The 72,089-nt window shown below is 38.3% G+C and overlaps 1 protein-coding gene across 2 annotated transcripts; it reads right to left on the reverse strand.

The window, feature by feature from the left end:
• Positions 1-662: 662 nt before the first annotated feature.
• LOC309672823 (neurabin-1-like) lies at positions 663-43,903 on the reverse strand. Of its 2 annotated transcripts, none has more exons than XM_082484427.1 (17): positions 41,875-43,903; positions 29,804-29,936; positions 29,170-29,290; positions 28,544-28,648; positions 28,252-28,372; positions 27,624-27,767; positions 25,556-25,609; positions 23,600-23,829; positions 21,806-21,902; positions 21,536-21,725; positions 20,549-20,700; positions 19,392-19,716; positions 16,471-16,558; positions 15,165-15,236; positions 14,410-14,605; positions 3,578-3,766; positions 663-2,203 (listed from the first exon to the last, which is right to left on the reverse strand). In XM_082484427.1, the coding sequence occupies exons 1-17, from the start codon at positions 43,486-43,488 to the stop codon at positions 2,036-2,038; spliced, it is 3,999 nt and encodes a 1,332-aa protein (XP_082340553.1). In that variant the 5' UTR covers positions 43,489-43,903; the 3' UTR covers positions 663-2,035. The 2 variants fall into 2 exon arrangements, with proteins under 2 accessions (XP_082340553.1, XP_082340552.1); XM_082484426.1 differs by having other exon boundaries at positions 16,471-16,555; positions 41,875-43,595.
• Positions 43,904-72,089: the final 28,186 nt, after the last annotated feature.

Genomic DNA, 72,089 nt, shown 5'->3' on the forward strand with positions numbered 1-72,089 from the left:
GAGCTCAGTCTTGCACTGTAAAATTAATCTTGGTTTGTGTTAACTTAATTTTTTTGAAAGAATCACTACATTTATTCATTAAAAGTATTCTAAAAATTAAACTTTCAGTTGGGTGTTTTTGTGGCTTGGTACTAAGCCAGTTCCATGACGCCAGCCTTCTCGTTTAGCATCTGACAGATGTTAAACGCTGTGGTCTGTGATAATCAGTGTTCTTATGCTCAGGTGCCAGGCGAGTTTTATCATCCCTCCTGTGGCCCCTGTTTAACTACAGCAGCTCTGCACATAGACAAACCTTTGAAACCATTATTTCCATTAGTCTTCTTCCTGAGAAACAAACTCTTCACAGGGTGCAACATTCAGTTCAGTGGGCTCAAAGGAAAAAGGTAATACATGGTTATATCGATATGAACTGTTCTAGCTGAAAGCACTTAACTGAGAAATAAACTTCCTTGACTGAATTGATTGAACGGTGGCTTTACATGTGTGGTCCTTTTAATTCCCTTCTCTTTTATCAGTAGGGCGGCATTCCTGTCTGGCTCAAGGTCAGTAAGTTTGGAGTACAAACCCAAAGCTACTGGAAACAAAGTAAATAAGTTAAATTTTGAACAAAGAATTGTTTCTTAACGCACAAAACTGAAAATAGAACCTCTTTTTAAAAGTAATTATTACCAAGATTTTCAAACTTTATTTTGGAAATGCATAGTGCGCAGAAGCATTTCCACACAGTCCTTTTGCTGAAATTTGTAAGACATTTATACAAAAAAATAACAACTGTGAAACACCAACAGTGAAGTTCATTCATTTAATTAAAATGAAAAAGAGTCCATAGATTTAAAGGAGAACTTGGTCCACATAAATGAATTATGTAAGTGTTGTTCTAGTCCATTCTATGGTGGAATTGCTATTTAAGCTAGTCTATGCTTCTGGAATAATCTAATTAAAGGAAGTGCTGTTGTATAGTATGTCTAGAAAATGGTATGTAAATATACAAAACACCAATTCATGTTCTAAACTATTCTGAGAATCAAATCCTCCTTTAAAGAGAAATAATCTGTAGTCTACAATCGAACATTTAAATACAATGCAGAAACCCAGTGCTTCGGTGATAATTTTTCCTACAAATCTTCCCTCAGTATTTTAAGTTTGAAAAACAGTACAGTTTAAAATTAGCAAATATATAAATTTGGTCCACAAAAATCTTGTAGCAGGTAGAAAAGAGAAATACATGTATTGCAAATTGATCTTATTCATAGCATAAATCTATAAAACTATGCATCATTTAGGAAAAATAGGTTAAAAAAGATCTTATTTATAGGTTTAAACCTTGTCCCAACACCATACGGGCAGTGTACAGAAAACCTAATATTATGCTTAGTATATGTAGTTTGTGAAAACTACTTAATATTTCTCATTATTTTCTCAGTAAATTGCAACACATAGAATTCGAAAACAATGTGCTACTACACTGAACTTTGAATGAAAATCCCAGAAATACAAGAATTTAAACAAAATAATCCATAAATTTGAAATACATGCTTTCTTTTTAAATTAATTTGACATTACCGTTTTCTTAAACTTAATTTTTACTATACATCTTTAGTGGCAACAGATAAACAGACTGTCACAGACTCAATTTGTTGGCAGGATTTTTCTATTGTCCCTCTATCAGATTCAACGCTATCAAATACTAGTTGACTAATATTGGAATGATTTTTAGTACAGTATTCTACTTTTCACAAACATCAATTTCAATGAAAAGGGCATATGAGGTCTCAGAAGCACAAATATTACTTAAGGCAGAAAGTTAAATTATTGTCTATTAGTACAGGCAGAGTCAACTAGGAATAAAAAACCTGGAAACGTTATTTCAATTTATTGGGTTGTAATGGGGAGAGACCATAATTAAAACATAAAAAACCACCTATGTTAAACAACTGTTGCTCTTTCCCTCCTCCCTCAATTGTACAATTATATACAAATCTGCTGAACTTCCTCAAGATGAAGCAAGTCTGCGCTAAAATAAAACAGGGTCATTTTAGCAGCTCGATTCAAGAGTGGCTACCACTCTGCCAGTCTTGCGAACTTCTCTCTCCTTCTTTTGAACCTTTTCCTTCTGCTTTTCCAGTTTTTCTTGTGTTTTTCTAATATCCTTAATTTTTTTCTTTATTGTTGATCGGTCATTTTGACTGGAAACTCCCAAAGCCTTTGAGGGGGGGGAAAAAAAAGAAAAGAAAATACCCCATCATTAGTTTTCCCAACAGCACTGTCAGCAGTGCTTCTGCATGAACAGTTTAAGAAAGTGTTATTCATTTTGCTGCAAGATAGTCTGCTTTTTGAAAAATAAGGACCTAAGTCCTCAAAAGCATTGTAAACGATCATCTGGGTTACAAGGTAAGTAAGGAAACAAGGGCCTACTCTTGTTCGGTTGTGAAATAACTTCTTGTTGCATTTTACAAACACATAGACACCTGAGAATTTCCAGCAAATAGCATAATAAGTAGTAGTCTCAAAATACTTTTCTAGTTCTTCTTATACAAGAGGAATTTATATTTAGTTACTACTTTTTAATATTAAGGCTTTTAAAGTGTATTATTAAAAAGTGTATTCAGTGAGTAAATGGTACACCGGGATTTTTGATCAGCAGGTGGCAGTACTCGATTCCAAGTTACAGACGGCACTCACTCACCCTCTATGGAACTCCGAATTAAGTGTAAATCAAGCTTTAAGCATCAATATCTAAAGTTCCCTGAATAAAGACAGTAATTTGACAGACCAGTAACAGGTATTTCCTCTGCGTCCAAGGAAAAATTTATTTAACAAGATACAGGACATTGTGTTGTACGTCTATTCTAAAACGCATGTGCATTTTGGAGACTGAAGACACCTTTTTTCCCCTCCCTAACACACTCAAATCCTACTATTGATCATTAACAATGATTTGCCTTATTCCAGAATAGATGCATGAATCTCATTTTAGTCACACATCTTGCCTGTCCAAAATGCAGTCTGGTAATCTAATGAGAAAGAAAAACTGAAAGAGTTTACTAGCACTAGAAGAGATACATACCATGCAGCTTCCAGAGGTAAAACAGCAAGAAAAGACTCAAAGAATTAGAATAGATTTTTTCAGCAGGACTAAAAACCAAACACATTTAAAAGGTCACCAGATAGGATTTTAGCCTTCCCATTTGAAGAGACGTGGAAGGAACAAATTTCTAAAACTGGATCCTGCAATTCCATGCATTTGAATTGGCTGGATCTTGTTTTGATATGACCTTATGCTGAGATTGATGATAGACGTAGCAAGCTCCTTTGGCAAATTATGCTTACTTTGATTTCCTCAAGATGCAAACAAGGAAGAAATACTAGGTATTTTTCTGATTAAAACCAGCTTGTCTTTAAGCGTACAATGAATTACTAAGTTCTCATCTAACTGTATAGTCTCCAAGTATTTCAAAAGCAAAACTCTATCCCTTAAAAAGCCATGAAAATGGCAAAATAGACTCTGTAGGTTACTATGTCTGAATACGCAGTGAAATTTATACAGTTACAAATCTATCCTGGGATATTCACATACCTTTAACTTGTCACTGTCGAGCTGCATTAACTGCTGTCCATCTATGTTCATAGCTGTGAACTCTGTAATATACTGCTCCATATTCATTCCCATTAACCAGTGGCATACTTGCTGGGTGGTCCATTCCGAAATAGGTCTACTGTGCCATTGATTTTGCTTTCCTGTTGTTGTAAATTCATCATCTAATGCCTAACCAATTGAGAAAAGTCATCGTAAGCAATGTTTTACTTGACTATATGCTGAATTTGAGTTGCCAATTGAGTTTGATTAACAAAATGCATTATTAAATGTACTCTAGCTCCAAAGGACTTAAAGTTCTTGAGATCACAGTTCATAGTCGGTTTGCCTAGGAGTTTGCTATAAAGAAGAAGACACCACAACATTCAACACAAACTAAGTCAGAAATAGAGAACATAAAAGGTTTCTATAAGAAATTATATAGCAAAGCATTTGCTTAAATTTGATTTATCCTAACAACAAACAAGCTTCCTCAGTTAGTTGGTTAAGGTAGCTCACTCCTAATGTTAAGATACTGCCTGACACAGCATCAAGACGACTCAAGTAGCACTTCAACTGTATTATTGATTACTGTTACGTGCAGGAAATGCACAAGAAAGGCAGTTCTAGTAGTCAGTAGTACTGGTGACAGTTCCAGATAAAGTTTTACTAAATTTGGTGCATTTCTAAAAAGAGAGGACTGTTTATTATTTCATCTAATGCCATCACATCAACATTTTAAAGGGTCTGCCTAGTAGAAGACCATTTCAAAAACATAAGAGCTTGTAGCTTTCCACTGAAAATACACTTTGCCAGCTCACAGAGCTTTTGAAGCTCCCCGCTTCAATTTCAGTTGGCTTCTGAGGGGAAAAAGGTACTGCTGTTCATCCTGAAGCCCTCTATTACTTCATCACAAAAGAAAAGCTACATAAAATAGAGCTCGATGTCTGTACAGAAGAAATTCTAGTGTGATACTCGAATCAGTAACATCAGAGTTACCTGAAATTTTATTAACTACCCAAAATGATCTCTCACTAGCTCATGATTAGAGTACAGGCTGCATTTGACTTGCAGACTGCTCCCTTAGGCAGCTTCCACTGCTTATCAAAGATATCTCCGAAACAGCAGAAAGTATACCCACTTTTTCCAGGAAGCCTTACTCGTGTCATTTAGAAAGAGAAAAACACAGAAATAAACATCTTTCTAGTGATGGATTTGAGACATGACCCTGTAAGTTTCAGGTGAATAACTACAGATCCCAACCAGAGGGATCTCACAAAGTCCAGAAACCCTTGTTGGAAAATTTGGGAGTTGATTGAATATAACAAAATAATTCTGGTGATTGCAAGTGAAACATAGCGAGACGTAGGCCTGTCATACAATCCAGTCATACAGTAAACTGGATCTGAGAGCGCAACAAGGAACACACATCTGAGGAGAAACAAATAACAATTTTAAATTTTTGATGTGTCAGAGGACTACACGTGATTAGAAAAGGTTTTGCTTTCCCTGGTCTGTGAAACAAAGGACAGTGGTTACAGTAGGAAGTAGTGCAGATAAATATGAACAAGCTTGTGGAGCAGAACAGTTTGTGCTGAGGTCCTAGAATCCATACAAGCATTTCAAAGGATTTTCACTTCCAAATAGCTCTAGTCTGTTCACACAGACTCAATGGCCACTAGCAGCTGAAATGCACCAGGAACACTGTTGGAGCACATCTGACTTGATTTCCAAGATGAATCAAAGTAAGGCAAGTGGGGACAATCAGGAGTTTTACTTCAAAAATAAACTCCTAATCCAAATTAAAATGCTTACGTAGATATAACAAGTGTGAACAACTTTCCTGATGTACAAAAGAAGAAGAGCAATTTTCACAAAATAACAGGAAAGGGCTCTAGAAGAGGTTTTGCTTGGAGTGCTCTATACGGCACCTGTATCAAGACAACCGGGCCATAGTGAGTTTTCTATCCAGGCTATCAAGCTTGAGATCCTTCATACAGAGAAAGAAGATTCATTGTATAAATTAATAAAGGAATTTCAAACTCCTGTTTATTTTAAATCATTTTAGATAACAGTACTCCTCAATCTCATATTGTAATACAAAATATATTGGTAACTTTTTATTTTGTCTCATACTAGCAAGTGTTCATGAATAATACAAACAAAAAAGGGGAAGCTTTTTACATTTCACATTTGACCTGTATTCCACCCCCCTCCCCCACCTTTACACTGAGAAATGTGTAAAATGTTTTATTCCAGTTGGAACTCAGTCACTAGTTTTATTTAATCTGTGCTAGCCATGCAAAAACTTCAGTTCTGTAATTTCAGAGTATAAGTACTCAAAGAAGGTGTACTCCTGTCAAACGAAGAGGCCCAGATTAATTAATTTCACCAGGGGAATGCAGTCCCCTGACAGAATTTTGGGAGCTCTCTGCACCAGTTCCTCCAAGCAGCACAGATTAGAGCAGCTAGTAGACACTGCTGCAGAGGAGTCCTCCAGACTGTGCTACTGATTCCAAACTGGGCTTTCAGCATCATCAGTTGCTAACAAACTCCTCCTCCTACTTCATATTGGTGAAGACACAATGCTAAACCCCGACCATGCTGTACCAAAAGCTGAATCTGTGTTAACACACTTAGATGTCATCTCCTCACAGAAGTGAAGGTGAACAGGAAGATATTTAATCCTGTATAATTTGAAGATTTCACTACTGCACAAGTGAAAAACACAGCTTTATTTTTTCAGAATATCAACAGGAAAGTAAAGTGTAGAAGAATAAGAGGAAGAACACTGATTTCTGAGTAATGCTTATTGGTTGTTAAATAACACCTCTACATCTTCCCCCCCCCCCAATTGTTTACCATCCCTCCAGAGGCATAGGGACTGTCTCAAGTTGTTTGTACATCAGAATTACAGTCCCCAAAACAGCCACCACACACACACGATCAGCTGCAAATTCGGAAAGCAGAACTAAAACTACTTATAAGGCATGAAGCACGCAAAACCATGTACTCCTGCATAAAAACACAGGTGATTCAGAAAGCAAGTACAGAAGTATCGAAGGCTCTAAAGATAAAAATACAAAACCCAAGGAAACACCAATGCCATCACCATGTAATAGATTAAAAACTTCAGAAGGGTAGGAGGGATTACCAGCCAGCTTGCTAACCAACTAGGAGCGGAGGTGCCTTTGCTGTGACTAGCTGACTGCTAACAACTTAACTCTCACCATGCAGTCGCTTCCCCAAACTGCCTGCGAGTACCTGCACAGCAGAGCTAGACTCTTCAGTGCTGCTCCCGTCTAGATTTCTAAGAGGTGTTTCCATCTCCTGTCTCCTAACAATTCCAAGATTTGTAGGGCAGCATGCAGTAGCCCAGTCCTCTGCAAGCAGTGGTTGTTACACTGGCTAGCATGATCCCTCCTAGGTATTTCTGAACCCATCCAAACAACAAGCACCAGGTAGAAATTCTACTTGCAAAGGGCTTAAGTTAAGGATTCGAAATATCCAAGATTGCTAAAATTGGTTACTTATTTTTTCCTAGACCTCAATGTATTGTACTACTAATTAAACCCCCCAAGAATAGAACTATCTGTTTTTCTTCACACATACTGCTTTCCAAAAGAGAAACCAGCTCAGTCTATTAATCATTATCCTCAGAACAGATCCTGATAATCAGTGTAATTACTGAAAAGGTACAAACAACTTTTTTCATTGGTCACATGCATAAGCAACATATGAACTGGAGAGAACACTAGAATCAGACTCATCTGTAACAAAAAAGGCTTAAGTCAGCACTTTACACGTGCACAATTAGTAATAGACAACTTTCGTTTGAGTTTTAGAACCAGAAACTGAAAGTTGTAACACTGATCAAAGAACGGTATTCAAGAAGATATTTAGCTTTGTTAAAATCTTATGACTTACACTGCTTGAAAGTTGTAGAAACACATATTCCATTCATGAACCATTCCATTCAAAACTACAGGGAGCGCTTGCAGTGATAGATATTAGTTGGAGTTCCTCTGGTTTTCATTAGATCTATCACTGTCATCTGACAAAAATCTGCACAAAATTAACCCACTACTGAAACCTGTGAACTAATTAGACGATTTTTGACGACCCAGATTTTTATGTTAGTGATTTCATATTTATAACATGTTTGTAAGACTGTTCTGACTTTATACATATTGCTGGAATATTTTAAGATTTTCACCAAAGCTGGTTTAAGATAGTGAATAGCAAACCCCAACATTCATGAGCCACCATTTAATTTTTTTTTTTTTTCCTCCAAACATTATCACTACCAGTTTGGCAAGCCCTCTAACTCATTTTTGGAAGACGACTATGTTCAGCTTTATAGACTAGGAGGAGTCATTAAAAGGATTTAATTTATAAAGACACCCATCAGTCAAACTCCAAATGAGAAAATATCTCAGAATGTTACCAAAGCGCAGCTTTAGGTTTCAGCCGTAGCCAAAGGAGTTAGTTCTCCAGGGGAACGAACACTGACTTTCAGGTATCTAGTTTCCACCAATGTATCAAAATGACTATGTTCTGCATTTTTTTTCCCCCTCATTTGTTTGTTTTTCTTTAGATTAAATTTTATGGTAAAACAAACCTTCACGGATGTGGAGGCAAGGTCAAAAATGCTGCAGTTTTCGTTCACCAGGAAGTTTCTTTAAATTAGTGGAACAGAAAGGTGTTACATTTAAAATTAAAAACTGCAATTTGATCAGACAGAGTTCATTCCAATTTTTATGGTACAACTAGGATCAGAACACAGAGGCTGATATAGCATCTCCTAGTCAGTGTCCTTAGTTCAGTAATAGCTTACGATTCTTTACAGTGCTCTTCAACATTCAAGTATGGAAACAGCTTCACACAAAACTGTTTCTATAAACATGCTGTAGTGTGAACAACAACATCAACAAGACACATATACACACTTTGAAACTCACCTCATTTGAAGAGAAGGTTAAAGTGTGTGAACGACCTGACAGATTTGGTTCTGTCACTAACCCTGAAAGTTCACAACTTGGCTTGCTATGGTATGTATCATCTATGACAATTCTACTCTGCAAACAAGTGGAAATAACGTTTTATTAACTCACTCCTTGAAAAGGCAGGTCATAAGGTGACATTCTAGTAATTTTGATTTTTGGTAAAAAAAAAAATAAAAAAATACTATGACTCAGTTATCTTTAGATCACATATGAAATGCACTCACTACATCAAGCATCTGATTTGTTTTGTTAGACTTCTGAATTCAAAAACACAGTAGCAAATTTAAAGCCTTATTCCAATAAAAGCACCTTGTGTGGAGAATCAGTCATAACCTGAAATGGTGTTAAAGTACACAAGGAAATACGTGTGGTTACCTTTTCAGCAGGCATACCACACTCAGTAAGCAGCAATTTAAAATTCATTTGGTGGAATTATTCATGCCGAGTTTGTATTCAACTGAAACCTACACAAGCACTATGACTGTGCTCCAGAAGGTGTTGTTCTGTTGGCGAGATAAAAATCAGTCCTAATTGTTTATGGTCATTAAGATTCCCATGGCACAGAAGTGCCCCCATAACTTAAAAAATTTCTGAAAGTGACAACTAGGTTTAGATTTCATAGTTGCCCACTATGGAACCACTGTAGTTGGCAGTGAAACAAACAGGCTGTCTTTGCCTGACATACCTTGAGAATTGGAATAGCAAGGAGCTTTCAGCAGCTTGCAGATCAGGGTATAATTAGTTCATGAATAGAGAATACAGAGCTTGCCTAAGGACAAGCTTTCCCAAGACTTTAAATTCTGCTTTAAGATACTGTATTATATTGTTGTTCATTGTAACAGCTTCAATGAGGGTGGTGAGACACTGGAACAGGTTGCCCCGAGAGGGGGTAGATGCCCCATCCCTGGAAACTTTTAAGGCCAGGCTGGACGCGACTCTGAGCAACCTGGTCTAGTTGGAAGATGTCCCTGCTTGTTGCAGGGGGGTTGGACGAGATGACCTTTAGAGGTCCCTTCCAACCCAAACTACTCTATGATTCAATTTTGAGGTGGCTGCATTTAAGGCACAGAATCACGTAATCTGAAAATAACCTTGATATGAAAAATACCACGTATAAGTAAAATATCTTTAGAAGAATTTTTATAATAAATGGACTGTATCAAGCTATGTAAAATCTTCTTTATAGTTAAAGTACCAAATAGTATAATCCCACTATATTAAAGCTGAACATTTCAGAAGTTAAACAATTACTCAGACATCTTTACAAAAATGGTTTAACATGTAAATCTACAGTAATTATGCAGTTTGACAGTTTGCAGTTTGGATAATTCATTTTCAAAACAAAATTCTTCTGAAAGAAAAGATTTTGACAAATTTATTCTTTTAATAAATGAATAAAATACTTTTTTTTTAAAACGTAGCAAAGTAAAATTCAGGTTAGAAATGTAAGAACTACCATATCGAAAGAATGTAAAATCTTCATAGCATTTACTGTTTACATTCAGTTATTACACTTAGTCTGTATTTAAAGGAAGCTTTTGGATCTGTATGCTTGCCTTAGCATCTAAAACCAGCAGGATCTAGGTTCAAATCTATCCAGCAGCCAGTACCTGTACAACCACAGGCAGGTCACCTGAGCAGCCTGTGACTCAAGCTGAAGACTATGAAAAAAAAAAACAAAACAGATGCTACACCTGGAAACTTCATAGCAGGCTTGGTAAGAAAATCCTTCCAAAGAATACTAATGTATCTATTTCCCAGAATATTTTCTAATTTCTGTTTCCAACTCAGATCCTGACCTCTATGTCATTTTTCTTTAGTAAGTGAAAAATAATTCTGCCAAAAGCATGCCACCTACTTTTGCCTTCTAAAATTTACTTCTCAGCACTACTGTTTACTGCCTACAAACAGTAAGCAATTATTTACCATTGTTTTCTCTAATTTTCACTAAGTCTCTAATCAACTAGCTATACTTTGTAAGGATGCCATACCATATTCCTATATCCAGAAATAATCTGAGATCCTAAATTATGCTGATGTTAAAGACATTTTTCTTCAGTAACTTATGCTCCAGTAAGAGAACTATGTTTTTGCAGTTGTCTTCATTGAGCACTTCTGTATTTGTGTTCTGATTTCAGTTTAGCCTGAACTCTAAATTTGCTACATTATTCTGTTTTTGTTTTGGTGGTGGATACTTGATCTTTGCATTCCCCTTTACCCTAAATTACTGATACGCATTTCCAGTCTTAACGAAAAAATAAGAAAAAAGTATAAAAAAAATAACACAAAAAACAAGAACACCTCCCCCCCCCCCCCACACACACACCACCCCCCAACAAACAAAAAAACCCAGCCACAACTTGAGTTTTCCTGCTACCTTTTCATGGAGTGTGGTACTGCATACGACTGAAAAATGGTGTTCTATTTACCATGCAGATTATTTTATTTATTACCTTATATTTTAGGGACTTTTTCAGTCTTTTAGATGTAAAAACTATTAACAGAAACAACAAAATACTCTGTCCATCAACCTATCCTCAAATTAATTCCGACACAAACTGAAAATCTATTTAGGAACTTTTCCATTAGCTGCCCTCAGTTCACTCTTTCTACCTTTGCAGAGAAATGGAGAGCAATTCGGAAACAAAATTGGACAAAAAAAAAAAAAAAAAAAGACAGGATGATACTTGAGCAAAATATTTAATGAGGCCTTAGACAAAATACGAAGAAAACATAGCCAAAAGTAAAGCATCTCAGCACCAGTTGTAATGTTTTCTCCTCCCTCTGCTCCTTTTAGGTTTAAAGAAGTTGTAATTTTCTTTTAAATGTTTAGAGCCAGTTGCAAATATTTTTGATTCTTGAAGAACACAGAATTTGGATAGGAGAGGTTTTATAGGTATGCTTCCTCAGATTTAAGTTACTAGGATACACCATGGTGTTCTTCCTTGCAATGAAAATGAAACACTGCATACAAGCTTACAGAAGCTAAATAACGCTCTGGAAAATAATGACTATGAATGGCATGCATGTGTCTGTATTGTATCAGAGAACAGGGCTAAATCAAGGGGCAGATTATGTAAAGGGAGTAATTTAAGAACTGTGTAATTTAGAGATCTCATAAGGCTAAACAGTCTGCAAACACTCAGATCACAGGATTTTGGTTCTTGTTTTTCTAGTTTTCACAAGCAACAAGAAGTTGATTCATTACTTTGCCAAACTATAAGTTGAAGACTAACTTCAGTATCATTTAAGAAAATAAAATCCTTCTAGGTACAGTAATTTATAGAGGCAAATTTTGCAGAAACAGAAAACTTAAAATATAATTATATTCCTTACACCATCAATATTAAAACAACTACAGAAATTATACACAATGCGAAAGACTCAGATTTTTAAATTACAGAGTTCTTATTTTAGGGTTTCTACTTTTACCTGCTCTTTAAGAAATGCTTTCACCTGATCATTTGGGATACTACAGACATAAGAGCAATAAATATTATGGAGTTAACATCAGGAAAAAGGAGTATTCTTTCCTTAAATTCTCAGAAGATTATTTAGTCTCTGCTGTTATGTTGTTTTAGTAACAAGACTCTGCTGAGTGGTCAAGCACATTTCTTTCTCAGTTTTAATGTCTTTTCATAGTGAGGTTTACCAGCCAAAGCCTTGTTATTGTAGTGCAAACTTAATGATCAACTGCAGGTTAAGATCTACAAAGATTAGTCATTCCAAGCAGTAGCTACTGTCACATTACCACCTTTATAAAAGACCCCAAACGTTGCAAAGTAAAAACAGCCTGACTTTGGAGAGGCCGAGTATGATTTTAGGATCAATTAATGCATGAGAATCTGTTCTTTCACAGGGTCAGCTTTCTACTATTTCACAAAGCAGGCATATAGCTGAAGACTTGTATGTTCTTCCAGCTGCTGGTTTGCAACCGGCACTAAGGAAATGAGAAGAACAGCAAGCAGCAATTACATACTGGAGCATGAGACAGAAACAAAAAATAAAACAGTAGGCAGAAACCAGCTGGAAGGTTAAAGTGATAATCAACTCAGACAAAGTATACAATGATGAGAAGAAAATGCTATGATTTCAGGGCAATGTGGAAAGGAAAAGAGAACCCAATCTGTTAAGATCTATACCTTTTTGATTGCCAAAAACCCCATCTATATAAACACATTAAGGGGTGCTTAAGCACATTATGGGTGCTTATAGTAGAAATGCACCAGTGGGACTTTTACTATGCTCAGAAAAATTACCTGAATCAGACAGAAAGGAGGAATGAAGAGAGGAAGAACAGGTTCTTCTGAACCAATGACTTTGAAAGCTAAACCACTGAATTTTTATCTATACAGAAAACATCTTGATAGCTTTGTTGCAGCCTGTTAAGAGACCAACCACGCGCTCCTATGTAATCAAAACTGGACTGAAGTGTCTGCATACTCCCTTCAACATGAATCTTGCAGTCCCAAGATCCTTGGGTTATTTACAGAAACATCTTTTGGCCACTACATGCTTCAACAGAAGCAAACAATACAGGAGCTATAAATACCCATGACTGACACACACTGGACAGTAACGAGTCATTCCACTTCAGAGATTTAAAAGTCCCTACTCTTAGGTTTCTGTGTTATAGTAAGTTATTGTATGGTTCTAACACCACTTTATATATATATATTTTTTTTTTTTTTTTTTTTTTTTTTTACAAACTATGTATGCATACAGCTTAATTATGTCACAGGGACTGTAAATTCACACTAAGAAAACAGAAAGTAATTTAAAAAAAATGTATTATAACAGCATTTTAGTGCAATCAACATCTGGAAGTGTGGAAAACCAACGTCTTGTTATCTGCCATCTATGCAAAGTATCAGTGACTTCATGGACTACAACCCGGCAAGTTTCTCTTCTAGATTTGTAACTCATTTCTCTCTAATAACACATAAAAGGAAAAGGAAAAAGTGAAAGGGTGTTTTAGACAACCAAAGTGAAGAAAAAGTGTGAAACTCAAGAATAAACCTATCTTATGAGGTTACTCAAATAGCTACAATTTTGAAGCTGACAAAATCCAAAGGAAACAAGAATGAAGGTAAATTAATAAGACTGTTACTGACAGTCTTACATTGAAACAGGTTTTCACAAAATATTTAGACAGCGCACACATTAAATTTCTTACTTTTTGCAGCCATTTCTTTCAATTAGTTTAAACTGTAAAGATGGTAACGTTATGGTTATAAAATGAACTGTGTAGCCTCACTCTTAAGATCTGGTTAAAAGGCTTTTAATTATTAGAACATTACCATTACCAATTAGCAGTTTCCTAGAAGAGACAGATGTGTCTCGACCTTCAATACTAAATTTGTTAATGAAAAACAGGATGCCATCTTCATCCACCTCTCTGGTACTCCACTCCTACATACCAGTATGGTAAGAACTGGGAAGCTGACCTCTACTTATGTAAATTTCCTCCAAGTATTAGACTGTATTAGACAGGGAAACAGATTTGGCTTTTAAGAGTACATTGTCCTAAAGCTAGCATCACTTTTAGCAGTATAAACCAGTAAAAAAACATACCCTGTGATTGTTCCTTAGATACTACTTTAGCCTGAACAGCCTCCACTGATGCTTCAACTGAACAGGAGGGAATGGGAACACTCACGCAGTCTCTGCTTGTGAGGGCTGTAAAGTCTCAAACTTCTGCACCAATGTTTGTAAGAGGTAATGTGGTCAAGGACTATGTCATCAAGCTTCCACATACCAAGCACTGATGTTTTTACTTTATCAAGATGCAATGCTTAAATATTCAAAGCACAAATTAGTCATCTTTACCTTGCTTCTGTTCTTCTCTTGACCGTGTTCACAATTGTCCTGCCCGCTCTGAGTAACGTGCAGGCTGCTACTAGAAATCTGAGGTTCTTTGTGGCTGTCTCCAAACCAAGAGAAGGGCATGCAAGTAGGAACAGGGGAATCTGAATCTGATGCTGACAGATTATTGCCAGAGTCATCCAACAGTTCTCGGGAACCTCTGAAATAAGTATATTAAATTGTGTTTAAACAACAGCAGCAAAAAAACCCACCCCACCTCCCAAACAACAAACTCAAACCACACACCACTCATTTTTATCCCTTTCACAGCACAATTGATATTTAAAATGAAACTGATACTTGCCTTTAAATATCCACGCAAAATAATTTGAGTTACTGAACAACACAAATTTAAGAGCTTTTGTGATATGTCACACAACAATTTAACAATTTCAAATAACTTGCTAATTTAATTTACTCAACATTCATCTTCCCAAGCAAAACATAGTTTTTCTATTTAAGATGGAGTACAACATGTTAATCCTATGAGCCACTTTAAAATGTAACACTGTTTTACTGTTTCCTCTATACTATTCAACATATTTTCTTATGAGAGTAGAAGCTCACCTCCACATCCTTATATTGATCTTCATAGAATTTTACCACTGTTATACTTGAATGTACATTAAGGTCAAACAGCAGTGATAGTTTTAAAGAAATTCTTAGGTTAAATATTTTAGGAATGCAGGATATATGTGTTAAACAAACAAAACAACTACCTGCTATCCAGAGAGCCTCTTAGATTTTCTTTTTCTTGTTTCTTGCCCTTGCCCCCAGATTTCCGTAATCCACTGAAGTGAAAAAACACAATTTTTATAAAGTGTTTACATTTACACAGTGCAAGGTTTTTTAAACCAGCAAGCTAGTCTTTACACTGATTTCAACAGTTACAAAAAGCCATGTGTATGTTGCTACACAGAGCATGATTTTACAGATTACACATGCGATTAGAAAAGTACTGTGATTCATATTTTATTTAAGAACCATGACAGAATTATGAAAGTACCTTTCAAAGACCACATATAATTAAAATAAACACAGAAAATGCCCAAAGAAACTTAGCATATAGTGGATACAACCAAGAGGAAGAACACAGTTCTACTGCTATATAAATGTCCATATGCAATGCAGAGTGACTTGAAATAAGTCACTATGTTATCCGTGTGCGAAATAAGCTATCGTTTTTGTTATCACACACACAGAATCATCAGAGTTGGAAGGGACCTCTAGAGATCATCTAGTCCAACTCCCCTGCTAAAGCAGGATTGCCCAGAGCACATTACTCAGGACTGCATCCAGGCGGGTCTTGAAAATCTCCAGGGAAGGGGACTCCACAACCTCCCTGGGCAGCCTGTGCCAGTGCTCTGTTATATATTATGATTTATTTGTTGCAGTACCAGTCTTGAGTCTTTGATGTTAGCTAGCTTCAAAAAGCTTTATACCTGGCTCCAAAGGAGCAAGGCTTATTGCAAAATTTAGCAACTCTTCTCTCAAATCCCCAGACTTCAGTTACCACACTGCATTTCCAGATAATATGCAGCTTGTACTTTTGTTTTACCCCAGTCGCAATCCTGCCTCCAAGGAACAGTTCAGTAATCAGCTACTATAGCCAAACCCTAGGTAATGACATCTCTACTGCAGAAGGAATTAAGGCAAGACAGTTATCTATTTTAGACTGTAACACCAGCAGGATGTAAGATTAGAGTCTAGGCTCCGACAATATTTTGGCATAAAACTATGCATGGATTTGCAATTTAATTCATAGAGAAATTCTGCATTCAGAGAAAAACTGAAAAACCCCAAGAAATTCTTTGAGGGGAAAAAAGTACAGATAAATAAAATCAAAATGTGGTGGGAACATGAATGCAACATTACAAGGTCAAGAGGAAAAGGACTGCGTCCAGTGGTGTTGCTATGAAGTAGCATTACTGGATGTCATACTTTTGGAGAATATCATGTTCTCTAAATAAAAAAAAAGTAACCTGAAAAGCATTTATTTCCAAATGAACACAAGTAAAGTCTTACCCAAAATCTGGAAATCTCCTTTTAGACTTCCCTGATGATGTTCCTTCATTTGTTTCTACTGTCTTGTCTTCATTTTTCTTTTCTTCTGCTTTTCATAGAGGGTTGAAAAATAAAAATGTTATTCTAAAAATACTTGCAAGTTTCAAGTACTTATGATGATGGTTCTAAGTAAATAAGATACTAAAACCTGGGTAACAGTGTTAAAATTCACATTCACACATGCAGACGCTAGCTGAAAATAGTACAGCCATATCAACGTAAGTTATTCTCTATTGCATCTTCCCATTGTCTAGGGATTGAAAAATGGCACAGTTGCTTATGACTGATCAAAATACTGCTTTTGATAAACAGTAATTCTATACTGTCTACAGAAAGATAAAACTTACCACAGTGCTTTGCTTTGATGAGTTACAAACAAAAGATAGTTTAAGATGGGTTTAGAAAAAAGTACCTCTTTCTATTGCAAAATGTTAACTTCAAAATACATCAATGAGATAACCAATACAAGATGCATGAAAGAAACTCAGTTTTAATGCAACACTTGAGCAAACACAGCATTTAATCATCCTTTTTTATGCTTGAAGTATTCTAAGATAATCCTTTTGCGTTTTTTCTGGTTCAGCAGCTAGTCCAGGCTAGCTACTTGGAACACGGGCTACCTATGCAAGCTGCTACCTCCAGAAAGTGTGTCTAACCAACACGATAGCCAGTACCTGGAGACCAGACAGATCCTAACAAGCTGAGTTTCTTGGAAACTGTATACAAACTGTGAGTATTCTAAAGAAATAATTGGGACTTTAAAGCTCCTCCAAGACTGTGGTACTTTCAAGACTGGAATACAACCTGCTAGGATCCAATTTTTCACCAGAGGGAGCATGTTCCATTCCAACTGCTCAATTATTAGGTGAAATTAAGTTAGAAACATCACACTACCTCTTCCCATGCACTGTGACAGATTACTACAAGTCTTGAACATATTTCCTTTTAAATTCTTAGGCTACTAGATTTTTTTTTTTTTTTAAATAATTTAAATATGTTTTGTATTGCAAATCAGCCGTCTTATAACTAAGCTGCCTATGAAGGAGATGCAGCCTGATAGCCTGATTTTTGTGAGACAACGTAGGTTTTAAGCTCTGCCTTCAAGACAGCTCCTGGCATGAAGTAACATATACAGATGCCTTCAAGGATCATAAAAAGCAAAAATCATGTTTACTATACAAAGCCAAGGACAACTCCCCCCCCCATCAGCTAATAATCCTTCCTGAAACATAACAGTTATCTCAAAGTTTACATGCTGAATAGTCAGGATAGTCAGGGTTTTTTCCTTCCCCCTCCCCCTTTTTTTTTTGTGTATCTGATCAGTAGTTTCTGATCAACATCAGAACTTTATCTAATTAATTAACTGCTCTTTCTAAACATGTAGCATCCAATAAATTGTAACTACCAGTTAAACTGGTTATTTTTCCTGTCAACTTAAATACAAAACCAGAAGAATTAATTTTAATATTGGCATTTGTTTCCACCTCTCTCTCCAGAGGTAATATTTTAAGACAAGAGGTAATTTCTAAACCACAGTACAATAGGTTAAAATATAGACTGATACATGAATGAATGTGAAGGTAATAGAAAGGATTATTTCAATGAAATAATAGGTAGACATTTAAGTATGGTTAGAAAGCAACAATCTAGGAGAAAGTAGCATTTAATGTCATTTTATCTTCAAAGAACGAGCTTTCAATACTAATCCACATCTTTGATGTACTGCATTAATTAGCTCTTCCACCGACTTTGCCAATTTTAAGAAAATGTTTGCAATGCCTCAGCCATCACAAAAAACACGCAGAAAAGAAAGCAAAATCACTTATATATGAGGTACTTATTTTGATAAGATTTTTCCAACCAACAAAAACCAAAAAGAAGCTGTGGTAGAGTATTTTTGTTTAAGACTTTATAGAAACACATAGAATGAGGAGAGTATAAAACAAATCCTGTTTTCAGGCTATCAAAAGAAAGGCTTTGTCTGAGCTGTATAGAAAAGACAGCAAGTATAATCTGCCTTTATGTATTGTGCTAGCTGACTAAAGGAAATATCAAGCATTTAAAATATTCTATCTGATCCCTTTTAAAATTATTCATAAGAAAAAAAGCCAAATATTCCTATCAAATAATGATTAGTATTGACTAGACTGTTTATAATCCTTTTAACCTTTTCCTGGTGAGAAATATCGTAAGAGGACAAGATGAATAATGCAGTAATTCCCATAACATTCAGAAGCCGTATCTTGTTTAAACACCTGGATAATATCTGGAAACACAAAGCCAAAATTGAATTTTTCTGGGAATCAGGAAATCAGCCAAACTTGCTCTCCGATAGGTTGCTACTTATGATGCTAGCGTTTTGCAGAAATGTCCTAAGACATTTTCTGATTATCCACAGTCAATCACACAGCTCCCCTCTAGCTTCTGTCAAGACAACCATTTAGACTCTCTAGATTTAGTGCTTTTACCAATCTGACCTAGACCTATTCCTTTCTGCAACTGTCTAATTGAAACAGCATTTATTCTGCAGGCACCTTTTAGATTCTTGGAGCTATAAATTATTTTAGAAATGTTGAGTTTTTGCAGAAATTGGTAACTAACTTGTTGCAGAAGGAATTAAAAGATAGATAAGTGTATTTCAGAACATACTACTGTTATATCAAAATCTTTCATGAAGTAAAAATAGAATACAATGAACTTTCATACTTTTTTTGCTAACTTCCAACTTTCCTGAAGAGTTAACAAGTAGTTTTAGAACAGGTAATTAGTTTTGTAGTCATTCATTTTCCCTAGTAGTTTATTGTTCAATATTCATTTATATCTAAAATCTGGAATACTTTAACCCTGAAGGATTAAAATAATAATAAACCCTTAAGTCTTACCTTTGGCCTCTTTCCCTTTCCCTTTCCCTTCTCTTTGCTTAATATTCTTGGGATACCCTTGAGGAGAATTTGGAGCCATCTCTTCAGGAGGAGGTGAACGAGTAGTGGTTGTGCTATTTTCATTGCTTGGTTTGTGTACTGGAGAAGAGTGTGTGGAAGCAGAAGGACTTGAGTCTAGAGGGCTTTCTGTGCTTTCTGTTTGTTCAGGCTTTTCACTCTTTCGATCTATGTCATCCAGGTGTGGGAAAGTTAGTTTTTCACTCGTTTCTAAGGTTTTGGTTAGGTACACAGTGGAAAGCGGAACAGTATCTTCTGAATCCTCATCCTTCAACAAATTGAAAAGTTATTTTATGATAAGCATGACAAATAATCATTTACTATCTGATCTTTTACAAGGATGTAAGGATATGCTGTGCTACACACAAACTTCCTCAGTTCAGAAAATTTTAATTTAATCACTTGTAGAAATCATCTAAATCACATGAAGTTGATTTTACAGACTTTCTTTTATCCACCCCTATACAGATCTTTCTGCACAACCCACGTCATCTTTCTCTAGCCAAGTCAGAAATGTTCTGGTACATCCTGGCTATTTCAATTCAACGCAACCACTTTTCAGTCTAACTGAAGTAGTTCAGTCTTCTCCCTCTATGACAGGCTCTCTCATATACTGACTATATACACTTCAGTATTTCAACTGTTTTCCAGAAACCTGTGAGAACATTTTACTGGTATACTTTTTGTAGATTTAAATTATTATTTATGGAATAATAGAAGTTATTATGGAAAAATTGAAGCATTTCAGAAGTGTTTAGTTTTTGAAGAAGTTTGGTAACTAACTTGTTTCAGATGAAGGAATTATAAGATAAGTAAGCATATTTCACAACATGCCACTGTCGCTATACCAAAATCTTTCAGTAAATAGAATGCAAGCTTGCACACTTCTTTGTTCACTTCAAATTAACTGTGCCACAAAGAATATGCCAGAGATCACGTATGTGGTATGAACCCAAACTGGGTTTTTCACTTGATACAAAAAATATGATGCTTTGGCACAGTCTGAATGAAGCACGGACAACACTTACAATTGCAAATACAGATAAAACTGAACATACGTTCAAGCTTATGAATATATAATTATCTATCAATATCAGTACCTGTAGATTTGCAGTCTGTTGTCCAGCCCCAAGAGATTCTTTCAGCTTTGATCGAGAAGGTGGCTGGCGTTTTACTTTCAAAGCAAGCTGAGCTTTTGCTTTGTGGGCACTGGTGTCTAATCTGGGAGTATCCCCAACAAAAGCATCAAAATCTGCAACAAATATGTACTACTTTTAAAAAAAAAAAAAAAACCAACAACACAACAACTGGTAGGCAAGTTCTCCAACCCACTGTCAAGATAAATATTCAGAAGTGAAATCAGAATTATTCTACCTGTTGACCATTACTATATGAAAAAAACTGGCTTATATACTACTACAATATTTTAACATATTGTGATAGCAATTTCTAATTATTTTGAAATACATTTCTACCCAATTTCTTCAGTTAAAAAAAAAATCCATCAGGATATAATTGTATCATGGCTTGAAAACTGAATTTATTCTCAAATAGATGAAAATATGTGTCTCAAATGTACTTTCCTATCCTTGTTCTTTAAGATAGAAACTCTTTACAAAGTACATAAGCATCTACCAAATCTTTTCACAATGTGCTACTCATTTGAACCACCACCTGATATTTTATAATATTCTGGGCATAAAATTACAAGACAAAAAAAGTCATAGCATGTTTTGGTGTAAATCATAACTTACAATCAATGGGATTTTAACTGATGTATCTCAGTGGTTTAGTCCCACTAACTTTACTGGTTTCTCTAACAGAGAATCTGAGGAACAGTGAGGATGGATCTCTCTCCATCTATCCCCTCTTTCCCCCAGCATTTAAGAAATACAATACTCAATACTACAATACTGAAAATGTTGAGGGACCTAAACAAAAATATCCACACTGTCTCAGGTCAAACATTTACCCAGTCAGTAGAAAGTAGCAATCACTTAACTTCTTTTAACAACAAAAACGGACTACACATATAACTCCTCCTAATTTTTGTTAAACGCAATTCTAAGATCCTACAATCTACTTACCAGAAATTAACATATCTGAAGAATTTAGTCTTTCTTCTATTGATTCTGTTTCTTTTTCATTTTCTTCTCTTATCTTCGACTGTTCATTATATTGGCCTGGACTTTGACAGCCATCTTCCAATAAACTGTCACCTCCAAACATATACGGCATTCTCTCATATACTTTTAATTTACTTTCAAGCTCTGAAATCTGCAAGAATTAAAATTCAGAAGTGAGATAAACTTCTGCATTCTCAGAGAGTTGTATTTCAAAGTATAATACTGCTTTACTTTTTCCTGATATATTTTCAGCTGTTCTGCATATTGCTGGTCTCTCTCTTCAAGTAGCCTTGAATGATCCTCTTCTTTTTTCATGAATTCTGTTTCTCTGGTGAAAGAAATACATACACATCCATGAAACAGTAATATATAGAAATATAGAAAAATATGTAAAATAGAAACATACACAGTTGCATTTACTAAAAAGCATTCTCTTAGTAAACATTAAAAAAAAAAAATAATCAGTCTGTAAGGTATAACTGATTCATTAATCTTGTAACATCACAAAGTGACCTATGTATTTGTATGCTTCTACTTTCCTCAAAAGAAAATACATGTAACATTATAATTTACTCTGGGCTAACAAAAGAAGTGTTGAAACACTTTTTCTACAAAGTTACAACCATCACTCCCCCTTTGAAAGCGGCAAGCAAGTTGCATATACATTTAAAGCGTGAAATCTATGCACAACTCCAAACATTACATCTTACTCACTTCCACAGATACATGCACACACAGTATTTTCCTTCCAAAAGCTATGGTACAATTCTTTGTAGGAAAATAAATTGCATTTCAAGTTTCTACTTGGTTCATCCTACAGAAATTGCAATGGCTGGGTTTTGCAAAAAGAAACAATGATTACAAGAAGGAAACAAAAATAAAAGCTGCTTTTTCCTGCAAATCAGATGGAATAACATACAAAAACCAAAAATTAAGTGTAGAACATCTACACGAAACACAAAAGCTTCAGGGACAGTCAAAAATTAAGTGTAGAACATCTACACGAAACACAAAAGCTTCAGGGACAGTCAAAAGGAGTAATGGGAATTTGCTAAACAGTGAGAAAATGGAAACTAGCATGTTAGAAGTTGTCTTAACGTACTTTTGAACTTCCATGTGGATAAGCTTGGGAGGAGAGGGGAAAGGAGACCTTTAAAAAGCTCAAACAGCACAAAAATGCACTGTGAAAAGTATCATTTCTGGATGTAGACTACAGAGCAAAAGATCATGCAAACTGCCTTTAAAAATAAGTAACTAGCGGAGAAATTGGCAACAATACAATTATATGGTTACAGTAACTATCAAAAGCAACAGTTGTGTTCCGTATTATCAAAACACTTCTACAAATACTTTGCAATTAGCTCTTGTTTAGCTAAGAGGAAAGAACACGGAGCAACTAGACACAACCACACAACAGCAGTGTTCTATTACCTCTACAAAATCCCCAAACCTGTTAATAGATTGAATTGATTGATTCATGCTGCCATCTTGATGTGCTAGACACATATCCCAAACTCTTAATTTTTCTCAGAATTCCTTTTACTCCCCCGACAAGATATAACTCCTAACTCCAGACTGAATCACATGTATCTGGCTCTTATACATCCTTTGACGTTTACCCTGGCTGGAACATTGAAGTTGGTCGCAGCTAGAGGGTTTTTCACAAACAGCAAAAGGTATTGCCAAATACCTCAATGCCAAATTTTAAGCAGTCCTTCCGAACGTATAGATGCATTACAGTTTTTCAGCTAAGTTGTTTTAAATATTTGTTATTATATATTTAGTCTTTTTCCCTAAGCTTCGAATCAAAAGCAGCAGCAAAATTTTTGGAGAACTTTTACAGAAGCTGGTGACTTAAGCTATGCAAGAATTCAGCATGTATAGCCCACTGCTTCCCTAAACGCTGACAAACGAAAAGAAAATGTGTTAAGCAAATCCTAACCCTAGGCATCACTGTCAGTTTTCCCCATAAGGTAACAAAACATACAAGCAAGAAATAGAGAACTGGTATTTTGGGGTACTTACTTTTGTTGGTAATCTTTTAGCAATTTCTTGGCCTTGTTGTATTTCTTTTCAAGGGCATCACATTGTTCTTGAGTTTCTTTAAGATGCTCGTTTACTGTTTTGCATAAACTCTGTGCCTCTAACCAGTAGGTCTCTAACTTTTTAATTTTCTCTTTGCTTTCGTCTAGGTTTTGCTGAAGTTGGACTCGACTCAGTTTCCATTCATTCTTTTCTGCTTCAACAATTTTTAACTGAAAAGATTAATACTTAAGGAATTAATCTAAACTAAAAGATTAAATAAAACCCAGTTGTTTATACATGTTTAAGTAGTGAATAGCTAATAACAATTAAATACTTACCAGTAATATGAAAACAAGACACTGAACTTTTAATGAAATTGTATCAACTCTTCCAACCTTTGCTAATCCAAGTAAGTTTAGAACTCAAACCCAAGAGTCTTTTACTATTTCCTCATTAGCATTACTTCTTATTAAAGAGATAAAATGAATTGGCAGCTTTATTGTCAGCTTATGTTGACTTGTTCAAGATCTCAAGATCTCACCATCTCTTAATACCTCTGGAGAGGCCTATTTTGATTACCTTAAAAGGCAACTGGAGATACAGAATTTTAAACTGTGTAAGACAAGCTCCCAGTCCTACTACTTTGTTACCAACAGCTTTTTGAATAACGCGAATGGGACCGGTTGATCTTCTCTGGTACTTTGTAAGACACTGTCTTCCTAATAAATTATGATGTACCATACCCATGGTTTGCTTGCCTCGGGCTAATGTATAAAAACACCAGACATTTCCTCAACAAAGAAAAGGGATGGGGCTCCTTCAGCCTGACAGCAGCCACACTATAAAAGGGAACGTTAACATGTGAAGTTCTTCAGGCCTTGGAGGAGCGAGCAGGCAGGATACCGCTTAGTTTGTCCATGCCTCCTTCTTTGGGGACACCATTTACACTGGGGAAATCACGGCTTTTGAAGCCAGCCAAGATCACCTGCTGATGGAATAGAGATGTTGAAAGGACCAAGAATGTCTTGAATTAAAAATAGGGCAGTAAGTTGTACTAATGCCAACATTTTAAACAGCTTTTTAGCAATCCAGTTGGGCCAAATTTCATGAATACCGCAAGGAGGAGGAGCACTGTCAGAAATAAAGATCAGAACTGTCATAAGAACACAAAGAAGTTTTGGCTGCCTTGCCTCTCTACATTTGCAGCTCCAAATGCAAGAAAAAACCCAATAGATACCGTTACTCAAAATTATTGTAATTAGAAGCATTAACCCCTCCCCACTTGCTATCCGCCCCCAGCAATGTGCTGCAACTTGTCCTAGGGCACACATTTCTCAGCAAGGCAACACAGAAGGGCAATGGAATAAAGGAAGCTGCTCAACTACAACAAATATTTCCAGAAAAAGGCCATGCACAGATCTCCATCAGTGGAAAAAGCAGCAAAAAGAAAAAGAAACCCTTTCTCAGTGAAAGGAATTGTTGAACCAATCCTCACCATAAACAACAACAACAAGCTGGAAAAAACTCTCTCCCCAGAGCAGGTCAGAAATTTGAGGAGGGAAAGAGGTGAAACAAGGTAACAGAGATAACCTTCCAGTAACAGAAAGTCAGCCACCAACAACTGTCTCCAAATCCACACTCAAACAAGACAAGTTCTATCCACTGAAAATGTTCTTACTATTTGTTTGGGAGCTTGTTTCATACAGTACTCCACTATATTCAGTTCTACTCTAAGCAGTAATACTGAAGCATTCATTTCATATATATATATTTTTTTTAAATTTGAGCACAGCTCAAATACTTGTCTTTTATAACACAGAGTGCATAGAGCCTGAGGCCTAAAACAGATTGCTGCCTTCTTCGTTCAGCCTATTCCTGATAAAATTTGTAGGTAGAAATAAAGAAAAAAAATCCAAAACAACCACCACCAAATAATAAGATTCTTTGAAAACTTACTTTCTCTTTCAGTTGATTCACTTCAGCTATTGTTACCGCGTGTTTTAATTGTAGCTGAAACAAACAAAGAAAAATTGTATGAGCACATACAAAATGACACTTGAAATGTTGGTTTTAAGTATTTGTCTGCGATTCCCTTCTTCCTCAAACCATTTTTATAGTAGCATAAAGTCAACTTAATTGTTTGTCAATTCCAGTACAAGTCATCATGAGCTTTTATTAAAAGAAGAGTTGAACTTGAATTAAAACCAAAAAAGTTCCACAGTACTCTATTTGCTACAAAAATAAATACATGACCACCTATAGTTAAATTCCCACATTGTTGTCATCTATTTTAACCTCCTTGCTCTTCTTAATGTATAATGTTTCCATGTGCCAGGAGAATGAAAAGGCAGCAATGCACTTATGATGACAACTGCTACACAGAATCAAGTAAAAATTTAACAGTACTAAATATTTTTACTTATCAGCATTTACAAATAAACATGCTGGCTTTGTTTTAAAATTAAGCCTTGTAACTTCACAATGGATAAAGACTACACCTAAGCTAAATGTAAAGATTACTGTTAACAAATCTTAAGAAAACAGCACACATACGAGCGCAAAAGCACTCAAAGCACACAAAGTTATTTCTTGTATCTCACTTTCCATCTGTAACCCTGGGGGCATTTATTTTCTTTTTTGGCAAGGCATAGTGCACCAAACACACATTAACACACATGAATCCATGACTATCCTTTATTTAGATTATGTTAATAACAGCATAATAATGATCCTAGCTGAGAATTCAGTTATATCCCAAGTAAATGAGGGGATATGAAGCCATTCCCTCTTGACAGAACAAGAGGGAATGGCTTCAAGCTCCAACAGGGTAGATTTAGACTGAACATTAGGAAAGAATTTTTCACAGAAAGAGTGGTCGGGCATTGGAATAGACTGCCCAGGGAGGTGGTTGAGTCACCATCCCTGGATGTGTTTAAGAGATGTTGAGATGTGGTGTTGGGGGATATGGTGTAGGAGAGAACTTTGTAGAGTAGGGTAGATGGTTGGACTCGATGATCCCAAGGGTTTCTTCCAACCTCCAACCTAGACAATTCTATGATTCTAAATATAGCACTTATGAAAAGACGCTGTAGCCTGCTTCTATGCTTCCTAATCTAGAAAAACTGTAAATGTTCTCTAGTGATCAATAGAATTTCAACTTTCAAATTCCTCAATGACATCATCAATGTTATTAAGACAGCAAACTTAAAGAGGACTGCAAAATACTGATACTTGATGAAAATAAGCTGATGTATGCACAAATGGCATCTGAGAAAACAGTTTCTTTGCAGTATAATTTTCTCCTCAGGAGTAAAAATGACAGGGACTTAAATCTACCAAAGAAGCCCAGACTGCTTAATGCCAAGGACCGCACCACTTAAATCCTCCACTAAATTCCACAGAGCTGAATAAAGCAAATATTCTCCTTTATAAAAGCCTTGGGAAAAGGAAACCCAGTTTTCCAATTATGTTAAGTTGCGATTCACAGTCTGGAACACCCTATTTTGTTTACAAATTCATTACTTCCAAAAAATACACCATAAAAAAAACCCCAAAACAACAGAACATCTAACCACAACACTCAAGACCATTCAGAATAGGCATATTCGTCCTTCCATGCTAAAGCCATTCTACTATGCAGAAAATAAACGCAAAGTCCAATGGGCCAAAGAAGAACTAAGAGAAGCATCATGTCTATTTAATGCAATGTTCAGACATCACAACAAGGAGGGAGATGGTGTTGGGTGGGATGGAAACAGACATTTGTTTGTTTCCAAGGGCTTTTTTTAAATTTGAAACAATCAAAGGACCAATTAATATAAATATCTATAGGGAAGCTGGGATCAGAAAATTACAGAAGACCTACATTTCAGGGGCCATTTACCAGAGAGATTTATTGGCTATGTTGGGAAAACAAACCCAAAACCACACTGAGGGGGACACGAAGGAGATTATATCTAAATCTTAGAAGGTTCAGATGCTCCTCAGTGCATCACAAAGAATATTTAAAAAACTGCTACCACACCTCTTTAAATTTAAGAAAAGATTGTGCTGAATCCATATCTAGTGGTAATCCAATATCTTCATTTTCAGGAAGATCAAAAACTTCTACACATTTTCCATGTAAATGTGACTCATATGTATCGTCATCATCATCATAGTCATCATCCTGACAAAACAGGAAAATCATGACATTCTGTAACACACACACACTTTGCATTATGGCAGCAGCAATAACAAAAGTACACAATCAAGGAATCCAAACAGTTGCAAAACTTTTCTCAACTATTTACTGTTCCTTTTTGGTTTCTTATATCTGTGACAAGTTTTAAAGATTACTTGCAAACATATTCATCAAAGTTCCACAAAAGACAGCTAAGTAAGCCATGCATGAAACAATCACACACAGGTGATACTTAAAAATATCTATTGGATGATTGACAAATTGGAAGTATAGCAAGTAGGAATAATCATGTGGCTTAATAATAGTAAAGTATGAAGTTTGTATTTTCTGTTTTTAACAAGTTGTCTGTTTTATCCTTTTTTTTGCTTCAATTTGATTCAACAAACATTTATTCCACTTGCAGAAGTTATTGCATGTAGCAGTATAATCATGTACCTTTAAAAACATGTAAGTATGTATGATGTTTTACCTGCTCTGTATCATCATGAGCATAGTGCTGCTCATACAGACATCTCTCTTGCTCTAAGGTCTCACTAATGAGACGGGCTACTTCACTCTGTGTCCCTGGCTTCTCTCTCCCAATCAGAAACCTGCAGAAGAAAAACAAATTACCTTGCAGCAAAAAGCTTAAGATATGCTTAAGAAATTAGTTTGCCATACTGCTGCCTTTAACAATGTCTTTATAAAACTTTCAAATTATGGTTTCATATTTTCCACTATTGAAAAATGACAAAGTATCATTTCATAGAAAACATACGTACCTCACTGTGCCTTTGGTGTTTTTTAATACAGTGGCTGCAAATAACTGAGTAACTCCCACTAGACTTATGTCATCAACCTCAACAATCTGATCATTTACTTGAATTCTGCAAAATAAATAAAACTTAGCTATCAGTTCAACAAAAATATTTTGGCTTGACAGATTTTTGACATGACAAGTATCACTTAAACCTCACTAGTATTAACAATGAGAAATTCTGAGTCCCAAGAAATTCACTGCTTAAAAACAATCTTCTGATCCTCAGTTATTATGCAGATTACCAATTAAAATTTACATGGTATTTGCCTTGATAATTTTTTAATACTATTTACACAGTGATTGGTGTCCCGGGGTGTCAACATGGGTTTATGGCACTTTTACACATGGGGACATTCTAAGCTCTTCTCATATATGCTGTAAGTAGATCTACACTTATTTTGCAAAAATGTCCTATATTAAACAAGACCTGTTTTTTTTTTAAAAAATAATGTAAAGCAGGAATGTAGTATTTATTCGGCTGCATTCAGCTTTTGTGCTTTTATTCACAGTATTCAGCCTATCCAATGAAAATGACTGGGCTCAATTAGAAATTTGTAAAAAACACAATCAATTCAATAAAAAACTCACCGTCCATCTCTCTGAGCAGCTCCCCCATCTGTTATTGTTTTTACAAAAATACCTAGTTTTTCCAGTCCCTGATCAGCACCAACTCCCATTCCAATAATACTGATGCCCAGACCGCTGTCACCTAAGGGATTAAAAAAATCTAACATTAGCTGCATAACACAAGATGTAACACTTAGCAGTAGTGACCTGTTTCAAAGTGTTCCAAGTCCTTCCGCACAAGAGATATGAAAATTCACTTAAAAGAAAAAAAAAAAAAAAAAAAGAAAAAAGATGACAACATATTTTCTATATAAATACCACTTAAAGCCTTTTTGTTCTGTAGTTATGACTGCCTGTTACATTCAAAGATTCAAGGTATCCGGAGGAGATAGCAAGATTTATGAATTGTATATATTTTGGTGCAGATCTGCCATTCAGTAATGTAGCCTTCCTGACTTATTATTTAGTATGACAACTTGCACTTAGTAGAGGCCTGTCCAGTTAACATTCATTAATTGCAACAGAAATAGCCACAAACGAAAGCCTGAACACACATTCAAAAATTCAAGACCTAAACTCAGGGAAAATACAATTTAAAATAGTTTTCTTTTGTGTGTACAGTATCTCTTGCAAATGTTCAAAGTTTGATTTGCACCTTTTTCAATTTCCACAGGAAACACTTCCATTTTTTCCACCCTTTTTTCAAGTTCATACTCAGCTGAGGCTGCCACAGGATCAACTTCTTCATTACGTCTATCATAGTCTTCGTTTGAGTAAGTACTGAAAACCTAAGAAAGGTAACAGAAAACTTTTTTTAGTGCTTTCCCACCCCCTTCCAAACATGATATAATTGAAAGAAAAGCAGCAAAGAAATTAAAGTGGTAATTTTAGAGAAATGATTTTTTAAATAACAATCAACTAAATAAATACTGCTGCTGTAAGACAGTTTCCAACTTGCACAGAAGTAACATTTCAGAAATTTCAAAACAATTCCTTAAACACTTTTTGTATTGTAAATGCACCAAATAGTTAAAAGCAATCAGTCATCTCCTCTTTGATATAGTGTGAATTTTTAATTTTTTTTTTTCAGGACTACATTCCCCCAAATCCTTCTTCCTCTCTTCTTCCCTCCCCCCACCACACACCATCTGCCAATTGCAATGCTTCAAACAGATGTAGTTTTCTGATTTTGCAAGGGAATCACGCAGTTTCCCAGGAAAAGGAAATGCCTTGTTACATACATTACTATTTTTAGTAATCACTCCAGATGAATTTCTGAACTGCTAAAAATAAAAGATAAATAAAGAACACAAATTAAGACAGAAATCTAGAAAGGAAGAATGAGCTGCATGTAACAGGGTTAGTTTTACTTATTAGCAGGTTCATTAATTGTATTTAAATTCATAAGTTAGGAAAAAAAGAAAAAATAATATACCACCCCCCATTTATGTGAAAAACAAGGTTTATCTGCTTAAGTTTTTGCAGGCACTGAGTGTTTTACTCAACATCACTGTAAGATATAAAAGAGTAACAGATTGCAGCTGCAGCAGCCATATCCCTAATCAAGACCGTGCAGTGCTGACACAAAGTTAATTTACACAGCCTACTAAGTTTTTGCAACTTTTGCAAAAAGTTTTCCCACAAGACTACCTACACAGTTAACTCCAATCACGTAAATAAGACAGAATTAACTGTAATTAGCTGTAATTAACACTTTCCCAGTGAATTTACATCTGCTGTACATATGGTGTTAGCTCTGCCCAGCAGTGGCCTCAGACACAGGAAAATGGTCATCGAAACAGATTACCAAAAAGCAACTAATATAACTCAGTATTTCTCATGGGGAGCTTACTGCTTCACCTCCAGGCTATAGCTGGAGGACAGTTTCACAAACTCTTTGCCAAATCCTGCAAAACAGCTACTCCAGAAGCATGGCATGGCCATATAGCAGTCCTGTAAGTAAGCAAGATTTGATCCACTTGGCTGAAAGGGAAGGAAGAAAACCACTCTTGGAAGTCTTATGTTTCCCCCAATAAAAGAACCTTCCTGAAAAGTTGTTCTTCTTAAGTCTTGCATAAAGGTAAATAAACTAATAAACTCCTTTGGACTATCATACAGACACCAGCGGGCAGTAACTAGACACAGAAAGATGACAAGGGTTGCACTTACAGTATGTTTTCCATAAACTTTACAGAAAAATCTGCAAAATAGGCAAAGAAAACCAACCAAATGGCCTCAAATATCCTTACTCAATCACTATCAGAAAAAAAGTGGCCAAGTTCTTTAAGTTAATCTCCCTCCCCACCCCCCCAAATCAGTCAATAGAATATGAAGCAGAAGCATTTAATGAAGCACTATTCTCCCTTTGGAAAAAGACCAGTCTAGTCTGGTTCCTTTCCATCTCAATAGAAAAATCAATCTCTTTAAAAAAATAGTCAACAATAAGATGAATTTTAAACTAATAACAAGAAGGAAGTTCATGAGTGGACAAATGATTAATGAGAATATTTGAGTTCTTGAGAACAAATCAAATACTGGGGCATGGAAAAAAAAAATCAAGTTTGCTTATTTCTACGTGTACATATGATCTAGTATTAATGATATGACTAAAATGTTAAAGATCACTAACTATCAAATGGCTGAATGAAAAAAATGTGGAGAATAGTAGTAGTTCACTTTGGAGACACTGACAACTGTATTTTCTCGATTCTTTATAACTCAGTGACCTAACTCACAAAGCAGAAGATGATGCAAGTAGTCACTATCCACTGAAGAATTACATTAGCAAAGGGATGACCAGCTCCTTACACAACCATTTATAAAGCGCTGAAAATTTGGGGGAAGCAAAGTTGTGCCATCAAAATGGCATTACATATGTTGCAAGTCTTAGGCTGCCAGCACTAAAATATCTCTGGAATTTCTAAAAATTATTAAATATTTTTCCAACTTGAAAATAATAGCATTGTACTTAAGAGTCTCATGGAATTTGTCCATTTTGACACAATATTGATCATAGGAATTGAACATCTGCTGGGACTGGATCATAGAATTTAAAGTTAGTGGTGGTTTCGATTCCAGTGATGTTTATAATTGTTATTCATAAAATAATAACACAAACTTATCTATGCGAATGAAGAGTACTAATATTTATGCACACTAGCTTTTTAAGAAAAACTTATCTCAAATTGATTCTGAATAATCCACCGAGAGAAAGAATTCACACTTGTCTCTTAAAGCAACAGATGACAAATATGTGAGAATGTTTAGGTAATATCCTAAAAACCATAACCTCACAATTAAGACAAGATAGACCTGTTTCAGAATACTAAGAAACAGCCCCTTGACTTCAGAAAAATAATTTTGAGGAAAAACATGAATTTACAAAGAACAGAGGAAAAGCATAACTGATATATAATCGGAAGCCAAACACTCCAATACGAAAAAGAAAAGCACACTAAGAAAACTATGGCCAAAGAGTCAAGGGCAAAAGACAGAAATTTTTATTGTGTATGTGTGGAAAGATAACACGGTATTCATCTTTTATGAGGTGGAAACAGTAAAATTTTTTATATCGATACAGAAAACACAGAACTGCTGAACAAGTTGTTTTTGCCAAGCAGCAAAAGTAACATAAAACAGAGTTAAAATGTAGATAATAAATAATATAATTTACAAGTTACACAGTTTAGAAGATTGATGCGAAAGCTAAACACAGTTTGTCCCTGCACTGTGTCTGGCGGGGTTTAGTCACTGAATCAAATGCATTAGGGACAAAAGAAATTCTAATCTTACTATTTAAAAGCCACTGCTAGCCAGAGATTGTAAAATTATTAGTGCACAAGTGATATTTTTAAAAGATATGCTTTAGCAAACACAAGTTATTGTCTCAACATAGGAGAAACCAGATGAATTTTACTGTGGAAACCATGTGAATTTTACAAGCCTTTTACCATAGCTTGTTATATATCCAGAAGGTTAGCCTAAAATTAATAACTTCTGGATCCTGTCAATCTAATCAATGATGAAAAACCCTGCTATGTGAAAAAAGAATTTCTTTTTACACTCAAGACCTCTTTTCTTCAGAATGAACAAAAATAATTTGAATCCAAAAACATTCTGACAGGGACGAATTTTTAAGGACTATTTTAATTAAATTGTTAAGATACATCACTGGAAAATTTCAAATATATATTTAGTCCTTGGACAGCAAATATATTTGTTTGGAGACAGAACAAACTGCATTCTTCACACCAGGAAAACTAATCACTTTTTGAATGCAAAACTCAGTCCGCCTCCTTCTATGAAGACGCTAATATCAACATCATCAAGATCAGCACTCAAAAAAAACCAACGCAGCCTACTGTCTAAAAGATTCTACCGTTCAGTTCCTGTTACCATACAGAGTGAAAAATCTCCACTATATCATCTTAGTGCTATCACAGAAAAACAAACAACAATTATTTTGCTTCATTAAAACTCTTAGCAGTACATAAAAAGCTCTACTTAAGAACTATGCCAGTTTTAGCAGAACATTAATTTTGTTAGAGGGTAACCACCAATTTACCACGTTTGCATGAAACTGCTACAGAGTCATAAAACACAGTCCAAAGACCTCCATTCCCATATTCATTTCTAGCAGATAGATTTGTTTGTGCCTGATCAAAAGCAGAACATTAAAAAAAGTAATTAAAAAGTAAGATTAAGAAATCAATAACCGCCCAGAAGGGCTCCCAACTAATTGGGATGGAAGCAATAACAACATCACTTTAAAATTCTCATGTAACACCACAGTATTTGCTGGAAAGCCTCACGCCAGTAACCCTTAACAGCTGAGAGAGGCGCTGAGGTGTCCCTGACCTCCCTGCCTGGACACAGCACCCAGCAGTGACTACGCCGCTTGGGTCCTGTTTCTTCCGAAACACCATTCTTACTTTGAACAGGTGAGTTCACTGACACTCAGTAAAGCCAAACATTCAAAACACAAGTTACAGCTCAGGGAAAATTATCTAACAGTGAATGGTTTCAGCTCTTCAAACTGATCGCCTTTGCGATGCCCGGCAAAATGTGAAGTGCCCAGGCAAACACGAATAATTATTTGAAACAGCAGCACTGAAGTAGGACTGAAGTATAATGTACACTTTACAGTTTGCTCTTACAATCTCCCTCTTCAGTTAAAGTAGACCTCTCGTTACCGCTACCCTCTTTTCCCTCTGTTTCCGAAAGCCACCCAGTTAGTATTTTATTACAACTTGTTATATTTTAAGTGAAAAGTGACTATACCTGATTTAAGTCAATTCATGCTATCAGATCCTTTAAATCAGCAAACAGAAATACCTTGCTCACTCTTTTTTTTTTTTTTCCCCCCGAACACTTACACTTTTACTCTTTTTCAAACTGTTAAACAGATTATTATTATAAGCCATTACACCCAACGCAGCATCTTCTGTTACCGAACAGGTGGACAGGCAGGCTGTGCATGCTTCGGCACTTGATTCTGTAGATCTGCATGACTTAATCAAAAACTCCAACCCAGTCAGTTTACATAAACGCATAAGTGCAACCTTGCTTTAGATCCACAGTACAGACAATTTCATATAGATAATACCATCATAACTAAACCAGTTTTTTTACCAGTCTCACTATTTTCTACTTAGTTTTCAATGAAACCAGTAAAATTCATTCTCTAGTCCTGTATTTCACTACAGTAGCAAAGGCGCTGGAGCTAGCTAGAGAGCAAGAAAGACAACACGGTATCTGTTTTGGTCAGGTTATGCTATCTACTCCAGAAGGAGAAACACTCTTTCACTTCAGGTATTTCATTTTTAAGTCCAGTGAAAGAAATACTGAAGACAGAAAAGCATCCATTCAGATTCGGTGCACTGATTTTATGTCATTTCAAATATTCAGAGCAGAAGTTGAGACATGATCCACCTTCTCCCTCTGTGGAAGTGGAGCTCTGCTGTGACCTGCTTGTACTCTACCACCATCTCAGTTGAGGTGGCATTGCTCTCTGACAGAGAGACAGAAAGACTCCAAGTAAATAGGATATGACCAGAAGAGGCAAAAACTACTCACAATAAAGGGGGGACACCCCCCAAAAATCTTGGCTTCTGAAAGACTTCGTATATAACGAAAGTGATTCAATTATGGACATCCATAAGCTACACAGGTGTCTTGGTACCACAAATTTAAGCCTGGCAATCCAAAGATTTAGATATGTGTATTTATTTAGTATTCACTAAAACAAAAATCTTGACCTGACCAAATCTAAATAGCAAGCAAATTGGTAAGTAGAACTTCAAAAGAGTAACAATGAAGATGAAAATAGTCCAGCTGGCTGTTTTCTAAAAGCCATAAGAAGAAACAACAACAAAATAACCCTGCCGTACCAGATCAACTCAACTAATCTGCAGTAATACTGTCACTAGCAATGATCAATTCCCCAGGTTTGAAGGGGAGGACCGTCTCACTACACCAAGACACATCAGAGGGTGCTGGAGAAAAATGAGAAATTAATCTAAAAAATTTGCATGATGCCCTTTGGAATGATACTTTACTACTCAATAAAAATATAAGAATCCTGTAAAAAATTCTGCTACGCTGCATCTTCATGATCTCAAGATTTCAAAATATGTACTCAGATAATAGACACACTTTTTTACTGATGTCCTTCTGAGTGCTCACCTTCTCTTTTATGTTAGAATGATATGAAAAGGGATAATTTATTTTTTCCATCTCTCAAAAGGTAAACTACAAACAAGTTTCAGCTACTGCCTCTTCATTTTCAGTCTAGGTTAAGTATTCTCAGGTGCTGATAACAGCAATCATCATCAAAAAGACACTGAATCTTCCAGCAGCCTAACTGTTGAGGTAACCAACTTGTCTCCTATAAATTTGCTGACCTTTGTCACCTCCTCAGCATTTCTTCTGACTACATCTCCCATGAAATCCTCAAGAGCCTCCTATTCACCCGCTTTACCCCCTCCTGTTCCCCACAGCTATTCTCAAGAGCAAAACACAGCAGAGGCTGGATGTGCATAGTCCTCAGCTAACACTAAGTCAAGAAAAACAAGTAACTTAAACTAAAGCTGCAGCCCTGCCATCAGGGAGGGCACAAATCTGCAACTCTGATACAAGTGCTATTTTTTCCCCAAACCAAACAGTATTTTAAAAATATCTCTCTCTTCCCTCGCAAATCTGGGTGAAACTGCTAGTAGTTAGATGGAGTGAAAAAGGAGTGAGGACGGGCTGGCGACACCCATAACCTCAGCGTTCTCTTATTTGTACATTGTTTTATAGCATCATCAAGCACATCAAACAGGGCAGCTGGTATGTCATATAACTGCATTTGGGGAATAATTCAGTCAGAAATACATTGAGATATTAACGTAAAGAGTCAAGCTCCTTCAGCAGTGAACCAGGAAATAAAAGTAATTTCTGTGCTTTTTCTGTTCTGGTTTAGATTTCTGCTCTACAGCCCCATACCCTTGCACTGGACTCTCATCCAAAAACTCTCAAAATGCCAAATCAATCTCCCATTGTAAAACTTAGATATCAAATATTTCCTAAAAGTCAAAACAGAAGACATACGATTAAAAAAAAAGCCAAAGAACACTTGAGATGAAAGTGTTTCTTTCTGGAAAGCTGAACAAAGGTCATGGAATTAAAACATAATAAGGACCAGAAAGGCATCAGAAATACCGGATATGGAACTTTCTAAAACCAGGTAAATCTATAGACAGAATTAAATGCATTTAGGCTCAATAAATGTTTAACTTTCATGAAAATTGACATTTCAGTAAGAGTTTAAAGATTATTTTTCCTCAAAAGGGGAAAACTTTCCCCACCAAAATAATAAAATTTTCACACGTGTGTGAATATGTACCTTCCTCCAGTTAATATCTGTGTTTTTAACATCTCATAAGTTAAGTTAGCCAGCAGGAAATGGCATACTCTCAGATGCAGGCAGAATACAACAGGGTTACTTTTTGTGAAAAGTCACTGAAAGGTACTGTGGAGAGTTTTAAGCTTAAGATAAAAATATGAAGAACAGTTGTTATGAATTTAAGTTACCAATGTTGTAATGTTGATGCAAGTGCTGTAACAGAGCTTCAAAACAATTAAAATCTATGAGTTACAAGAAATTGTCATTGCAAAAGATCTCAAACAAAGCACAATGGAAATACACTTACATTATTTGTCTCAAGAAAAAAAGCAGATGACTTCCTACATACAAGTCAATTCTGTTTAAATCTACTCTCAAATCAAATCTCTCAACCTACACTCACGTCACATACTTGTTTCTTAATGCCACAGAGGTATTTTACTGAAGTGCTTGACCAATAGCTGACAAACAACTGACCATTTATGCAGTCATCAATTCTCTAATTACTGAGGAAATGCCAGGGTTTGAGTCTCTTCCACCAGTTACTGTATCTTGTATCCCTGTGTATGACATCATAAGTATAGAAGTTACAGTTCAAAAATCAGAGGATGTATGAAGCTGAGGCACTACTCTGTGACATTTTGTTAAAACAATGTTCAGGAAACTACACATTGACCTAGAAAAATTGTGCATCTCCTAAAAGTGGTAAGCATTTACAGATATGCTGTTATACAGGAAATGTAATTCAAACATATCTTCATTTACTGCTTCATTAACTTCCACAGTAATCAGTTCTGTACTAAAAAGATTGAAGAGTATGCCAGCCTGAACAAGATTACTGTTTGTGTCCCAGCTATACATAAAATAGCTCTATTCCGATGTGCAAGACAAATGGCAATATTGTGACGGATTTCCATATTCTCTCAGAAGCAGCTGATACTTGGCTGGTTAGGACAACCACACACAAGCTATGAAACTGCTTTCAGTTTCCTTATTCAAGAAGTAAGTTTAAACTTCTGCTCAACTGTGACAAATAGAAAAGTAAAGTCTTTATGAAGCTTTGGGTTTTTGCCTTTTTTTTTTTTTTTTTTTTAAACTGTGTTCTTGACAATCTTAAAAGAAAGTATTATTCACAAAAAGCTGGGAACAGACACTCCCATGCAACATAAACTGGATAACGCTGCTAATTAAACAGACTTACGGAAGCAAATAGCAGCTGTGCTATCTTTTCAGTTTACCTAAGCTACAGAATTTCTAAGGCTCATAAATGGTTGCAGAAGTTCGTCACAGTGCTATTAAAGGTTTTGAGGACAAAGTTTGACACAGTCAGAAATAAAAACATCTCAAGAAGTCAATTTGGAAACAGGCATTTGTTTTCCCAATGGAAAGTTTCAAAATTACAAATGTCAAACTGCACTCAGTGATTACATTTATGTTAATTAAAGCCTTTCAAGGTAATCACATAATTGAAAGTGAGTTTAATCACTACATTACAAAAGCAAAGTGAATATAAAGGGATGACAGCACAGTTACCTGAGGAGTTATTTGCACTGTCTGTAATGTGGATTGTTTACACAGTTTATTCAGAAAACTTCAACACAAAGACAAATTCAGTTCCCTTGCAAATACCTTGGACAGCTGAGTGTGCTTTACATTCCTCACTGGCTTCATATGTGGCAACAAGAGACTAAAAATAGCTCATGTACCATAACACAAACCCAGTCTGTGAAGTTCTGCTAATAGCTGTACAGTATCACTCTCCACTACTGTAGGAAAAACAAGAGCAAGACATAACGTTCCTTAAGGCCTGCAGAGATCAGAGAGCAGCAGGACTTAAAGAGTTAGGTCACCCATAGCAAGTAAGAAATTTTCCCAGACTGTTTATCACCACCTTCAACAGAACTGAAACATTTATTTTAAGAAGTCTCATCTATGCTTATTTTCACAAGCACAGAGCAATTCTTTGAGTATTTGCATAATTATTTTCCATCTTTCCTGAAATTATCAGATCAAATTATGTTCCTAAGCCCTGCTACAGATGTCAACAATTATGGATGTCTAGCGTGGGTCAGATGCAGAGCTAACAGTGTTAGCTGCCTTAAACACCCCCTGGGAGCTCCACAGTCTCCTTCTTTTACTCAAAAGCCTTGCCAATTTTACAACTGACTACAAACTTCGAAACAGAGATATTAATCAAGTTCTCTTTGCTGCTGCAGCATAAATACTATTTTTAGGTGCCTGTGTATAAATTATATCCATTACCTACACACATATCCAACTTTGCTTTTGGGTATATCAAGTACAACAGTCAAGAGCTCCATCGCTGCAAAACCTTGATGAACTTAGAACGTGCTTTTTCTTCCCCAAACACCTTCCGAATGTTTTGAATTCTCCAACTTTATCAGACACCTGCTAAACAGCCACTGCAAAAGACAGAGATGGTTTCTTCATAATCACTAGAGAAATGCAGAAGAAAAACAAGAACGCCAAGGCCAGCCTGACCTCTCTAAGGAGCATCTACAAGGAGAAACACAGACTTTCTCCTCTAGTGGCTATGGATGTCTGGAATGGCACTCACATTTCAGTCAAACTTACTAGTCTAAATAAAGCTGAAAAAAGAAGCTACTAGGATACATTTCTCACTATGGCACTGCTCTGAGCTGTGGTGGGGACCAGGAATAATTTTTTGCTACCACTCAGGATTATTTTTTTCTCTCCCAATTTAAGATGCGCAAAAAATCTATGCATGAAGCCAAACAAGAAAGATTTCCTTCTGTGAGGTGAAAGTGGGATTTTCTAAAAAGTTAATGAGATGTTAAAGATTTCGGGGAAGTGCAAAGAAAGTTGGAATTTTTTATTTTACAGAGCACAGAAGCCAAAAACCATATACCAGGACTCACTCCCACTAAGTATCATAGAAAATATGAAACCAAAAGGCAGGCAAGGGGAATGAAATCATTGCTTAGGCATGAGGAACAGAGGGGAAAAAGCTATTGAAAATGACATACAGAAAGAGATCCCTATACCCATTATAGGAAAGATACAGTCAAGTTTCACTGAAAAGGGATCAAGGAAGGCAAGTATCACAAGCTTCAATTTTAGGGCCTTAAAAAGGAAGTTCACTGACCATATTGATATTAAGTACAGTTTATTCTGCCAATCCAAGCGAGTGGCAAGAACTATGTTATTTTTAATGGAAAACTGCTACCAGTTGCTACTAACCCTTCATCTCTTGGTTGTCTAATTGATAATCTGGTACAGGTTCGTTCCCATGGTTTTCTGAGAAGCAGCTGTAATTGAACAGGCTAGTTACCAAAAACTGAGTTTTGTCGACATGAGAGCTTCCATCACAATTGGCACAGAGATTTCTACTAATGCTTTCAACTAAGTCTGGCGTAGACATAACAGAGAAGGCAGGAAACGTCTGTTACAGCCACTGTTTCAGTGGGATTTCAGCAATGATGACTAAAACCCTGCCTGCAGCAGAAATTCAGCAGTCTCTCAACGAGCACACATTTGCAGTAGACTCTACATAGCACTTTCCTCAGACACTCAGTGCACAAATGCGAGCGGAAATGGACTGATGCCCCTCCGGCTCTCTTGCAGCCCTCACCAGACTCGTTATTCATTTTCCAATAGTGCCACTCTCCCCTCCCTTCAGCACTCCAGGTCATTGCTAAAGAGGCATCAACTACAAGAAAGCCATATAAAGCCAGCCTGGCTATGGAGAGACTATAAAAAACCACATGCAAAAAAACTCGCATTTTGCCACACCCAAAACATTTTCTGGGGTACAGCACTGGTGCGTGTTTAGCAAACTGGGAAATTACAGCTCTCCACTGCAGGAAGCATAGAAGTCAACAGAATTTTTACATCCCTCTGATCAGTAGAAGCAAGTCCTGACTCTGTACAAACAAAGTGTAAAAATTGTTTATTAAAGATGATATTTTTCATTCATGTAATACCAGAAGAAAAGAAGCATGCTTAAGAAAGGCTGGATAGTTTCCCATTCCATCCTGGTCTGCATCTTCCAATTCTCCTCCCAAACTTTAAAGAGAGACTAGAATAACTGAAGCCTGCAACGAGACTATGGGTAAACACAGTTTGAGCTGTGGAATGCCTTAATTTGCGGATATTTTTGGTGAGGGAAGATCAGACACCTAAATCTTTTTGTTAGCGTTGTAACTTACACTACTCCTCATTATCCAGTCTGCCCTGTAACTTCTACTTCTGCAACTTCTTAACACCAAAATGCTCAAGTTAACACTCCTACAGTTTGTTCACCAAGCCAGTATAAAAAACCAACCAAGACGTATATGGTTATTATTAGAGAGAACTCTAAAATCTTAAATAACAGGAACCAGTCAACTGAGATTTTCTCAGTTAATTCTGAAAACAAGTCTGAAGTTGAATCTGAAGGTTTGCTGTGGCAGGGTTTGTTGTTTTGTTTGGTTTTCTTTAAACTTTTCTACAAAAAGTAAAACTGAAAAAATCCTTCCTAATACAATGCTTCAATTTTAAATCAATGAAGGCAAGTATTAAGGTCATGTGCTTGTATCTATTCCTGAAAGTTCAGTGTTCCTTAAAATGTCCAGTAAGTAAAAATCTCACATGTCTCACTATGCTGACTATGTTAGGAAGCTGCTGTGATTCAGAAATCACTCGTGACTAACTTACAACTTTTCTGAACAGGAAAACTATTCAGTTTTGAATAAAAGCCATAAACTTACACTTCCTAAAGGGTTTTTAGAGCTTTGAAAAAAAAACACCACAAAAAGGTATTTCCTGGGCATTTTGACTGCAAAACAGTAAAAAAATAAAGAAAATTCAAATGTACTTACCTTGATGGGCGCTGTTGAGAACTTGACTTTTCGGTCTGGCTGAGGATCTTCCTCTTCAGAAAGTCCAGGAAGCTCCTCATATTCACTGTCATACATATACTCCTCCTCCTCCTCCCCCTCCAAAATTTCTTTGCCTTCAGGCCATTGGTTTTCTGGCTCTGTATCCCTGTCATCATCAAAAGCTGCATTCTCTATTCCAAAAGCACTGAAGTTCTCGCTCTGCTTTTCTACCACTTGCTCCTCTTCTTCAGTACCTGTTTCCTGCTCTAGAACATCCTGAACTCGTGTAACTGGACCATCTCTCGCAGACATCCCATCTCTTTCTTCTTCCCGATTGGTCTCGCTGCCTTCCGTAAACTCTTCTACCACTTCCAAGGAGTAGTCGCTCCTCTTCCCTTCCTGTACTTGAAATCGGAGCGGCTGATCCTCTTGAACAAAGTGATCTTTCTCCCAACCTTCTTTTTCATGCCCTGAGGTTTCACCTTGTGCAACCAGCTCTGCGTAAGTCCCCTCCATGGGGGAAACCCGGGAGAGAACACTATCAGATCTCTGATGAGCCTCCTGACCAGGCGTACTGCCCATATCCCACAGGCTTCTCTCAGGTACCAGTTGATCTCTTTTGTCTTTTCCAAGTGCCTCGCTCAGCTCATCTCTGAGGATCATAGGCACTTTGGTGGACGCAGCCTTCGCCTGACATCCTTCAGCAACAGCAGATGAATCCAAGCTGTTGTGGCCTCTCAAAGGGTCCTGGCTCTGAGGACTATCATTTTTGGAAATCTCTTTGGATTCTTCAGTATCACTGTCACCCAGAAAGCTTTCCAGCCTCCTAGAAATGGGCCCTGCATTCAGGAAGGAGGATTTGGAACCGCTATTGGGATGTTGCTGCTTCAACTCCTCAGTACCTTGACTTTCAACTTTCTCCAGCGCAACTGGAAGACTCCCTTCTGTATTAAAACTGAAGGTGTCCACCACATTGCTGCAATCAGAAGCTGAACTGCGTCTCCTCTTATCCTCACTTCTTTCACATTTGCTGGGGGAGTATCTGTCCACTGAGCTCCGTTGTTTTATATTTCTCTCAAATAGCTTCCTGGTCTCCGAAAATTTTTCAGCCAGGGCAACTTTGTCCAAGTCTGCCTCATCGTTGCTACGGATGACCTTGTCGACAGCAGAAGGCACAGACAATGAATCCACGGGACTGCCGCAGGGGCTGGTACTTGTATTAAGAAGATTATTTTTTTGGACGAGGAAAGATGGGCTACCTGGAGAAGGTCCGTACTCTGCTGCTGCGGCCCGGCTGATCAATTTGGTCTCAGTGGGTGGACTGCTTTCACAAGAGGGTGCAGAAGAAGAGCCTCCCATTTGCAGAAACATATTTTTGATCTTATGTACTCTATTGCCATAAGTGGCAGCTCTGCCTCGACTGTGCGGGTCATTTCCCCCTCCATTGGAAGAGGTGCTCAGCTTCTGATGCAAGCCGGCTTTGTTGGAAGCGTTCTCAGTATTGTTTACGCCATCAAAAGAGCATTTGATAGCATGGAAATCAGATTTATAGGCATTTCGGTGGGGAGAAGCACTTCTTAAAGTCCTTTCCCCTTTGCCTTCGGTTTTCATCATTGTCAGAGAGAGAGCTCCCTCGACTCCTGAAGAAGAATGGGGGGGGGATGACTCCCAGGCACAAAGCTTCCACCCTCCAACGCCAGGCAGAGCAGATCCCACAGAAGATCCGAAGAGCAGTCTTTCACTGGGCCAGCCTCCCCGCTCGCACTGAAATGGAGCGCCGGCGAGCGAACGTGGAGGGAAAGAAATCACAGCGCGTAAGTGGCCACATCGGGTATTATCCCCAGCGCCGATCCCGGTATCCGGAGAGCCATCTGCGGAGAGACAGAGAGTTTCCAGCAACTCGGGGCCTCGCCGGCGTGTGACACGAATCCGAAACTGGCGGTGGGAACCGCCGCCCGACACCTCCCCGCGGGATAAAGCCCATTGTGTCCGCCGGGACGCGCGGACCCACAACCCACCCGCCCGGCCACCGACCTGCGGGCTCCGGAGGAGGATGCGGCGGCGGCGGCGGCGGGCGCCCCCCCCCCCCCGCTCCCCGCCTCTGCCGCCAACGGCCGTCCCGGCCCGGGCGGCGGGGGAGGGGGCAGCGCCAAGCCCTTCCCGCCGGCCGGGGGAGGCTGGGCCCCGGCCTGACGCCGCCGCACGCACCGCGGCTCGGAGGGGCCCGGGCGCCCCTGCGCTGCCCGCAAGGAGGGGGGAGATTGGAGGGGAGGAATTGGGGGGGGGGGGGGGGGGGGAGGGGGGAGAAGGTGGAAGCCGCAAGTTTCGGCCCCAAGTTGGGGCTTCCCCGTGGCGGCGCCTCTGCGCCTCGGGGCCTTGCGGGGCGCGCAGTGGAGCCCCCCGGCTCCTGGCCCCAAACTTTCCGAGCCAGCCTACCTGGGGGCGGGGGTCCCGCCGGCTCCTTCCCCTCAGCGCCGCCGACCGCCCAGCGGCCGCGCACACCACGCCATCATTATCCGCCGCCAGCTGCCCTCCTTCCTTCCCTCCCTCCCGCCCCCCGACCCGCCGCAGCCTCCGCCGCCGCCCCGCGCTCCTCACTCCACCTTCCGCCCGCCCCCGCAGTGGCGCTCCAAAGCCGCCCGCCCCGCGCGCTGGCTCTCACGCTGCTCGGCGCCCTCCTCCGCCCTGTGTCTCGGGCCCGCCCGCGCGCGCTCCCTCGCTCGCACACAAAGAGAGGGAGCGGCGGGCGCGCCCTTGTTCCTCTCAGCATGAGGGAAGAGAGGGGCTGATGGGGGGGCGGCGGCGGCGGGCTGAGGGACGCGCCTCCTGCGCCGGGATATACCACACCATAGCGGGATATGGGTTTCGGGTGATACCATGTCGGGGAGGCGAGCAGGGTCGGGGGCGCCCGCTGCTGCCCGGTCCCCCCTGGTGGCCGTGAGGGCGGGCCGGTGGGTGCGGGTCGCTCACCGGGGCCCCGCCGGCGGGGACGGGGTGGGGGGGAACCGCTGCGACAGGAGGCGCCGGGGCGAAGGACGGCGGTGGTCTCAGAGGGAGGGCCGCGGTGTCCCTGAAGAAGGGCGAGCTGCCGGCGGTGGACGAGCTGCGCGCTATTTTCAAAGCCAGCGCAGCGGGGGTGGCGGCAGCCCCGGCTTACCCGCGGGAGCAGCGGGGGTCCCGGGGAGCCGAGGCAGCTCCCGCCCCCCCCCCCCGCCGCCTCAGGGCGGGAGCTCCGCAGCGCCGGAGGAGGGGGCGAACCGTCCGCCTGCCCCCCGCGGCTGCCCGGGCTGCGGAGGCACTGCGGTGCCCGTCATGGGGAGCCTGAGGCAGTAATAACTGCCGTTCTGCAAGCGGCGTTGCCTATGCCCGGTTCTCTCGCTTGTTAGCCCGAAGGGAAGCACGGGCTTCCACCCATTTATCGCTTAAAGACAGAATTTGGGTGACTGTCCAGTTCCTGAGGCGGCTGCTTGCAAGGAGCGTATATGAAAATCACACAAAATAATTAGGAGAGCACTAAAGAGCACTGGTAGTTACCAGTTACTTGGTAACTGTTGTTACCAAATTATGAAACAATTATTTGGAAGTCTAAATACTTCACTCTCTGAAAAGAATCGTTTCACTGGTTTATTACACAAATCAATGGTGTAATTTATACGTTCTCCCAGACGTCCAAACTGACTTTGGCTTGACTGGGAATCACAGTGCCCGGAGTATTTCACAGCTTGATTCAAAATCTATGATACTGTTTCAAATTAGCCTTAATCATGATTTTGCAATAAAAAGAGAACCTTATTATTTTCTAACGCTTCGTTTTTCTAATACAAAGCAGGGACAAAATTGTTGAGACTTTCTTCTGTGTTTTCAAACATCTCGGGGACAATGGCATTTCACCGAGACCAGCCATTAGTCTTAGATATGCTTAGAAACACCATTTTGAATAAAATTTTAATACAGGTAGTTACACTGTAAGTGCAACAAATGTTTCTTATTTTGAGAATATGCAGGTCATCTCTAGAACAAGTAGCGGTGATCTTTCTCCCACATCCTCCTGAGATAGTCTTTCATATAGCTTTGGTGGGTCGGGTTCGAAATTGCAGGATTTAACCACCACCTTTCAATAAACAGGGCTGCAAGAGAATACGAAGCCAATGTTTCCTTCACAAACCAAAGGTAAACACAAGGCTGGTCGGCAGTTTGAATGCTGTGGGCAAAGAACATTCTGCATGCTGCTCAGGGAGCCTGGCAGTAGGTAGGAGACTGTTCAAAGAAGACAAAGGCAGAGCTCAGGAACAACAAAGCCCAAAGCAGCTCTAAAGCACGCCCAGGAGAGTCAGAGGCCTTTGTACTAGGTGCTGGCTAAGAGGATGGAGCAGGAAGATGCTCTTGTGTTTTGAATTCTCCCATGCTTGAGAAAGCAGGAGTTGTAATTACAGATCTTGAAAACAGATTTAACTGCATCAAAGGACTCTTATTTCATTATGATCTCCCATCCTAAGTAGGAAGACATGTAGGTTATTTTGGTTAGCTGTGCTGCTTAAGACAGTATTTATCAGGGTCGATTGGTTTTTAGCAAGGAAAGATTCCGAATTGCGTTCTAGGTGAACTGATGTGAAAGAAAGAATGGACTTGTTTACAGAAATGGTGATTAAAAAAGGTCAGAAGAATTCAAGATAAAGACCTCTGGAATTTGAGCAAGAAGTCTGGGAAGGTGACGTAGTTTATGATTTCATCATAGCGAATAGCTGCAATAAAACCCGGGAAGAGTATCTCATACATTAAGTCTGCGGTGGTTTCCTTCAAAGATTGTGAAACAATGGTGAGTAAGCAAATGGTTTGTACTGAGCAAGAAGCATCTACGTTTTGTCATCTAAGCTTATTAAAAAAATACATGTTTCAAAGGGGACCCTGGTAGCCTAAATCTTGTTCGGGAAAAAGGGAACCAGTGTTGCAGTATATGAACTCATGAATCTAATGAAGATTAGACAAAGAGGAAAGCATTTCCAAGAAAAAAATAAAATTGAGGGCACTTCTGTGAACCCAGTTGCTCAAACTGCCAGTGAGGTAGTTTATTTCAGTATTCACTCTGATTACAGAGGCATATATGTGCAAAAGGAATCCATTTCAGTGGTCGTCAGAGAGTGATTAAGCATCTTCTGAATGGAACAATATTCATGTGACTACTCTTGTCTTGGCTTAACTGTTTCAAAATCACTCTCCTACTGCACAGATGTGCCTGTGCTTATGGTTTAGGGGCAACGTTGACAGAGGAACAACTGACATTCCCTATGAGTACATCAAAACAGTGTCTAAACCAGAACTGAGCAAGGAAGAAGACTCTCAGGAGGTCTGGATGAGAATGATATTCTGTTATTGTTATGAAATTATCCTGTAAAAAAGATCCAATAAATATGTAAATAGATGAACTTAGATAAACTGTCATTTCTTAAATGATTTATATTCTTTCAGCTTGTAAGGACAGACATCCTTTTAGACTTCAGTTGAATGATTAATGTAGCTAAAATGGGGCATATATTTAGTGGTCAGGGTTAATATTTATTGATACTGGTGGATTCAAGTGCTGCTGTTCATTCAAGATGAGCACAAGAAACCACTAAGTACGCGTTCTACCTCAAACAAGTTTGAAACTTGTATCATCAGCCCATTAACATACTTTAATCAAGTCACGAAAAGCTTGGTCTTAAATCTCTTTAGAAACTAAAAAACTTGAGCAAGCAATGCTTGGGTTGGTGGCTGGGTGGTAAAGCTCCTTCTCTCTGCATTGCTGCTTTCCAGATGCCTACAACTGACTGGGCAGAAGACAGTCGAGATGGAGCAAGTGCCTCCCAGGGCAGGGAGAGCTCAACAGCTGGTGTAACACTGCAATGCTGTTGGAGCCAGTGATAAGCTGAGCTGAAGAAGACTGCAGGAGACAAAACCTTGTCTCCGGCATTCATTGCAAAACTTAGTTCTCCGAACTTTTACTCTTTTGAAGTTATCTGCTTTATCCACATTTTAGTTTTATCATGTGATTTGAAATGCAGTCTCACCAAATTTGTATTTAATCTGTTTAATGTGAGTTACATCAGCAGTTTTAAGTAGAACGAGTCAGTGGGATTTTTTTATACTTTTGCAAAAAGCCAGGAATAGAAGGAATAATTAAGCATTCAGAGTTCCACAACTATTTCTGTAGATTTTTAAAGTTGTATTTTAAGAAAATATTTTGCTATCATTTAGGAGTAATTAAAATGTTCTCGGATTATTTCAGTCATACTCAGTATAATTTGAACAGCAATTCTGAATTTGAAATAGAGCACCTTCTATAGGTTTGGTGGGCAATTTTGTGATGTCTATCATCAGAATTAAGAAATCAGTCTGTAATTTTAGAAGACTGTACTTGTGTTAAATAAAAACCTAAAATAATAAAGTAGCATTTTAAATTCATTACTTTGTAGCAGTTCTTCACAAAAATAAAATAGAACTAAAGTCCAAAGTAGTATTTAATGGTCATCAGCATTTGATCAATGAAGGAGAAGCAAAAAGTTTCAGAGCAGATGAGGAGATGAGTCACTTGCTAAAGGCAGAGTGGCAATGACTGTGGACAGATATGGAACAAAAATCTGCAAGAATTTGCTCAGGGTCTAAATATGGTCAAATCCATGAAGGACATTTCCAAGGCTTAAGGGCTGGACCAGCCAGGTTGCCGTACAGTACCATGTGAAATAAGGATGTAAAGATATTCTAGAGGAAAGTGACAAACAAAAACCAGACCACGACTAGCACAGGAGTTACAGTATGTAACGGTAAACTTTCCTGTTCCCCTAACAGCTTGCATTTTGTGTAGAACATTACAGTTGCACAGCAGGACCCTAAAGACTACAAGTGCTGTGGGTGAAGAAATGCTCTAAAGACAGGAGCTAATTAAATTTGACTCAGTTCCATTCAAGTTGTGCTGGATAACGTGACAATTACTCTACTGCGTGCCAGCAGTGCCACAGAGAAAGCCTGAGACATCATTGTGTCTGGTTTTGCCATTGAATATGGTGATGTAGATGTTCAATATTTATTTTCATTTCTAAAATCAAATCCACAGTGTTTTGGGTAAGTCAGTGACTGCTCCAGGTTTTGTTTCTCTTTCCTCAAACTGCTCCCCAGCACATTCAAGAAGCAGTTGGTGAAAATACAGTAGTTCAAGTTGGAATGGCTAAAAGCAATGCTGTAATCCTGCAGCTTTATTTTTGGTTTCTCCTGCTATTGCTACCTCTGAGCCTCCCCAGTTCTCCCATTCCATTGTCAGCTGAGCCAATTTATAAAGAAAAAGCCCTTTGAATGGAACTATGCTTACTGGAGGATGATATATTTTATAGGCCTAATATGAAATATGTATCCTATAACTAGCACTTTGATTAAAAAAAAAAAAAGTAGTACAAACCTTAACACGATCTATTTTTAGTGGAAGTAAGTAAAAAACTATGCTGTTGCAAGCAAACTAACTAAAAACTATCATATTGAGCAATGCTGTTAACAAGGCATCGATACTCAAGACTCAGGTCCTCAGCTTGCCTGGTTCTCTCTCACTGCAGTAACAGTTATGCCACAACAATCTTTAAACATGGAATAAGAAGTGGAATTTTAGAAACAGAAACAGCTCCAGCAAAGGAGGGCTGCCCTCTCTCGCTCCCAAACATGTCTGTCATGCGAAGGTTCCAGAGAGGGGCTGTTCTGGTGAATAACACAGCAGTGTTTATCTTGCTGGATTAACTTTCGTAAATCAGTATTTTCTTTGCTGCTTGTTCACTAAGAGATAGGTCCTTCAAGGATAGGTCTGTCTACAGAAGGGTGAATTTAATTAATGACTAGTTCCATCACTTCCTTCTACAGCCCACCCAGGATGCTGTTCCCCAGAAATGCTGTGAATTAATACCCTGACCACATATTCTGGCCACAGAACCACAAACGTTAAATGAATGTTGGTAGAACATCACTGAAACCTACATTGAGTGCAGCTATCCTGCCAGCACACGTTACTACTAGTCTTTGCGAACTATGTAGGGTTCCTTACATTACAACTCCAAGACACATTGGAGATAAAATTAGAAGAACCTCTTAAGTCTTGAGTCTCCAGAATCTCCTAAGTCTCAGGGTAAAATATTGGCAGTTGAATTTCAAAGTTGCATTAAAAGAAAGAAATCTTCATTGCCAGGAAGGCTGAACAGAACACGCTTGAGACTTTCCTCACCTTGCAAGCCCCGTTCCTGAAGTGTCCAAACCACCAAAGCTACTTGCCACATTGGCAAATTCATGAAAGAAAAAGAACAGTGGAGGAAAGAAATTACCACATTGTAGAATTGTGTGAAGCGGTGGTTCAAGAGCATTCCGGATTTCTCAAGCGCAGTAAGCAGATGTTGGCATGACAAGGAAGCAGAGGGTCTTAATAAGAGCATCCCACCGAAAGCCGTTGGAACAAAGAAGTCCATCACTGCATTTTTCAGCCTGATGACTGGAGTACTGTTGACACTGCTTTATAGAATTTACAGGATTTTAGGAAGTAAAGTTTGTGGCTATTGTTGTTTTTACTGATTTCCAGTGCAAGAAAGCTTATGCTGCCGTACACTCTCTGTGTGCCTCTGAGTCTCTCCTAGTCTGCAAGGAGTTTTGAAAACTGGCCAACTGGTTCGACCAGATTTGACACAGGCTGAGAGTTTTCAACAATAATTATGTTCCTGCCAGTTTTGTAAAAATAGGCAGCCAGAGAGAGGAGAAAGAAAGATCAACCAAGGGAAAGGTTACAGCAAGAGATCACCCCTTATAAGCCGCTAGAGAATCCCATATAAGCCACACAAGATTGAAACCCGATGAATGTATTAGTCACAAGAAAAGCCTTATTTTGAAGTTGCATTTTTTCCAAAGCCAAGGTCAGTCAACCAAGAGACACACATTGGGAGGGTAACTGGCTCCTTCAATTCAGGAGTTTACAACACAAGTTCTTACTCTGATGTGCTAGTTTCTGTCCCACCAAGCAGTTTTATATAAAACCCAAAGTGTTTCTATACAGTAAAAGTGCAATCCTTGATCTGTATTATAATCAGAAACGCTGTGAAAATCTTGTGAAATAAATCCTGTCCACACACAACAATGATTACTTTAAAAAAAAAAGAAATAACATTGCACATCTATGTTGTTTCATAGCATTGTTTTAAATGCTGTCTGTTAAAATGTCTGTATCACAGTTATACCTATTTATGTATACATAACAAACTTACTAATGTATTTTTGAGTTATGCGATAACCTTAAATCTTTTGAAATTAAGTCCTTATAAGGTATTTTTTTAAAAAAAATATGGCTATATATAAGCAAAGAGACAAGTGTACAGAGACTAAAGTTTTGATTACAACATAAAGCTAAACCAATGCAGTTTGAAAGCAAACCAGAAGCATTCTAGCTGTGTATCTTTTATATTGAAGAAGTAGTTATGTTGGAAAAAGTAAAATGAGAAGCACGATACATTACACATAGGTGAGCTATTTCCTTCAATTATTAATAATTTCAAATAAACAAGGCAGTATTTTGAAATTCTGTCAGTCCAAGTATTGCTTGACATATTCTAGGTTTAGAATACATATACATATACATATAAAATCAATGTTACAAAACCAGAAGAAAAATATGAAATAAATTGAGCTTCAAAAATTCAGTTATTTTTTAAATAAGTGAGTCTGAATGATAATTGTGTCAAACAAAATAAAAACAAAAGGAGGATATAAAACAGGACATAGAATTTATGTCTATGGTATAAATTACACAACAAAGAGAAAATAATTTTAATCTGATACATATCAGGACAATTTTGATGACGATTTCTTGCAATGTATTAGGAAATGTGCATTTTGCAAACCTTACGTAGACAGAAAATAAGAATTAGTCCCCTGCTACTAGATTAATCTGCAGTTATGTTGGAAATGTGAGGGAAAGGCATTAAAAAGGCATTTTATGCAAATACTAAATTCACATCAATATTTTCAGAGAAATAATAATTATTTTCCAAATTTGTGAATCTGTAAAATAGCTTTAAGGGTAAAAATAAATCAAATTTAGAGCTTATTTTGACATTTCCAAATCAAAACATTCACTTTTTGTTTTGAAAATAAAGTTCTCATTTAAAAATACTTTAGAGGACAAAATAACTATAAAGTGAAACATTCAGGCTAAAGAAAATATTTTGCATTAACAGAAACTAATTTTATTTTTTTAAGAAAAATAGAAAAAACTGCATTTCACTTGAACTGAACCTTTTTCCCCCTCATTTTAAATTTAGCTTTTGAATCCAATAATACGTTGTGCAGATGTACCAAGAAATAGCAAACTTATGACTGAAGTCTTTCCTACCGTAACCCCTAAAGCAAGTAGAAAAAAGAAACTTGAATTCCCCAAATCCAAGCAAACAAGTCATCTATCAGAAACAATCACCGAGTTTTGTGCTGCTCTAAGACGACTGAAAAAATAGTGCCTGGTGAATAAAAGGCATTAACTCTATCTGCATTTGGAGGCATTTGGAGGCTGCCAACCGCCTGTACAAAAATCCGATCTAATTTAAAAATTGCTATCAGAACTTTGCCTTCAAGTGTCACTTTTAGAATACCTTTAAGGACGTCATTAGTAACTGGTGGATTGTCACCGTTGCAGTGGCTGCTACTAAGGGATTCACTCTGACAGTATATTGATTCAATCAGACATATTTAAGATGGGTATCAGTACTCTCTGGGAAGATAAATAAAGTGCTCATTCCTTTTATCAGTAGGCTGAAGTTTCTAATTTGACAGGAGTTGCAGCCAGACCGGCTGATTTCCTTAGGCGTCACAGCTGGAGCTATTTCAGAATTTGGTTCCTAGGTTTTCTGACTGCAAAGCTGCTAGCTTGTTTTGCACTTCTTGTTTTTGGAACAGAAGGATGAGAGGCTATTCACAGTGACTTTTTAATGTAGGAAATACCATTGAGAGGTAACTCCTAAACTGAGGGACTTTCAACTAAGTGTGCTTTAGAAACAAAATGTTAAAAATATGGCTCCTATATCAGTCTTAGTGTTACTCTTCCAGCAAAAGTCAATGGGGATGTACCCATACAAGGGATAAAACATTTGTTCCTGTATCTTTATATTTAAGTCAGAATCTACTACTACTAGTGGTCATAAAGCAAGTTACTGCCTTCAAAAGTCTCTGTTCCTGCATTTAGTACCTCCTTACAACGTGATCCTTAGCATTTTCATTAACACTTTAAACAAGAACAATGTCTCGGGGACTAATTTAAAGTACACTGAAATAATTGAATAAACACCTTCCCTCTGAAATTAATGGGCTTTTGGAGAGGTTCACTAGCAGAATCCTTAACGACCACCCCACATACTCACTTGGTATATTTTTGCCTCCAAGCCAGCACTGAGGCAGTGGTTCACCATCGCCGTGATATCATCTATAACGCCGAGCTGGTGAGCCCACAGCCTTCCACTGGCGCTCACAGGGCAGGTCTCAAATGTCACAGCACGGGAAGCAAACCCAGGCGGTTCTCAAGCACAGCTACGCTGAATCATAGGAAATGAAAGAGAGCTTCACTTGCATTATAGACTTTCTCCATGCTGAGGTTTAAACCTCTAATAGCAGAGTTACAGGCTGAGCCTGAAAAGTTGTACTTTACCATGGTCATAACAACGGCAGTTTAGGTTACAGAAAAGCTGATTACAGCAACTTGGTTTAAATATAAAAATAAAACCGCACAGCTGCTCACATGGGTGTCTTATGGGGTGAGTAGATGAGTATGGCAAAACATCACAAGACGTAATGGGAAGGACAGTAGAATCAACAGAATATTTGCCTTGAGGCACAATCTAGCTCTGGTATCTTTATTATACCTATAGCTCTGGGTGTATATTCACATATTCAACAGCGGAGAGCTGGAGATCATAGCCTTGTGGTGAAGCGTGCCAGCAAAGTAACTGATGCTGCGTTACTAATCACATCTTTCCAAAGACTGGTATCCTAATGAGACTTTGGAAGTGTCTGTCTACACACTTAGACCTAGCAGCAAAAAGCAGGTCCTTGTACGCTGCCAATCTGTCCCGTTTCCAGGTCACGCAACAACCTGGCACACCTTTGGAAGGCCTGGTTCGAAAGCAAGGATGTGCACTGGATGATTTTGGCTGTGAACCTTTCCACCAAGTCATTAGCCAGCGCTCGGGCTAACATTCCAAACCACTGAGCGTTTTTAAGCAGCTGCCCATTTCTTAATATCAGAAACAGTCAGAAAATGTTTCTTGCTCCGTACGTCCTTTCTTCCCAACATTACTTCTGTCTGAGATGCAGACTAGGCAGTTGTCCTGGTTTGAGAGACACAGGAAGACTCCAGCGTCTGAATTTGTGAAAATATTTACTTTACAGCCAGCTATGGTGTGTGGGTCTCAAGGTCTCAGTGTTTTCAAGCTAGCCAGGTGCAGGGATGAGGAGGAGCGAGACCCGGGCACTTAACCCAAGCTGGTCATCAGGATTATTTCATACCATCAGTGTCACACTCATAAATTAGAAAGTTTGCTGTGAAGTTCTCTCTCTCCCTTGATGGCTGCCATCCTGAGAACTTCGGGCCCTGGTGCTGGAGCCCTGAGGCCTTCCCTTCCTCCTGAAGCCGTAGCACTCGCAGTGTCTGACATTTGCTGTCCACTGCTGGGAGTGCACAGCGTCCTACTGATATAATTGGCTGAGTATAATCTTTGCATATTCTGTATTGGTGTCGAGATCAATATTGATTCTTTAGTGCTGTTAATGTTAATTATCTAATCTTATTCTATTAAATCTGTTTATACTTCAGCTCCCGGGTTTCCTTGTTTTTCCCGATTTCCCTTTCCCAGGCGGGGAGGGGTCATCGGGTGATAGAATGATTGTCTAAATGACAACAAATTGTTATGGGTCTCTCAAACAATAACAGCAGTATTCAGCTCTGCAGTAATAAAAACTCAATAACTGGTCTACTTTTGCTTTAATTGTTTGATAAATACGAGTTTTTTCTTATTGTTATTTTTCAGCATTTATTTTCTGACCCTAAAGGCTCCTCAGTACAGCCTAAAGTTAGAATTTTAAATGGATAAAATGTATGCAGGGTAATTTCTGGGTTGTTTTACTCTCATTGATTTGGTCATTTTTCTCTGTTGTGAGAGTTTTGCACACAAGGGTCTAACTACTCAGATTTTCAGGAGAAGTTCAAGAATCAGTTCCATAAACATAGCAAACCCCTTGAAAACTATCCCAAAAATAGTATCGTTCAAGCGCATATGAAATACACAAAAGGAATATGGTATGGAAAAGAAGTTGAGTTGAAACAAATGGCAATACGCCACACTCTACTAATAAACTAAGTTGATTTACTTAGCATTCAATTCACATTAGGCTTTACAGACGTTCAATGTACGAGGAAGTTAACTCTACTAGAATTAGGCTCTGCAGATTTGGCCTCACCACGTAGTAGTGTTCCTCTCTACGTGCCACAAGGAGCTCACATTCCGTAAACAGAGGCAGAAGCGTTGTGCCGGTTGTGCTTGGTGTAGATCGTTTCCTTCCCACCCATCTCAGGTGATGGGAATGAGCACGGCTCTGCCAACACTGGAACCGCACTCATGGACAGTAGGGACAAATTCGACTCTTCCTTTTTGTGGTATAGGGAAGTTTAGATGGGAGTGCGAGAGCTGTAAAGTATTCTCTTCAAACTTGATTTATTGCTATCACAGTGAGATATAAAGCCTTTATTAGATGGCACTCGGTGAGAGCTATGTAGCATCTTCATTGTCCTCCTTTGCTTGTTCCTCAGCAACAAAAGCTTATAGTCATAAAAAGTTGGTATTGTGCTACATCACAAAATTTCTTTTGTACTGTAATGCACTGTAATGTACTGTAATGTATGTAACTTGCCCATATAGATATAAAAAGAGGAATTCTTCAAGTCGTCTCCTTTTTAAAATAAGATACTGTGCCTCAAAGCTCCTTCAAATCAGTGCAAAAATACTTAGTCACCCATTTGTCATGATGACGTTCGTGTGAAAAAACTGTAATCAATGACAGCCACGGCCTTTGCTACATTTTCTGCACCTTGTAATCTGCCCACTACCCCCACCTCTCTGGGGGTTGCTTCTCGTGCTTCAAGGCCTGAGTTAGGCACCAGGACAAAAATAATCAGAAAACATTTCCCTTCTTACTTCAAAATCAATTGAGTTACAGAGACAAAATAAGAAACTTTCAATTCAGAATGAGCTGAATTTTTTGGTGATTAACTGCTAAGAAAAACTTTAATCACCAAAGGAAAAAGAAATTACCATCTTCCCATGGCAGTTATTTTTATCCATGATATTGCTACTTTGGGGAAAAAAAAGTTTTGGAAAATATCCCTGCAAAGGAAAGCACTTAGTCACAGACTAGATTTAAAGTAAATGGGTATATCTGGCTTGTCTTTGCTGGGTTTATGGATTATGGAGCAGATTCATGGTTCGTGTAGACAGGAAGTCTGAAAATCTATTCAATCCTCTGTTTTATCCAGCAGGTGCAGCCATCAAAGTGGCCTCATCACTCACATCTCAGGGAAAATTGTCATTCTGTGGCACGTACTTAAATTTATTGAGTAAATTTATTATATACGCCGTAACTTCATTGTTTATCTTCACCAAAGTCTGTATTTTATCCTATTCCGGAGGCTTCTTTCTGTTATGCAGTCATTTCGTTAGCCTGTCTAGACCACAATGTGAGGTCAGCGTCATACCATCTGTTCAACTGCAATGCCGTTCAGCTCAGATGTTATTAGAACATCCTCAAAAATGAGAGTAAGTCAGGCCAAGTCATACTTCCCAAGCATACTGCAGGTAATAGATCTGCTATTACAGGTAATATAGCTAGTATTTTGTCACAGGTTTGTTATAGGAATATTTTGAAGCCATTTCAAGCTCATCTTGAAACATTTTCAGCTGAATATCTGTATTCACAAAAAAATGAGCATATTTGAGTGACATGTAATTTTTAAATTTATAGTACTGGTACAAATGTGGAAAAAATGCTTGTAATCCGAGCACAGATGTCAGAAGAAAAAGCTAGATTTTGATATTCTGATTGTCATTAAGACCTTGCATATACCAGCCCACAATCTCAGTCAGATGATGGGGCAGGGAAGGCACCACTTAGTGTGTGGTGTAAAGATACCAGTGAGGCCCCTCCACCTGTGGCTCCAGTGTTTCAGGGCATACGGGTTCATTAAAGACAAAACTTGCAAATTGGTTTAGTTTCACAGAAGCAAAACAAATACTGATAGAGGACTTCTATTTTAACTCACCTTCCAATGAACTGCATTGCCATGCCAGGAACAACTGTTTACATAGGTGTGTTGCAGAAGAAGTTGAAGAAATATATTGAGTGAGGGTTTCTTTATCGCACCTTGGAGTCCAACAAGGTGATTTACACATTACTCCACAGAGAAATAAAACAACACGAAGTAAAACATTATTTCTAAACTGTTCTGTCAATGTGGAATACTCCAATTCAAGAACAACAGTGATATCCGTGAATATTACTCTTACTAAAAAAACATCAGTAAGGAAATACTGGACAATTTTTAAACCAAAAAGAGCAGTAGATTTTTATTTTTTTTTTTTTCATTGCATTACATATTTTTTAAAATTAGAATTTTTAATAAATACTACACAGAGAAATAATGAGTAGCACTAGACAAAGTATGTGTCGAATTTCTTATGAAGTCAATTTTTTTGAAGTGAACATTTTGCAGTCCTTGCTGCTAGCTGTATGATCTACTAATTTCCAAGAAAACTGAGGCTTTACTTCCATATTTTTGCTATACAACTGTATTTATACAAATATATATAAACCATATTCTCATAAATTAAAGAAAAATAATAAGAAAACTGGAAAAACTTACAGAAGTTTTTACCTGAATGTTGAACAAGCAGCCTCCAAGTTCACCTCCAGAAAGGAAAATGCATTTTGGAAAGAAAACTGAAATATTGCTAGATGTTTGCACAGATGCAAGTTAGGTCCTCAGGGTTTTTTAATCTGTATTTTCTTAAATATTATAGTTATGTTGGCATTTCTGGAACTCTGCCTTGTTAGGCAACTTCTGTTAAAGAAAAAAAAGTATTCTCAAATAGTCTCAAATGCACTTAGTACAATTCACATCTGTCTTTTTAAAGGACAAGCTCATTTAAGCAAACGTTTCCCACTTGTTGCAAAACACCGTACTCTCGTGGTACTGGGAGAGGGAGACGGGAATGACCACAGTGACACGGCCTTTAATGATAATGGAGCTACCTGGGAATTCCTTGTGGTGGCAGGGATGATGTGCTCGTGCCGGTACAGGCAATTTGGCATGTTGCCTGTGTCTGTCTGAAACACCTGTGTCAGGGCAGCACGAAAATACTTAGCTTCGGTGCCCCAGGGAACGGAGAATAATAGTGCTTGGAGTTGTGAGGCAACGGGGGTGTCTGCGTTGTGTTGGGTCTCCTTAGTAAGAAAATCCATGTTGCTCACTACTGAGCTTTCTCCACAAGGGTGTAAGTAGGCAAATTATTTGGCCGGCTCAGTATCTTTGTTATTTTCCCTGCCCTCGGTCTCATCAATGACTTCTTTGCCTTTTGGAGCAGCTGGTGTAAGGAGAAAGTTGCCAGTTCAGCCAGAATGTCGCAGGACCGGATTATTTTCACCTGTTTTCTCAGGGGTGGGAGTATACATTGACCTCTCTACCCTGTCCCTGAAACGTCTTCTTCTTTATGCAAGTTTTGCATTTGAAACGTGTAGAGAGTTGTACATCCGCAGATATATCCTTATTTAAAGAGCAGAAAATTCCCAGATTGTACTAACTAATCTGTTCATTCCTTTTCTAGCAAATCCTATTAGTTCACTTCAAAATACTTTCATCTTCTTAAACGACAGTAATGCCACTCTCTTCTGAGGTCCAGTATGAACTGATACCATTTTTGGGAGGCCGTGATTTTCAACCGGCAGGAAATTAATGAAATCAAGGAGAAAAAAAGTTGATTTTGTGCCAGTGCTTGGGATATCAGTTCTGCCAATGGACTGTCACCCACTACTAGCAGATGTGCTATAAAAGGAGATGAAATTCATTGTTAGCATGCTGCTTGGCGGCCAAAGCCAATTACAGAATGGAGGATTGAGCCTTCCTAATAAAAGAATTTGCATATGGAAATTACATGTATTTCCATATAGTGATAAGTATTCTCAAACTGCTTAAAGGAAGGCTTGACTAAAGTCATTTTATGTTAGTATGCATTAGCGTAGCTCCTTATTTCACACACAGTACAGATTTTTTCACTATTATATTTTAGTCTGATACTTTATTTCTTGCTGGTCATATTCCTTACTCTTTATAAATGTCTTCCAAGATAGAATACATTTTGATACCTCACATTAAAGGTATATAATGATTACCAGGAAAAGTTGTGAGTTTGTTTTTTTTTTTTTTTCCAGAACATGAGTTAAAAAAGCAGACTAAAATAGGTTATTAAGTCTGGTGAGGATAGACCGAAGGGAGATTTAATAACTATTTTCAAGTATACAATAGTTTGCTAGTTTGAGGAAAGCAATACACTCTTTATTTCTTGCTCTTTTCTTAGTGGATATGGTAATGTGCTTAAAACAGCAAAGGAGACTTAGATTACATGCTATAGAAAGCTTTCCAACAGATACAGGTTGTGGAGCACAGAATAGATTGTATAGGGAGATTGTGGCATCTTCACTGTTGGAAGTTTCTAAGAACTTGTAATACTAGCCTCTGTTAAGAGTATTTTAGGCAGAACTGATCCTGTTTGGGACCGGGGATGTAATACATGACTTCTCTAGGTCTCTCCATTCTTAATTTCTATGAACCCTTTGAGTAGTCCCAATAATTTCCCACTAAATTAATACTGTAAATGATACTGGAACAACCTAAATGTGCAACCTCCCCCTGCCCCCAACTAGGTACTTAAACAATCTTCAAAGTCCTGCTCTGTTCTTTTCTCAAATGTTGAATAAATATTTCCTTTCTGTATTATATACAACCAAGCTGAAGTGTATTGCAGAAAAACAGAAAGTCTGCTTTGGCTGTTCTGTAGCATTCCTGTCATGCAACACATTCATATGTCTGATTTAACCAGCCAGGTGAGCCAAAGTCAGTGCTGCTGCAGTCCACTTTTTTTCTGAACAACTCTAAGATACTCTAAAGTCATTGCTAAAACTCACCGATCAAGGCTGATTATCTCACTTTCCAGTCACTGCCAAATCCTCTTCTCCAGCTTCAACAAATGCAGTTTTCCCCACTCTGTAGGTACAGAAAGCTGCTGCAAGGGTCATTCTCCCAACCAGTTGCTTTGACCGTGGCCCTCCTCCATTGGTTCTCCATGATTTCAGACATATGCTACCTGTTCCCACGTCTAGGGTCCAAGACTGCCCTAAAATTACAGCCTTTCACTGAAGACTGCGATTGACTGGATTCTGGTCTCCATCACATAATTGATTAATTTTCAAGGAAGCACATTTATACACTCTTATACTTCTCGAAACACTGTGTGAGACCTTCCTGTAGGCATCCAAAAACCAGTCATCTTGTTTTCTGCAATGGCTTCTTTGAAATTACCTGTAATTGTAGTGCCTACAGAAACCGGACAGTAGTTTGACTGTCAAGGCTGACTTACTTTCCCTTCTTTCCTTGTTTAGCAACTGTCATTACACATTTGTCTACTCGCTCATATTTTATACCCAAGGTACGCCTACATTGTCTCTCATGGGGAGCTATGAGCCCACCTGAGAGGCGTAGTGAGAAGGCTGCAGGCAGATGTACTAACTCAGGGTTGTTTCTGTAGGAGCACACGCTGCCTTCCTGCAGGACTTTCTGACTTGAGTCAATGACGCTGCTCCCGGTGTGGAGCTGGCTTGGACCTCAAAGGTGCGGAGGAGCCTGTTCACTTCAGCCTGCAAAGTCCTGTGAAGATCACAAGCCCTGAGGTGGGGATTATCTCTTTATTCTCTGTTTACTTGTCACGCTGGGGCTTTGAGGTGCTGTAACGGAAGTTATAATAAATGAAACCAGAGTGGAATCATGAGAGAAGATAGTACATGGTTGGTTATTTTTTTTGTGGTGGGGGACTGAAGTTCACATAGATCAAGATGTGAAGCTCATGATCTGTTTTTCAAGTAATAAAAACTATTTATTCAATATTTGCTCAAAGTTTCAAATATGTGCTCAATAAATGAGAACTTCACTGAAAATTGATAAAAGAATAAAACAATAAAAAATGAGAAGGAAAATATTTATTGGACAGTCTCTGCCTTTAAGCAGGTCCTTGTGACGTATTTTCAACCAGAACTAATTTCTAACAAAGGTTTCTATTTGTTCATAACTCTAAGACTGGCTGTGGAGTGCTAAAAGATGCGAGGACCAGACATGAACAAAAAAGGCCTTTATTGTCACAGTGAAAATTTTGGATGGTTTTCAGCTTTTACTTGAAACTTTCTATGCCCGTAAGAGATATTTTTTTTTTTTTTAATAATGCAAAGGCAGTTTTCCAAAGGTAAGAGGTACATTTTAGAAAAAAAAGTATAGTTTTGACAGCAAATATTTGACCAGCCTGAACAAGGACCCCAGCTTTTCAAGGGAAACTCTTTCCGTTTTCAACACATATTGCTACTTCTTTCTACTTTGCCCTCCAGCATCCACAAGAATCGCAGATTCCCACTGGTGCCCAGGAGCCTGGCTATACCACTCCCCAAGGCACGGAGCCCCTGGGACTCTGAGTAACTTGAATGTCGCAGCATTTCATTGCAATGGCAGCCATTTAGTTTTTCATTTCTGAGAAAGAAAAAATGTGATTCTGCTCCCTATCCTAAGTAGTGGAGCAGTAAAATAATACGTTCCGTGAGACTTCAGAAAAATATGTTCTGCTAAATAGAGCACTGTGAGATTATTTCCTCTAGGATAGCATCATTCTTTGAAGGTTTGGGAGACCTATGTTTATCTCTTGAAGAGTATCACTCATCTCTCTCCCCTGCTATCTTTGCAAAGTACCCCCTCCTACAGAAAAATACAATTTCACAACTGCTCACTGATTTAGCCACACATATCACGGGTTCAAAGTGAATTGCAGGCCAAACATAACAGTCTGTTCTAGCTGTTTTGGGACACCTTGCATGAAAAGTAACAGGAAGATTAGCCAACGCTGTGAAGCCTGGAGGTAGTAGGTAGACACGTGTGTGTTCATGTCATAAATTTGATACGAAGTGGAAGCAAATGAAAAACAAGGAAAATGGGTGGCTATAGTAACTAAAGCAAACAGATTAGTCACTTAGAATGATTACAGTCAGTAGCTTATTTTCTGCTTCCTGCTTCATTCGTGTGGATTTTTAGGGTGTAAATAACAGCAATATTTGGTGCAATTTGGGAAGGTTGGGCTTAGCTTGTTTCCAGGCTTCTCTACATGTGGAATTGAAAAAAAGCGTGAATTGCTGCAACTACTTTTTATTTTGGAAAACAAACCCAAACAATTCTTGGAAACTGGGGGGTGGAGGGGAAGTATTCCATGTATTCCATTAATCAGATTGCCATTAATAGCTTCCTCCATGAAAAGGCTAGGTTAAAGAACAAGGTGAAAATATCACAACGGAGCTAATTCCAGTCTAATTCTGCTTTTGTTGCTAACTGACAAGTGAAAATAACCCTATTCAGATATCTTATAAAAAAGCCTATTCACTTATTAAATGACAAGCAAGCTTTCAAAGTAAGAGGTGAGTGAACTTAATTGATAGGAAGGCCCGGTGAACGCCTTGGGAACGAAAGGTTTTAAAGAACATCAGAATGCCTGGAAGCTGGGTTTGTTGACCAAAAAGTTGAAAATGTTTTTCACAGTGACTTACACCCTTGGCCACTTGAGTCAAGTTATCCCATTTTTGGGGGAGAAAGTCAAATTTGTTATTAAACGAGCAGTAATTTGCACGATAGATATGCATATATAAAACAAATGTTTTCTAGGAGTTGTTGGAAAAGCAATCATTTCTGATTCTTTTCTTCACTGGTAAGTCATGCATAATATACCGTAAAGGGGGGGGTAAACTCCACGCCCCCCAAAACCAGAGCAACTTGTTATAGCATACTGCTTATGGGGTAGTGGATTTTAGAATCAATTATTTGTGTTAATAATTAAAAAGGAATTTAAGATGCCTGCAATTTAACATAGATTTACCCAGGCTTTTGTGGCTGACAATGTGGGTATTCAAGGCACACAGAACAAAAGTATGCATGCCCAATTACAGAAGAACTAACTGTTTTGAATACAAGTTTCCAAATACAAAGCATCTGAGCAAAAATACATAATTTTATAACCAATTTCTGACTATGTCACAAATTTTCATAATGAAAAGGAAACGAGGAGGGGAAAACCACAAAACACAAAAGAATTAGTCAGAATCTGATCTTGTGCTGGCAAATATCCAGTGTTATAATTGATTTTAGTACAACTGAGATTAGAAACTCTCCCACGTAGTGCAATAAATTGGCCGAGGAGATGAGAAATGTAATTCCAACTCATTCCATGAATGGCCATGAGGTAACTGTTGAGCTGTGCAAGAAGCTTGGTAAGCATTACGCAATGCACAACCATACAAAAATAAATCTTTAGTACAGCTGACATTTGATGAGGGAGATTGAATTCAATTAAATATCTTTACATCTGAGTAGGAGGCAACAGGCACAATCTCTTTTCCAAACAGCTCCAAGATGCTGAATAACGCTGATGGGATGCAAGGATACTGAGCATGAAAGAAAGATTTCTGCATTCTTTTTATGGAACATGAAGAGTAACCAAGTCAGTCATTTAATTTTGTATTATTTTAAGTCAATGGGTTAATTTCTTTTGAGACATCCATTGGCACTGAAAAATACACTGCACGTCTGTGTTGGGTGGTAGGAGGAGTGAGGCTTATTAACATTTAAATAGATTTATCTGAGCACTAAAATGGATATGCTAAGTAAATGGCTGTGCCAGGGAAACTGATTCTACCAAGTGAGCTAAGAAGACAAAGGATCACCTGATGAAGATGATGAGAGTTAGCTTTCAAAAACAATTAGAGATTATGGAAGGAATGTCACTCACCATTTTGGGTAAACAGTGGAGCATCAGTAATTTATATAAGACAGAAGAACAGCAATAATTGTAGATGTCAAAAAAGACCCTAATTAGGAGAAAAAGGCACATGCAGGAAGGGGGAATTCAAACTTAAACTGAAAAAAGTGCTCAAGAGTGGCAACAAAATGGGAATGTGGAGATTTAGAATATGTTTTCAGTTATTTCACTGAGGTCTGCAGACTAAAGTTTCTGGCATCTGCACAACTTTTGCTGCTGTCATGTCCCTGAGGAGGGAAACCGAGAGAAGAGTCTGTAAAGAGACAGAGATGTGGAAAATCTGTGCTTGCTGATACCCCGAGGAAGGGAGAGCGTGTATGTCCTGTGGCTGTGGGTCAGCTACCCTCTGTGGTTCCCTTTCTACAAAGAAGCAGCAGATAGAGCTGCGGGAAGCTTGACAAGACATTAGAGTCCTCTGAGACCAAGGGGAGCACACAGAGTTCTGCCATGGCCAGAGCCAGGTGCGAAAGCCCAGGGTGCCTCTATCAGCAGGTGCTTCACCATGGCGGGAACAGATGCACCAGCAAATCTGCAGTTGAGTGCCTTCCCATCACAGAAAAGCCATCTAGAAGTCTAGCACCATGCAGTCTAAAGCAAAGACATGCTAAAGTAAAAGTCTTTGTTTCCAAAGGTGTATCTTTCCCCTTTAAGAAATACACAGCAGAGACCTGTGAACGTAAACAGCACGCACCTATGAATATAAACAGCATAAGCAACAGGGTAAAGACAATAAATCTGTGGAGCTTCGGGGCCAGGCTTACAGTAGAAATAAAGGGAAGGAAGCATGCCCAATGAAGAGAGATGAGGCAGTTATTCCAGTAGGTGTGGAAAACTGCCAAGCTGAGATTTGCCACAACAGGCATTGGAAGTCTTCAAATGAAAAGGCCTGGGAAGCATTGCAATTACTGCGCCCTGGTTCATCTCACATGCTGCACATTTTAGAAAGCTAAATGCCTATCACATGTTTCTTGAATAGCATCCCCGTCACAGAGTTCCAGAACTGTTTCTAACAAGGAAGCTCAGAAATAGGCTCATATGCTTACTAAATCATCAATTCTGCTAGATTAGAAAAAAAAAAAAAGCAAACAAAAAAACCCTCAAAAAACTACATTCATAACATCAAATGGATTTATTTTTAGTTCATAAAAATACTGCATAAGCTTTTCACAGTTCAAAAATAAAGTCCTTGGAAGTAAGCCTGATTTCGGTTGTGTGAAGGTCAATATTTCCAGAACTATGTTTTTGAGTACAGTTGGGGCATTTAATAGTATTAATGTTTTTCCTTGGTGATTTTTAGATTTAATTTTAAATAACATACTTACAGCAACATTAAAAGTTTAACGATTAAGGACTCAGTCATTAATGTTATTAGTGTTAGGGTACTTAGCAAAAACAATTCCATGGGTTATGATCTATAGGGTAATTCTGATACTCAATTAGAACATCACATAAAGAGAGATCCTTAAGACCTTGCTCTTTATTAAAAATTGCCCGTAAAATTGCTCAGAAAATAGAACAGTGATTTTCTTTTCCTTTTTAAATTATCATATAGTACTCAATTATAATTTATCATTAGACACTTAGACTAGGAAAACTATTCTTTAGTCTTCCAAAATTGTCTTTGTTCTTTGGAAGATGTTATTTTGTCAACAGAAGACTATTTGAATGCTTCTGTAAGGAATGAGAAGAAAGATTAACACATTTTGATCATTTGTAGCCTGCAAAGCTCTGATATAATGATCTAAATGTTTGCTTTCTTCGACAATGAATGTATTAAGCTATTGTCTACTCTAGTGACGCCTAACAGAAGCAGTCAGCAAGAGGAAACAGTTTAAGAGGTGGTTGTGATAGGGTAGCTGGACTGCCATAGGAGGTCTATCTGTTTCCCTAGGAACAACACCGAAATGGAGGACTAGCTTTGAGGACATTTTTTAACAGGTCATAGACATTCTGCAGATTGTCACCATTTCAGACAGTTTGTTTGCTACACAAACAAACAAATCTCTGAACTGAATTATTGTGCTGTATCGCATGCTTACTGATCCTTAGGAAAAGTTGAAAGACTTACCTATTTCAGTATTACCATTATTAAATCTCTCTGATGTTCTTTGCTGTCTTTCTGGATTTGGCTATTCTAAGTAATGCTGGTTTTCCTCATGTTTCTCTTTACTGAATCATGAATACTTGAAAAAATATTGGTTGTCACATACAGTTATCTGGAACATCAATATATATCTGCTTTGCTTATATAATTAAAAGACTCATAAATGGAGAAAAAAATCTCAGTTCCCGACAGGTATTTTGTCAACAGACTACTGTTTGTATACAATAACCTATCAGCCAATTTCTAGATAACCTTTACTTTCATAGGCAGATGGAAAAAGAAGAACCAAGAGGATTTGCATTAGGAAGAATGCTAACCAGTCATTCATTTCATTACAGATGTCAAACACAGCGGTGCTTCTAGGATATTTCCAGCTTAAAGATTGCAGCAATTGATTTAAGTTCTGCTGTACTTACAACCAGGAGCTGTTTGACTATGCTCTGCGTCAAAGAAAAATGCCGTTCTTTGGCTTTCCATTTACAGAAAGATTTAATTATACTTACAAGGTTCAGACTTTTTTTTTAGAAGCACAAAACATTTCCAGCTCTGTTCCTGAATTCCTGGCTGTGCTGCAGCTGTTGACACGACTCCGCTGTTGCATACCCAGAAGCCAATATAGCTAAATGTGGAGGGACTGTCTGTGTGACCAGTACTGGTGCAGGGCTAACCTTCCAAATGGGTTGGCCGTGCTTTTACGTCATAGTCCTCTGAATGCTCCCGAGATAGGGAGCATATCTGTCCTGCTCTAGGGATACTAAAGGATCCTGTAAAGGATCTTGCATAGCTGCTTTGAGAAGGCTTTGTGTGGAAACTGTCAAGAAAGCTCTCAGGACCCCTTTCGGGTCAGCACTGTCATCCAGGAGCATGGCTGGACATAACCACCAAATTCGAGATCCCTCAGGTGCTTGTCTGGAATACTGGCTACTGACCTCAGCGCCGTTCCAAACCAGTGGGACAGATGCACACTTGGTTGTATCTATCTGCTGCACACAGGTACTGCCGCGCAGCAGACAGATACACAGGCATAAGGTCATGATATACCTTTTAAGCAAAGAAAACAACATTAGTAGACAACAAACAGTAGTCATCAGGCCCAGCTATACAGAATCACTTAAGAACTGCCAAGAACAGAGAACAATCTTTTCCCCCAATTTGTATTACTCATTGTTTACTTTGTGAAACAGTTGATAGATGAAAATAAAACTTGATTATTTAAATACACTGATAACTCTCATTTCCCTTTGTAGCATGACATAAAATACAGCTAGGAGATGTGTTGATTCTTGCAGGAATCAGAAGTAATTTTATTCCATCTGGAAGAAGCGGAAAATAGTCAGAATTAAGTTTTTACAGTTCATGAGGCATACGTGGTGCCAGCGCTTGTACGGCTTGCTTCATGTCACGCCCAAGCACTGAGACGTTAATTTTAAATGTGAATAAGGTTCTGAAAGCAATCTAGGTTAATTCCTAAGAATAAGCTAAACCTTCTTTATTCTTGTGGTTTGCAGTTCTAGAAACAAAACCAGAAATGTTTTCTGTTGTAACTGGTTGAGCAGACTAGGGAGTGATGTGGTTTTGTGGTTTCCTTAGTAGTACCAGGAACTAACCAAAATACCCACTGGTCTTCTTGTCGTGTCATTCTCTTCATTACTTTTCTTGAGTCTTTACTGCACATTACAATATGAAAAGGGAACCTCTTAGACACTCTAATTTTTTTTTTTGGTGTTTCTATTTTCATTATATTTAACTTTTTTACCGTGGACTTCAAGCTTGCACTGTATGGATAGTTCAAATGTCATTATTGAGTCATAATCCAACATGTGTCATAGAATTATAAAATGTTAAAGATTAATCCCAGTGCACAGTGTGACAAGAAATGTTAGTTCTTAAACACTCAGCTCAGCCTTATGTTATCTTGGTTTGAATTTAATGGTGACTATGTCTCTTTATGGCATTATTCTTTATGCAAATAGGACATCTAAAATAGAAGAAAAAGAACTAAATTAAAGTTTGCTCCTGAAAATGATTTTGGTAGAACATATATTTCCAGTTGCACATATCAAAATAAACACGGAAACTGTAGGCAAATTGGAAATTATTAAATGTTCAAAATACTCTCAGTTGATGAAAGGGTAGTCTGGGAAAGCATCACTAAGGTCTGTTTTATTCTTCCGCAGGCATTTGCAGCTAGTGATGGGATAACAGGCTAACACAAACTGTTGGTCTGAACTAATATGGCTTCTGGAGAGGTCAAAGAGAACTTTAATGTTAAGCTGAAAGAAACAAAGACTCATGAAGGGGAGTCTGAAGTAAATGCTACTCAAACAGAACTCCTGATTTCGGAAGCAAAATCAGAGATACTTCAGAAAGAAACACAAATCTATGAATCAATCCCATACTAAAAGAACTTGAGAAAAGGATTTCAGATGCAAGGTAAAAAAGGAAGCCAAGGCAGAGTAGCTATGAAGACCTCATAGATACAGACAAACATCATGTGGGTAACATTTCTGGCGAGGCTAGGTTCTGTAAAATGGATCTTCTCCTTAAAAATAATCAGTGTGAGTTAGCCATGTATGTAACTAGTTAGAAATGTTAAATATATTCTGCAAAACCTAAGATGTCCCACTCTTGCAAGATATATATACTGCCATGTCAGATTATGTTTTCAAGAGTAAAATTTCCAGTAATGCAGGGATGAGAACACAAAGAAACCAATGAAACTTCATGAGGTTCCTAATTGTTCTCTGCCCTAAGCTAGTACAACTCTATTTCAATTACACAGAAAAGAATACCTTGTATCAGTGGAGTGCAGCTTACATATACAAGTAGCTGCACTAGCTGCTGAATATTAGTATTACCTTGGGAATCAATGTATTGTCACTGCAGGGTGGACATGTTTTAGTATGTTCTGACAATTCCCAAGTGGTCCATTCTTGCACTTTTATTTCAAGCCCACTATTTCAGAGTCAATTATGAGGAGTTGATTGAAGGGGCCATACCAATAGCAAATAATTGATGTGGGCTCTATAATATTAAGTGAAATTATTTCATTTAATGAAGCGTGGGATAGATGTGTGGACAGTGAGGTGGACTGAGAACTGCCTGAACGGCAGAGCTGAGTGTTGTGATCAGTGGCGCAGAGTCTAGTTGGAGGCCTGTATCTAGCAGTGGTCCCCAGGGGTGAGTACTGGCCCAGTCTCATTCAACATATTCATCAATGACCTGGATGAAGGAACAGAGTGTACCCTCAGCAAGTTTGGTGATGGCACAAAACTGGGAGGAGTGGCTGACACACCAGAAGGCTGTGCTGCCATAGGGGGATATCTGGACAGGCTGGAGGGTTGGGCAGAGAATAATCTAATGAAATTCAACAAGGGCAAGTGTAGGGTCGTGCACCTAGGGAGGAATAACCCCATGCACTGGTACAGGTTAGGGGCTGACCTGCTGGAAAGCAGCTCTGCAGAGAGGGACCTGGGAGTCCTGGTGAACAACGAGTTGACCATGAGCCAGCAACGTGCCCTTTTGGCCAAGAAGGCCAATTGTATCCTGAGATGCATTAAAAAGAGCGTGGCCAGCAGGTCGAGGGAGGTCATCCTCCCCCTCTACTCTGCCCTGGTGAGGCCACATCTGGAGTATTGTGTCCAGTTCTGGGCTCCCCAGTTCAAGAAAGACAAAGAACTGCTGGAGAGTTGGGGGGGCTATGAAGATGATCAAAGGAATGGAACATCTCTTATGAGAAAAGGCTGAGAAACCTGGTTCTGTTTAGTCTGGAGAAGAGAAGACTGAGAGGGGCTCTCATCAATGCTTATAAATATCTAAAGGGCGGATGTCAAGAGGATGGGGCCAGACTCTTTTCAGTGGTGCCCAGCGACAGGACAAGGGGCAACGGGCACAAGCTGGAACACAGGAAATTCCCTCTGAACATGAGGAAAACCTATTTTACATTGAGGGTGACACCACTGGAACAGGCTGCCCAGAGAGGTTGCGGATCCTGTGCAACCTGCCCTAGGTGAACCTGCTTTGGCAGGGGCATTTGACTCGATGACCTCCAGAGGTTCCTTCCAACTCCTACCATTCTGTGATTCTGTGATTTGTACATAACATTGACTAAATAGTCAAATACATGCTACAAAGCTTTATCAGTATCACCTGCTCAGGAATGTTGTGGGATGAAAGACAAATACCTTGGTGGCAAAATTTAAGAAGCTCTGGGAGCAAAGAAAATTGTCTTTGTCTTAACTTTAGGCAAAGCAAGCAGAGAAAATGCACGAGAATGCCAAAAGCCTGACTTCACAGCAAGTGGGAAAGAAAACTTCCCAACAGAAAAAAGCTGGCCGTCTCTAAGGTACAAGATCATACCAAGGCGGTTTGTCATACACATTTTTTAGATCCTTTCCTATAATAGGAAGAAAAACAATTGAACAAACCCAGAGTAGGCCTTAATTGTCTGGAAGGGAAATTTCTGGTGACAGATGCAGAATGTGCTATGGGATCATGAAAAAAATCAGATGCAACAGGCTCCAGCTCAGCAATCCACCTCAGTGACAAAAGAAAATACCTTTCCTGAAAGATTTCCTTCTGTACGCAGTAGGTGTGAAAGTCCTGGAGACAACCGATGCTCAATAAGAGGAAAGCAATTTCTAAATTCTTATAGCCATGTTGTTGGAATGCTGCCTTCCGTATTTTGAAGCAAGGTTCAGCAAAGAGGGTAAGGACCTCTCTGTCATCTCAGACTCAGAGAAATAACCACTGCTGTTCTTGTGGGTGCTCAGCTGGAGGTTGGTGGTGAAGCTGTCTGAGGATTCCCTGGCTCTGAGCAAGGGGCTGAGGCCCTTCCAGTGCCAGGCCAGAGGCTGTACTTTGTCTTCCGACTTAGGATGCCCTGGCAGCATAAATGAGAACCGGAAGGCAACCTGACCTGAACCCAAAGGAATGAGAAACAGAGCAGAGTCAGCAGCAGAGGGAGTGGGAAGGGCTTGGTGGGACAGGCTGTAGACAGGGGCATCTTGCAGGATACGACCAAAGGAATAATACTGCAGGAACCAGGAGCAGAATGCAACCATTAAAGAAACCTTATTCCCCAAACTGCACCGTAGGACCCAGCAGACGAGTGCTGGGGGTTACAGATGCTGCAAACAGCTGTGAAATCCGCTGGCAAAGTGGGTTTCCAAACTGGAAAAAATAGCCTTCTCTAGCTTTCTGGTGGTCTTTGAACTCGACTAGCAAAGGCTTAAAAAAGTAGATCTAGAGGTCTGGTATTGCTGATGACCCCTTGCAAACATGTAAACCATAACCATACTTCCATACAGTTAACATCTGTTTTTATGCAGCAGATTCTCTTTTTGTAAATGCAGGAAGTTTCATGTAACTGCTATACTTCATGCGCATGTTAAAATGAAATAAAATTGATTGCAAAGTCAAGCACTTAAAAATTAGAAGCAGTCAGAAATAGACTTGTCTATGCAGCATTAATGTGTTCTATTTTAATACTACCGTGACCATAATTTAATTTATAATTGCAGGTTCATATATTTTCCCTTAATTTAATTTACTTAGGATGGATCAAGACATGAAGAAAGATTGCTTGTGAATACTATCATCAACCATATATGTACTAAACCCACAAATAAGGTGTGCAAAAGGAGCCTGGATTAGACATAATGAAAAATTCTAAGATTATTAATTTAGTTTAGGGTGATGCTGACTTTTTCTTTAAGGGTCATAATCTAGTCTTAGATGTATACAAAATTTTGTATTATGACAAGTTACTTTGGGACAAGGAACTACACGTGAAACCTCTTGCTATGCCATCCACAGGGATTTGTTAGGGCTGAAATAGCATCTCCTGCCAGTGTGAAAGATCTCATTTTTAAAGTTCTTGTTTTACTCCTTCTACTTTCTAATATTACTGT

This window comes from Vanellus vanellus (genome assembly GCF_965231255.1).
Source record: "Vanellus vanellus genome assembly, chromosome: 5".
NCBI classification, from domain to species: Eukaryota; Metazoa; Chordata; class Aves; order Charadriiformes; family Charadriidae; genus Vanellus; species Vanellus vanellus.

Coding starts and splice junctions, on each gene's coding strand:
- LOC309672823 (XM_082484427.1), bottom strand. CDS start 43,488: ATGATGAAAACCGAAGGCAAAGGGGAAAGGACTTTAAGAAGTGCTTCT. Junction 21,726..21,805: donor TGAAAATATATCAGGAAAAA/GTAAAGCAGTAT, acceptor TAATTCTTGCAG/ATTTCAGAGCTTGAAAGTAA. Junction 15,237..16,470: donor AGGAGATTTCCAGATTTTGG/GTAAGACTTTAC, acceptor TTTTCACTTCAG/TGGATTACGGAAATCTGGGG.